At 40.0% G+C, this 72,089-nt stretch overlaps 3 protein-coding genes and 1 non-coding gene across 7 annotated transcripts; 1 reads left to right on the top strand and 3 right to left on the bottom strand.

Moving 5' to 3' along the window:
* Nucleotides 1-31,370: 31,370 nt before the first annotated feature.
* Nucleotides 31,371-32,537, bottom strand: LOC122054801. Its single transcript, XM_042616232.1, has 2 exons — nt 32,241-32,537; nt 31,371-32,186 (listed from the first exon to the last, which is right to left on the bottom strand). Exons 1-2 carry the CDS (start codon nt 32,535-32,537, stop codon nt 31,371-31,373), a joined length of 1,113 nt encoding a protein of 370 aa, XP_042472166.1.
* Nucleotides 32,538-36,738: 4,201 nt separating this feature from the next.
* LOC121968831 lies at nt 36,739-36,844 on the bottom strand. The gene has a single exon (XR_006108363.1). It is a non-coding gene; the product is annotated as a small nucleolar RNA R71 (small nucleolar RNA).
* Nucleotides 36,845-51,226: 14,382 nt separating this feature from the next.
* LOC122056354 (BTB/POZ domain and ankyrin repeat-containing protein NPR5-like) lies at nt 51,227-54,263 on the top strand. Its single transcript, XM_042618275.1, has 2 exons — nt 51,227-52,234; nt 52,870-54,263. The coding sequence occupies exons 1-2, from the start codon at nt 51,788-51,790 to the stop codon at nt 53,860-53,862; spliced, it is 1,440 nt and encodes a 479-aa protein (XP_042474209.1). The 5' UTR covers nt 51,227-51,787; the 3' UTR covers nt 53,863-54,263.
* Nucleotides 54,264-57,549: 3,286 nt separating this feature from the next.
* On the bottom strand, nt 57,550-64,230 carry LOC122056352 (E3 ubiquitin-protein ligase DIS1-like). 4 transcript variants are annotated; one of them, XM_042618274.1, is made up of 5 exons: nt 64,000-64,230; nt 62,661-62,889; nt 58,978-59,085; nt 58,699-58,797; nt 57,550-58,136 (listed from the first exon to the last, which is right to left on the bottom strand). In XM_042618274.1, exons 2-5 carry the CDS (start codon nt 62,868-62,870, stop codon nt 57,816-57,818), a joined length of 738 nt encoding a protein of 245 aa, XP_042474208.1. In that variant the 5' UTR covers nt 62,871-62,889; nt 64,000-64,230; the 3' UTR covers nt 57,550-57,815. The 4 variants fall into 4 exon arrangements, with proteins under 4 accessions (XP_042474208.1, XP_042474206.1, XP_042474205.1 ...); XM_042618272.1 differs by having other exon boundaries at nt 58,699-59,085; nt 63,975-64,230; XM_042618271.1 differs by having other exon boundaries at nt 58,699-59,085.
* Between the last annotated feature and the right edge of the window lie 7,859 nt (nt 64,231-72,089).

Raw genomic sequence — 72,089 nt, 5'->3', positions numbered from 1 at the left:
TTTAATAGAAAGCTAATATTTAATTTCCTAAAATAACTTTAGGTTAACCAAAGAGAACAATCAAATCACAAGGAAAAGAAAAAACAAAAGAACACAACTTCGAAAAAACATATTCGAAATTCTAGAACGTAAGCCTCTTGTATTTGGTTTATTTCCATAAATAACTAGCATGATGCGGAAATAGAAATTACTAGTTATACCTTGTAGAAAAACCTCTTGATCTTCTACCGTATTCCTCTTCTAACCTCAGACGTTGTGTGGGCAATGATCTACCGAGATGAGAAACCACCAACCACCTTCTTCTCCTCCAAGCAAGGTTCGGCCACAAAAGAAAAGCTTCACCAAGGAGAAAAACCAAAATACTAACCAAGCTCCAAGAGATACTAGCTTTCTCTCCTTCTTCTTCTTCTTCTCCAAGTAGTATCCGACCACCACAAGAGCTCCAAGGAAGGGAGAGAGGTTCGGCCACCACAAGAGGAAGAGAGGGAGAGGATGGCCGGCCACACCAAGGAACAAGAGAGGGAGAGGAATAATAGATGTTGTGTCTTGTGAAGGCACCCTCACCCCTTCTTTTATATTCCTTGGCCTAGGCAAATTAGGAAATTTAATTACAATAAATTTTCCTTAATTTCCTTGACATGATTTAATTAAGAGAAATAAAATAAAATTTTCCCAATTAATTTCAAGTGGCTGGCCACATCATTGGAAAACAAAAGAGGACAAGTTTTAATCAACAATTAAAACTTCCTAATTTGTTTCCAGGAATTTTAAAAAATAAAATTTCTCTTTAAAATCTCTTCATGGTTGATAAAAGGAAATTTCTATAATTTTAATTTTATCAACATGTGAATAATTTTTAAAGAAAAAATAAAACATCTCTCCAATCTACAAATAAGGAAAGAGATCTAATCTCTTTCTTTAATCTTTTGTAGATCTTTTACAAGAGAGATATTTTAATTTTAATATATCTTCCACATAATAATAAAAATTAAAATTAAATTTCTTTTTAATTTTATTTGGCCGGCCCTACTAGCTTGGGTTCAAGCTAGGGCCGACCACCCAATTTTATACCTAGGCCGGCCCTAGCTTGTTCCCAAGCTAGCTTGGCCGGCCCCCATTGGGTGGATATAGAAGGTGGGTATAGGTGGGTATAGAACTCTATAAATAAGAGGCTACGATAGGGACCGAGAGGAGGAATTGGTTTTGGTCTCCCGATAAAATTAAGCATCCCGTGTTCGCCCCGAACACACAACTTAATTTTATCAATGATAATTCATTCCATTAGAGAACTATCATTGAACTACCGCACCAATCCCAAATTACATTTTGGGCTCCTTCTTATTATGAGTGTGTTAGTCTCCGTGTTTAAGATATCGAATGTCCACTAATTAAGTGAGTTCTGACAACTCATTTAATTAATGTCTAAGTCCAAGAGTAGTACCACTCAACCTTATCGCCATGTTCGGACTAAGTCCACCGCAGGGTTTAACATGACAATCCTTATGAGCTCCTCTTGGGGACATTATCACCCTAGTATCTTTAGGACACGGGTTCCTTCTATAATCAACAACACACACTATAAGTGATATCATTTCCCAATTTATCGCTTATTGATTCATCGAACTAAATCTCACCCATTGATAAATTAAAGAAATAAATATCAAATATATGTGCTTGTTATTATATTAGGATTAAGAGCACACACTTCCATAATAACCGAGGTTTTTGTTCCTTTATAAAGTCAGTATAAAAGAAACGACCTCAAATGGTCCTACTCAATACACTCTGAGTGTACTAGTGTAATTATATAGTCAAGATAGACTAATACCTAATTACACTACGACCTTCTAATGGTTTGTTCCTTTCCATTCTGGTCGTGAGCTACTGTTTATAATTTATAAGGTACTGATAACATCATCTTCTGTATGTGACACCACATACTATGTTATCTACAATATAAATTAAATGAACAACTACAAACAAATGTAGATAATTAGACCAAATGTGATTCTTTATTCATAATGAATGTTTACAAAGCTTAGGCTTTCAGTATACACTCCAACAGGTGGATCAACCAAAGTCCATACTTGGTTGGTGTACATGGATTCCATTTCGGATCTCATGGCCTCTAGCCATTTCTCAGAATCTGGTCTCATCACAGCTTCCTGATAAGAGGTAGGCTCATTCTCAATGAGCATAGTGGCATCATGGTCAGACAAGAGAAATGAGTATCTCTCAGGCTGACGACGTACCCTATCAGACCTGCGAAGAGGTATGTCTACTTGAACTGGTTGTTGTTCCTCAACTCCTTGTGGAACAATCTCATCATCCACAACACTTTGTGGTTCCAGTTCAACTTCCATCAAGGCTTCAGTGCTATGGTCCATATCTTGAACTTCTTCAAGATTGAACGTACTCCCACTAGTTTTTCTAGAAACAAAGTCCCTTTCTAGAAAAACCCTAGTCTTAGCCACAACTACTTTGTGTTGACCGGGAATGTAGAAGTAATATCCCTTCGTTTCCTTGGGATATCCTATAAAATAGCACTTATTGGATTTGGGTCCCAATTTTTCTAAGACTTGACGTCGAACGTAAGCCTCACAACCCCAAATCCTCATAAAAGACACCTGGGCATCTCTCCCAGTCTATATCCTATATGGTGTCTTTATCACAGTCTTGGACGGAACACGATTGAGTATGAAGGCTGCTATATCCAGAGCATAGTCCCAAAGAGATATATGAAGATCTGTGTGACTCATCATAGATCGTACCATATCTAATAGGGTACGATTCCTCCTTTCGGATACACCATTCCACTGTGGTGTTCCAGGAGGAGTGAGCTGGGATAGAATCCCACACTCAGCTAGATAGTCATGAAACTCATGGCTAAGGTATTCTCCACCTCGATCTGATCGAAGTATCTTAATACTCTTGCCAAGCTGGGTTTGTACTTCATTCTTGAATGCTTTGAACTTTTCAAAAGATTCTGACTTATGTGTCATCAGATACACATAACCATATCTACTGAAGTCATTAGTAAATATAATGAAGTACCTGTAACCACCCCTGGCAGCGACATTGAAAGGGCCACATACATCACTATGTATAAGTCCTAACAAGTCAGTCGCTCTCTCGTTGTGTCCACTAAAGGGAGTCTTGGTCATCTTGCCTAGTAGGCATGACTCGCATGTCTCATATGATTCAAAATCAAATGAGTCCAGCAAACCATCTTTATGGAGCTGGGATAAGCGTTTGTCATTTATATGACCTAAGTGACATGCCAGAGATAGGTTTGGTTCATTTCATTTGATTTGAACCTTTTGGTATTTATGTTATAGATGGGGTTCTCTAAGTCTATAATATAGAGTCCGTTAATCAGAGGTGTACTACAATAGAACATATCATTTAAATAAACTGAACAATATTTGTTCTTTATTATAAATGAAAAATCTTTTTTGTCTAAACAAGAAACTGAAATTATGTTCTTAGTAAGAGCAGGCACATAACAACATTCATCTAGTTCTAGTACAAGCTCAGAGGGCAGAGATAGATAGTAAGTCCCTACAGCAACAGCAGCAACCCGTGCTCCATTGCCTATTCGTAGGTCCACCTCACCATTCGTCAATGCCCTACTATTTCTCAACGCCTACACATTAGTACAAATGTGAGAAGCACATCCGGTATCTAATACCCATGATGAAGAAATAGAGAGATTAACTTCTATAACATATATACCTGAAGTAGAAGTCTCACTTCTCTTCTTCTTAAGATCTTCTAGGTAGACTTTGCAGTTCCTCTTCCAGTGCCCGGTCTGACCGCAGTGGAAGCAGGTAGTATCCTTGGCGACCCCTCCTTTGGGTTTCAGTGCCTTGCCTTTGCCCTTGGCTTGGGACTTTCCCTTACCCTTAGACTTGCCCTTGCCTTTGTGCCTTTGCACCATCAAAATGGAGTTGGGCTTAACCTTCTTAAGGTTGATCTCATCAGTTCTCAACATACTTAAAAGCTCAGGCAGTAGCTTGTCAATTTCATTCATATTGTAGTTCATGGCGAATTGACTGTAGCTCTCTGGCAAGGATTGCAAGACCAAATCAGTGGCCAGCTCTTGGCCAAGGGGGAATCCCAACCTCTGTAGGTTTTCTATGTACCCAATCATCTTGAGTGCATATGGACCTACGGGAGTCCCGTCTTGCATCTTGCACTAAAACAGTGCCTTAGATATCTCGAATCTCTCGTACCTAGCTTGACCTTGATATAGTTGACGAAGATGTTCAATCATATCATAAGCACCCATCAACTCGTGTTGCTTCTGAAGCTCAGAGTTCATGGTCGCGAGCATGAGACAGGACACATCTAATGCGTCATCTTGATGCTTCTTATAAGCATCACGGTCAGCTCGCGTGATGGGCTGCTCCAGGACGTACAGTTTTCGTTCCTGTGTGAAAATAATTCTCAGGTTCCTGTACCAGTCCAGGAAGTTTGCTCCATTGAGCTTGTCCTTATCAAGGACAGAACACAGGGAGAAGGTGTTCGTGTTTGACAACATGACAATCTACAATAGAAAATGTAGAAAATAAATAATCATATTCCACTAATCATTTAATTAGGCCTTTAACTAAATGATGCTCCCACTGAATTATAGAACTTTTGTAGAATTAAGTCATGGATGTGGTCAAACTACACCTACTAAATTCTAACCAACTAGCTATAATTCTTGCGGGACAAGATCCACATCATACTAAGCCTTGAGTTAGCTTTGGCTAAATCGCCCAAGACTTAGTATGATCGGTAGGTAACTAATTACCAATTACATCTCTATGTAACTCTTGTTTATAGGATCAAGATCCACATATATATTAAAACTTGAGTTAGCTTTGGCTAAATCGCCCAAGAATTAATATAAATGTGACTTTGACCTATCTACCAACCATTGGAAAATGCCTATAGTTAAACCCGATCTAATTGAGTTTAACTAGTTTTACTCAATCTGATTGAGTTTGTACTCACCCATGCATTGATAGGCGGGACCAAGATTGTCCCTCCGCACCCTACCAAGATAATATGTGTTGCTCTGCTTTGGCAGATTCGACAACAACATGTGATCGAGGTAGTGATGGGTATCACAGCATGGTAGGCATTTTTGAGTTGTCGCGATTAAGATCTAATCTAATCGTTAATGTGTATCATATACGCGATTTAGATGTAATCTAATCGTGAAAGCACTAATTAATTACTCTACACTAGCATGCATCATATACATACACAAGCAATTAATTAAATTTTGTTAGGTCATGGCCCTACTACGACCTTCTCAAGCTAATGAGAAGATCAGACGGTCAACCTAGGGTCAACAGCTTCTCCAAGCTCCTCCCTTTGACCGCCATGTGTTGCTCGCACCCTCCTCGTAACTCCTCCTCGAGTGGACCTTCCACCACTTCAATTTTTGTACATTACAAATTTGAAACTCGAGTTACATTCGATTCTAAACTATTTACAACAGGAATATAAAATAAAGGAAGGCACGACACGCAGGTTGCGATTATATACAAAATGCACAAACACACAAAATGGCACGCTGACCATATTATGAATTACAGCACAATTTTTCCAATCTAATTGGGGTTTTGGGTCATGACCATCACAAAATTATACATAATACTAAATTATGTATTTTCCATAAATTTTTGTAATTTTTACTACTATTTTTACAATTTTATGAGTCAAAATTTTTCGGCGGTCCCGTTTAACGATTTTCAGGCACGATCGCGAGACAGTACCCCTTGCGGGGTTAGGGGCAGCGCCCCTTCTCGTGAAATAAATATCACGAGTGTCCTATGACGATCTTACAGCACCTTAAGCTGCTGTCCCAAAATGATTTGGGTGAAACCTTGCCGTTTCGGAAAGGTTTTCTCGGTAGTCGAAGCCTACAAGTGTCCAAACACTTGTTGCTTCACCTATACGATAAAAATACCCATAAAATCTATAAAAATTATAAATATACAGAAACTTACAGATCTGAATATTTTCATAAAAACAAAAATGAAACTCATACACGCTTCGCACGTGGCTTTGATACCACTATTGGGATTTTCGAGCCGCAAAAATCGCTTTTGCGTTGGGGAAACCCCGAAATCCCATGCCACCGGATCTGTGCGAAGATAAAATTTTGTAATTTCATATACAAGTTTCTCTAATCCTAGATATACCTTACATCTACATGGAAGAAAGATATACCTTTGTAGCAAAGCCCTTCGCTTATCCCGCTCGTCCAAGAAGATGTCGGATCTTAAGGGTGTCAAGTGAACACCCCTCTATGTGTATCCACACGAACGATTAGGTGGAGAAGAAACCTTAGAGTGTGCTAGCACCCTTGAAGGTTTCGGACAAGGTGGAGGAGAGGGAGAGAAGAAGAAAGCAAGGAGGAAGAAGATGGAGTTACAAAACAAAATGAAACTCTCTCAATGAGTTAAGTGGCTGGCCACTTCAAGGAGAGGTTTTAAACCTCCATGGGATATCAAGAGTCACAACTCTTGATCTCCCTCATGATGTGGCACACACATAAACTAACCTTGATGATGTGGAACATCATCATTGGCGCACTTAATGCCAACTCACAAATGAGATGACAATGGTCAAGTCAAACTTGACCTTTCATCTTCCCTCTCAAGTCAAGTCAAACTTGATCACTTTTCTCCCATGGTTGATCAAATCTAACCATTTGATTCAAATCAATTTAATATAATGAATCTCTATTCATTGATTAAATTGATTCAATGAAACATAATCTAAATTAGATCCATTGAACACATGAATCAAATCAAATCCAACTTAATTAGTTTAATTTGGATTACTCTTAATCCAATTTGGTTCATCACATGAACCTAATCCTCTTGGTTCATCAAATGAACCTAATCTCCATCTAATTGCCCTTTGTGTGTGACTCTATAGGTTCTTGTAACGTTGACAATGCTCCTAAACCCATTTAGAAGCATAAGTAATGAGCGGTATCTAGCAACACATCATTACTACCCAAGTTACAAGAATGTTGAGATCCAACATCACCTTGTGACTACTAATTATGACTCTTCACAATATATGACAAGTGTCCTTTTATCCTTGACATTTAGATTGATCAATTTGAGGCATAGATGGTATCATCCTATGATCAATCTAAATCTTGAACTCCAAGTAAACTCACTCTAATCAAATGAGCTCAATATCTCATATTGACTCACTTGGGCATGGCCATGCACTTAGCGGTCTCACTCTATCAAGAATAACGATGTCACTCCCGTTATATAGGAGGGATAGATCTCTTCTACATCACTCACATCCCTCCGCATAATTTGTTACATACCCAGTAATCACCTTTATAGTCCACCCAGTTACGGATGACGTTTGACGAAGCCAAAGTATGCAACTCCTTATGTAGGGAATCATGGTGACTTCAGGTCCAAGGACTAATAGTCATACTAATAGCCACATGAGAAAGTATATGACACTCATATAACGATCCATGATACTTTCTCATGGCGGGGCATTCAGTATACATTCTCCAATGCATGCCCATGTGTCAACTTGATATCTCTATATCCATGACTTGTGAGTTCAAGTCATTGAGTTGACCTACATGCTAGTCTCGTCACATTAACATTGTCCCTGAATGTTAATACTTGACTAGGAATGATTAAGAGTAGTGTTCTCTATATCATCTCACTATTGATTCAACCAATCGATTGATATAGATAAGAAACTTCTACTCAAGGACGCTACTATACTTAGTTATTTGGCACCAATACAAGTAAGTATAATAACCAAAAAAATGTCTTTATATACATAGGAATATGATACAATGAGTCCATACAACAATCATCATATGATTGGCTCTAGGGCTCTAACTAACAATACCGAGATTTCCCTTGCCTAGCCTCTAACTAGGACTTCTCTTGCCTAGCCTACAACTAGGACTTCACTTGCCTAGCCTACAACTAGGACTTCCATAAATCAAGCTCCATTCTTAAACATACTTAAACATATTTGTCTGATATTAAAACCTTGGAGGTCGATTACACCAACAATTGTCATAGGCTCCGAACCAAGTAAAACCAACACTTGTTAGAATTGTTTTACTTCCATTCTATATTTAGTTTTGCTGTGTTTATTCTATATTTTTTGAAAAATGTGAAAAGCCAAGAACACTATTAACACCCTCCCCCCTTCTAGCGTATCGATCCTACACGCCAGCCCCCTATAATGATGTGAAAAATTTGATGTGTGGCAAATCCGCAAGTGTACGGAAGAGTCATCAAGTAATAATAAGATCGAATCCGCAAAGATTGGGGATCAAGTACTAGCTTACCAATCAAACTTAACAATCTAGACCAAATCAAAAGTGTTGGTTGTCACGATCGCCAATTAGAGTCTAAATGTGAAAAAGAAGTGAGAGGGTGAGAGAGAGAGAGAGAGGGAATCTGGAGAGATCACAAAAGTAAGTTAGAATGTGATCAAAGCAAGTAGACAAATGAAACACAGTCAGAGAGAATGATCCTAGGGTTTTGGTTTCACTTCCATGCTAGCAAACACTTAATCTATGCCTTAATTCTTGCCCTCAATATTAGCTTGTGTAGGTACACAATCCTAAGGTATCCAATATGAAATTTTGCTTCTACAATGGTGTACCAACCCTAACCGTCGAACGTATTAGGTATGATCCATTAAGTTCTATGATTGCCTAGGGCTCCTCATGGAAAGCCAGGTTACACTTTCGTATTCAACACTCCGAGTCTCGGTTGTCTATGGGTCAGAGGGTCAGATTCTCCTTTCACTTCATCTCCAAACCCTTATGGGATATAAATCTCATACTTTTGGCATCAAGATTGTGTTAAAATAGTAGATTCGTACCACAATCCAACATATCACAGAAACAAGATAGAAAATATGCATAGATCAAAGCTGAGCATTTACATCACATAGAAATTACTCCCTAACCTAGAATCTAGCAAAATACTCCATAATCAAGGGGTTACAAGTAGCAAACATGATTAACAATAGCAATCAAACAATTTTGAAATCAGAGAAAGCATAGAAGAGAAAGAAAATACCCAGATTTCATGAAGATTCCTCCTCCTAAATGCTCCTGATAGCTCCTTGGTGCATGGATGGCTTAGAAATGGCTTCAAAGACTCCTTCTCCACCGCCTTAGGGTCCTTGGATGACCCAAAATTGAGCTCCTTAGTTTTGATGAATGAATCACCATTTATACCTGCTGGGGTCTATTGCTTACCACGGCCAGTGCTGCTGGGTACGAACGCCTGTGGTGAGGCATTGCGCTCTCAGATCCTGTGACCATGGTCCGTGGTGCTGACCACGGTCCGTGGCGTTGGCCACGGGAACCCATGGTGTGGCAGCCGAGTCTGCCACGACTGCCCATGGCATGGCGATAAAGACTACCATGGGCTATGGCGCTAACCATGACCACTCATGGAAGGATGACAGATCCTGCCACAGGTCGTGGAGTTCGCCACGGCCGCCCATGGCAAGGCAGGACTCCTTGCCTTGATCTTTTTACTCCTCATATCATTCCAATCTTCGTTACTATCATCTACAATAAATGAGAACAATAAAACATGAAAATGAAGCATAGAATTAAGTTACTATTGGATCATAAAGACGCCAAATGGGTTGAATAGCATTCGTCGCTTTTTTGAAAGTCACAAGAATACACAACAGAAACGAATCACGAAAATTCAAACGCTAGCACAAGTAGTTTTACTTGGTTCGGAGCCTTCGACAACTCCTACTCCAAAACTCACACTCATTGAGTACTTTCGTTGAAAAATTACTATCAGTTTAAATATTTGAGTTATAAAACTTGAGTACACAAACTATAAAATAAAAAGTTACCAATAAGAAGAAAGTATGAATAGAGTTCCTTAATCGTTGGTTGTCGGAGTAGCTTTTCAGGATCATCAGAACCTTCTTAAAGCAACGCTTAAGAATGAAAGTTGTAGCAAATGTTATGTTTAAGCTATTGGTCAAAGTATTCTTTTATAGCCGTGTTCGGGCGCCTGGATCCCCTCCTGGGTTCCTAGACTGTGCTGACTTGGCGAGCTCTCATCGAAATTTCATCCTTGAAGTTTATCCACCTCCAGGTGCCCGAACCCCCTCCGAGCGCCTAAACCATTGACGTGGGTCGGCCAGTCATCGAACTCCAACTCAGCTTTAGAATGAACTTTGCTGGTCCGGACACCTGGAGTACCTCCGGTTGCCCGGACTGCCCAAGTGCCTGGCCAGGCACTCGCTCGGGCCTCATTAAAGCTAGTTTGGGCACCCAAATCAACTCCAGTCCACAATTACCATTCAATGAATATAAACATGTTATGAGTTTTACATCAAACCAGTCCACAATTACTCCCTCGTCCTATAACAAAGACTCTACTCCATAGACGCTAGAGAAGAACCCGAAGACATGGTGAAACTAAACATACAATCTTCAAAAGCGAAGAGAGAAAGAAGAAGTATGCTTATCCAATGACGATGAGTGATCTCCGGATCCAATCCTTTGCTTCTGGAGTTGAGGTGATGATGGAAGATCACTGGATCGATGTCTTGGATGGTGTGGAATGGCACCAGAATGAATCTCCTCTTCCCGGCTCATCTCCCGGCTCTCCCCCTTTGGAAAAGGGGTTAAAACCCCTTTTATAAGCTAGGGTATGGCGCGGCGGCACGGTCGTGCAAGAATGGCATAGCCATGCCCTAACTGGCCTCTGGATGCGCTGCACGGTCGTGCCAATTGGCACGGTCGTGTGATGCTGGGGCTTGGATCTGGGGTGCACGACCGTGCAAGGTTGCACGACCGTGGTCTGCTCCTCCTCGGTCATGGGGTGCATGGTCGTGCAGGGTTGCACGGTCGTGGTCTGTTCCGCCTTTGGTTTGGTCGTACGGTCGTGCAAGGGTTGTACGGCCGTGCATATCTTCCCTTCTGTTTAGCTACACGGTCGTGCAAGGTTTGTACGACCGTGTTCTCTGGTTTGCTTCGGTGCGTCGACAAATGTTGTTTTCACTCCAAAAGTTGTCCCTATCAACACAAAACCAAACAAAGAGCAATATCCGTACAAAAGAGTATATATGATGAATACATGATAAAAGAGCCGATCATACAAAGAATACGTATGTATAAGGCAAACGAATGTGCGTAAAAGCATGCATAAACCATCATAATATTTACGCACATCACACCCCTAGACTTGAACCTTTGCTTGTCCTCAAGCAAAACACTATAAACTATGTTCATGAGCGCTTGGTAGTGTTTCATGATCCCTAGTGCATTTGCCTAACTCTATCAACTAGTTTTATTGATAAGCATGATTGTGAAGTTACCTAAGTATGGCCTAAGCAAAAGTTCCTTGTGCTCGGTGTAATAAGTAGCTCAAACTCTTCAAGTTTCAATTCTTTGTCCTAGTTAAGTTGTCATATAATTGAGTTCCTAATGTTCCCGGTGATAGACACTTACCTGCCACACACTTGGTTTGTTTTTCTTAAGTTACACAAGGTCTCAAAGGATACTTCTCAGAATCAAGAGAAACATAACATTCATTTCCCCAGTAACCTAACTCAGTCTCAAAAGGGTGAATTGTTAGTTTTCACTCATGACAACTATTTTTTATCCCTTATTTTTTTCTATTTTTTTTATGGTGTTGTGTAGCACTAATCACACATGCGGGATGCATATGTTGGGATTTAGATTTTTCCAAATGAGCTTTCATGATCCAAGGTTGTCCAGTAACCAAAATATAAGTAAGAAATCCCCATGGGAACACAAGTACTAACCAATTCGGATGAATCATAACTATTCCAAAAAATATTTCCACTATTCAAGCTTAAGTACTTAGGTGTAGTGTAAATAAGATCCTTAAGGTTAGGCCAAAACTTATATCAAACTCCGTACAATACTTAGCTTGTTTCATGCTACTAGAGATAAAGAAAAGAGATACACCAAACATACTAACACTATCTTGACAACTCATAAACTAAGAAAATGCTAGTCATTTTGTTATCGGACAAGTAGCAGAAAAAGTAGAAGGCTTGATGTTCTCGAATATACCTCAAAACTAGAAATGCAAAATAATAAAAAAATGAAATAAGAAAAATGCAAAAAATAAACTAAAAATAGAAATATGCAAATCAGAAAGAAAAGAAAACATGAAAACTCACCTAAGGTTGTGCAGACAGACACAACACCCCCCCCCCCCCAGACTTAGACCTTTCATCATCCCGATGAAATCAATATGTTGGCGGGGGTGGGGATAAGGAGGTCCCCAATGTGTGTTAGGGGGAAATCTAGGCATATCAGGAAGATGGCCAAGGTGTTGATGATATTGATATAGGGCGTCTACTTGTTGTCTAGTGATATCCATATCATCCATAAAATTTCTCATTCTTTCCTAGTCAACATCATAGTCCTGAACAAACCCTGTCACCTGACTATAGAAGTCTCTAGTGAACCAGAAATGATCCCGTACCTCCCTAAACTGGTCGTCAGATAACTTGAAGTGACCCTCTAATAATCATTGTTGGGTATTTTGCTTCTCATGAAGGGAGTCTAAAGAGGTACGGAAGTCAGAAAAATCAAACCTGAAGGATCCCGTGCCATAAGCAAAAGATTGTCTAGGAGGTTCCGGATGTTTGGAAGGCTACGGGAATCTTGATGACGAGGGCTCTTGGTGGTACTCGGGTTCTTCTATAATGGAGGGCACAGTCTCGAGGTGTAAAACAATAATCACCCAATTTGCGGGGTCGCGAACTGAAGTGCGCTCGGGGCAAGGAAGGGGTAATGGAAAACCATTGGTTCTAGGGAAAGCAAACTCATTCTCATCCAGACAAATCATTTTCATAGCAAGACAAGAATCGATGTCGATCTTGTCATTACCATGAATTACCTCTAATCCATCAAGTGCATAACCCAAATTGAATGCTACTTGGGTGATCAACCCACCAAACACTATCATCCCCGAAGATGCCTTAGCTACCTTCCACAAAGTTTGCAAGAAATGAAACCCCGAATCAAAATCAACTTTATTTAACATTGCCCAAAGAGAATACAGTTCTATCTTCCTAACCACCCCATCACTCTCTTCTCGACCAAAGATCATTTTGCTCATCACTCGGTGAAGGTATCTAAAGGTCGGGTTTTCCATGCGGGATGCTTTGGCTCTAGAGGGCTCATAAGGGTCTTTTGATCCGGTTATCGACGTCCAAAATTCATTCCACCTAATTTCATCATCAAATCCTCGGGCACCACCAATGGGTAAACCAAAACAATTATTAAATCACAAAAATTCCACCAAACTTCTTTATTCATCATCCTAAAAGTTATGCCCCCTACATAGTCATCTTCAGAAGAAAATTTAACATCAAGTGAACTCAAAAATTCAAGGACTAGGCGGGGGTAGGTCGGTGCATGAGCATACATGATGTCATTCCAATCCAAAGAGCTTATCATCCAATCTACATCATCTCTAATTTCTATCATGTCCATAGTAATAGTTGTTGGTCCCTTTGGAGGCCGACAAGAGGGGAGGGGTGAATTGCCCTACAAAAATAAATCACAAACCTTTCTCAGATATTCAACTAATTTAAAAGAACTTGTAATTATAAACAAAAAGAGACTAATTAGAAATAAACTCAGACACAGAGGGTTTACTTGGTTTGCAATCAAAGGATTGCTAATCCAAGGTAAAGATGGCGCACTATCTGATTCTCCTCTGGGCGGAGTAGCCTCTTACAACGTTAACAGTACAAAAGAATAGAAAGCACAGAGAAAATGAATTACAAGTTGGTTTTCTTGACTGTGCAAATCAGTGCTATATTTATAGCACTGATCGGGGCACCCTGAAGGGGTTCCGAGCGCCCTGGGGGGATAAAACTTTATCCCCCAACGTTCAAATCGCGTTAGAATCGATCTGGTCAAAAAACTATATCCCAGGCGCCCGGAAGGGTTCCGGGGGCCCCGGGCTGCTCCAGGCGCTCGGAATGGTTCCGGGCGCCCCGAGCATTAAAGTCAACAGAAGTTGACTTTTTCGTCTCCGGTTCATCTCGTCTCGGTCTGGGTCTTGTTCGCTCCGGCTCCACTAGCTTGGGTGATCTCGTCCATCCGGAATAGGGCTCACCCGAACCCAAGTTTCGGCCTTCTCCTCGAGCAGCACTCATTCCCATTTTCTCGTCCCTCGAATGCCGCGCACGTTCTTCTCGTCCATCGGTGTACTCTTCCGCGGTCACCTCGTCCCTCGGACGCACCGAGCTCGTCGACTCTCTCCTCGTGTCGTCCTTCTCGCTAGCCGCGTCTTTCGCTCGACTTCCTGTGTTCCTAAGCTCCAGCACACTTAGACACAAGGGTTAGACAAAACAGGACCTAACTTAACTTGTTTGATCACATCAAAACACCTTAGGATTCCAACAATCTCCCCCTTTTTAATGTGAGCAACCCAAGTTAAGTTAGGATAAAACAGATGCAATAAAAATAGTTAATATACAAATAAGTCCAAATATTTTCAATTATATACCTCCCCCTAAACTTAACATACTTCTCCCCCTTTGATCACATAAAAAATAGGGGTTCTTAAACAAGTCTAAGGTAAAAAAAAATTCTATGGCAAATCTTAAAAACAATTTCAAAAAAAATTTCTAAGTCAATATTCATAAAAAAATTTCGAAGGCAGTTATCATAAAAAATTCTTAGGCAAAAAAAAAATCCTAAGGTAAATTTTATAAAAAATTTCTAAGTCAATTTTCATAATAAAAAAAAAATTCTAACACAAATTGAATAACTCTTTTAAAGCATTAAGTAAATTAAATTAATGCTTTTTCAATTAGTCAATTAAACTTTTCATTTCGATACTTGGCTTCCAGGTCGTGGCAAGGCACTAGGCCTTCTTGGTTATTGGAGCAACAACCACTTCCTTAGACAAAACCTCATAAAGAAATTAGTTGTTTAATTTCCTTGCTGAAAATGCTAAGTCTAATTTTAATTTTAAATTAAACAGGTTTTTGGAACCCAATAGAGGTTCCTTCCTACAGGGTTAATTAAATATTTTCTAGGTACATAGGCCTTTGATATTTTTCTAATTTGATTTTGGTGAAATCTATAATACCAGTTTAGTCCTCTATAATTTCTAAAAGTAGAAATATTTGAACCATTAGACTTTTTCAATCTTTCTATTTCTTCTTTTAGTTTTTCATTTTCAATTTTCAATTTATCTAAATCCTCTATAAGACATGATTTTGCCAAAATTCTTTTTGTTTCTAAAATTTCATTTTCTAATTTGGTATTTTTATTTTCTAATTTATACATGGATTTAGCCATTGCCTTAATACCAAAGTAAAGTTGATCAGGGGGTAAGAGGCATACCTCACTTACCATATCAAACTTGAAGCCTGAATCTCCCCCTGCTTCGCTGCTTTCATCTGAGGTCGCTCCCCCTTCATCGATGCTAGGTTCTGATGTGCTTTGCCCTTTGTAGCTTGCCATCAGCGCTAGCCCGGCATATTCTTGAATCTCTGACTCAGATGATGAAGTGTCGTCCCAAGTAGCTTTTAGGTTCTTGTGCTTCTTGGGAATTTTGCCTTTGTCCTTCTTTAGTTATGGGCAATCCTCTTTTAGGTGTCCTTCCTTTTGACACTAGTAGCAACGCATCCTTCTTCTATTTCTTGGATTCTTTTTATTCTGCATTTCTTTGAATTTATTAGATCTAAAAAACTTTTTAAAGTTCCTTACCATGTATGCTTCCTGATCGTCTTCTGAATCTGACTCGGGTTCATCCTTCTGGGTTGCGTTTAGTGCTATCATCTGGCTTGATTCCTTTGTTCCTGCACACCTGGTTTCATGCAATTCAAGAGTGGAGAACAGTTCTTTTAAAGTACTTACCTCCAAGTCTTTCGAAATGTAGTAAGCGTCGACGATTGATGTCCATTCTAAAGTTCTGGGAAACACGTTGAGTGCGTAGCGTATTGTGTCCCGATTTGTTACCATTTCTCCGAGGTTCTCGAGACCAGTAATCAGTTCTTTTACCTTCGCGTGTAAATTGGCTATCTTCTCACCTTTTTCCAGACGGATGTTCATCAGCTTGTTCCGGAGGATGTCTCTTCTAGCGAGCTTCGCTTCGGACGTGCCTTCATAAAGATCCATGAACTTATCCCAGAGTTCTTTAGCAGATGAATAGCTTCTGATGTGGTTGACCTCTTGAGGCGACAACACGCTCAGCAGGTGATATTCTGCACGGCTGTTCGCTACAGACTCATTCTGCTCCTTTGTCCAATGGCTCTCTTCTTTTTCTTCTCCATCTTGATTCATCGGAGCTATAAAATCATACTTCATAATAAATCGAATTTCAAGATCAGTTCTTAGAAATACCTCCATACGTCGCTTCCAGTCTGTGAAGTCCCCCTCGAATTTTGGTGGAACGATGCTTGGTCCGACCATCTCGTTGCTTCGATCAGCGGTTAGTCCTCCTGAAGCGTCTCGCTCTGATACCACTTGTTGGTCCCTTTGGAGGTCGGCAAGAGGGGAGGGGTGAATTTCCCTACAAAAATAATGTTGGGTTCTTCGAGCCGCGAAAACCGCTTTTTCGCGTCGCGAAAACCCCGAGTCACCCAAAGCCATGGATCTCGTGCAAAGATTCGTAAACAAAATTATCAAAAAACCTTTTTCTTGTACGAGTTTGTAAAAACTTTAGATCTACACTAAAGTTAAGATCATTACCCTTGTAGCGAAGCCCTTCGCGTTCCCCCTTGTCCAAGATGTCGCCGGATCTCTAGTTGTCAAAGTAGACAACCTCTATATGTATCCACACGGACACAAGTAGAAGGAGATGACCAAAACACAAGGTGTGCTAGCACCAATGGAGTGTTCGGCCAAGGAATGAGAGAAGGAGAAGAGAGAGCACCCAAGAGAGAAGAAGAGTGAATGAATCAATTGAGAGGAAATTTAAAAAACCCCTTAGCCATCAAGTGGCCGGCCACTCTAGGAGGTGTAACCCCCACATTAATTCCAATTAATGTGGAGACCATTAAGAGTTGTAACCCCCATGAGGTGGCACTGTAGGATGATGTGGATCAACACTATTGGTCCACATCTTGCCACCTCACTAAATGACATGGCAACAAGTGTAACCTCCTCATTTAATGTGGGTCGGCCACATTAAATGCTATGGAGGCTTGTAACCTCCATGAGGTGGCACACAATGATGATGTGGAGCAATCCTATTGGTCCACATCTTGCCAACTCACTAGTGATGTGGCAAAAAGTCAAGTCAAACATGACTTTTTCTCTTCCTCTCAAATCAAGTCAAACTTGATCAAATCTCTCATGGTTGATCTAATCCAACCATATGATTCAAGCCAACTTAATATAATGAATCTAATTCATTAAATTAAGTTGATTTAATGAGTCATAATCTAAATTAGACTCATTGAATACATGAATCAACTTGAGTCCAACTCAATTAGCCCAATTTGGATTACTCTTAATCTAATATGATTCATCAAATGAATCTAATCCTCTTGGTTCATCATATGAACCAAATCTCCATCTAATTGTCCTTAGTGTGTGACCTTATAGGTTCTTGTAACGTTGGCAATGCCCTAAACCCATTTAGGAGCATAAGTAATGAGCGGTATCTAGCAACACATCATTACTACCCAAGTTACAAGAATGTCGAGATCCGACATCACCTTGTGACTACCAATTGTGACTCCTCACAAAATATGTCAAATGTCCTTCTATCCTTGACATCTAGATTGATCAATGTGAGGCATAGACCGTGTCATCCTCTAATCAATCTAAATCTTGAACTCCAAGTAGACTCACTCGATCAAATGAGCTCAACATCTCATGTTGACTCATTTGGGCATGGCCATGCACTTCGTGGTCTAACTCTATCAAGAATATTGATGTCGCTCCCGTCATATAGGAGGGATAGATCTCATCTACATCACTCACATCCCTCTGCATAATTTATTACATACCCAGTAATCGCCTTTATAGTCCACCCTATTACAGGTGACGTTTGACGAAACCAAAGTACATAACTCCTTATGTAGGGATCCATGGTGGCTTCAGGTCAAAGGACTAATAGTCATACTAATAGCCACATGAGAAAGTATATGACACTCATATAACGATCCATGATACTTTCTCATGGCGGGTCATTCAGTATACATTCTCTAATGCATACCCATGTGTCAGCTTGATATCTCTATATCCATGACTTGTGAGATCAAGTCATCGAACTGAACTACATGCTAGTCTTATTGTATTAACATTGTCCCTGAATGTTAATACTCGACTAGGAATGATTTAGAGTAGTGTTCCCTATATCATCTCACTATCGATTCAACTAATCGATTGATATAGGTATGTACCTTCTACTCTAGGACGTTACTATACTTATTTTATCTGGCACTAATACAAATAAGCATAATAACCAAAAACCAAATGCCTTAATATATATACATGAATATGATATACATGAGTCCATACAATCATCAAATGATTGGCTCTAGGGCTATAACTAACAATCTCCCACTAGCACTAGTGCCAATCAGTATAGGCTCTAAGGCCTAATGACCTAGTGTGACCATCATGCTACCTCTGTGCCAAAGCCTTGGTCAAGGGATCTGCGATGTTAGCCTCTGTAGGTACTCTGCAAATCTTCACATCTCCTCTATCGATAATCTCTCGAATGAGATGGAAGCGCCGTAGTATGTGCTTGGTCCGCTGGTGTGAGCGAGGTTCCTTCGCCTGTGCTATAGCTCCATTGTTATCACAATAGAGCTGAACTGGATCAGCGATGCTAGGAACCACCCCAAGTTCAGTGATGAACTTGCGGATCCAAACTGCCTCCTTTGCTGCCTCTAATGCAGCAATATACTCGGCCTCTGTTGTAGAATCAGCTCATGTCTTCGAACTCTTCCAGCTCACAGCACCACCATTTAAGCAAAACACGAACCCTGACTGCGATCGGTAATCATCCTGATCGGTCTGGAAGCTTGCATCACTGTAACCCTTTACAGTTAGCTCATCATTGCCTCCATATATCAAGAAATATTCTTTAGTCCTTCGTAAGTACTTAAGAATATTCTTGACCACTATCCAGTGACTTTCACCTGGATCTGACTGGTCTCTGCTCGTCATGCTCAAAGCATACGAGACATCAGGTCGAGTACATAGCATGGCGTACATGATCGATCCTATGGCTGAGGCATAAGGGATCTGATCCATGCGATCTCTCTCCTCTCTAGAAGAGGGACCTTGAGTCTTCGAAAGACTCATGCCATGTGGCATCGGCAGAAATCCCTTCTTGGAATTCTGCATGGCAAACCGAAGGAGTACCTTGTCAATGTATGTACTCTGACTTAGGCCAAGCAATCTCTTAGATCTATCTCTATAGATCTGTATCCCTAGAATACGGGATGCCTCACCTAAGTCCTTCATTGAGAAGCAACTCCCTAGCCAGGTCTTGACAGACTGAAGCATAGGGATGTCCTTCCCAATGAGTTGTATGTCATCCACATACAATATGAGGAAGACAACTATATCCCCTACAACCTTCTTGTAGACACAAGGCTCATCTTCATTCTTGATGAAACCAAACTGTTTGATCGCATCATCGAATCGAAGATTCCAGCTCCGAGAAGCTTGCTTTAGTCCATAAATGGACCTATGCAGCTTGCATACTCTGCTAGTATGCTGTGGATCTACAAAACCCTCAGGTTGTGTCATGTACACATCCTCGAGTAGGTTTCCATTCAGAAACGCGGTTTTAACATCCATCTGCCATATCTCATAGTCATGGTAGGCTGCAATAGCAAGCATGATCCGAATGGACTTAAACATCGCCACTGGAGAAAAGGTTTCATCATAGTCAATACCATGAATCTGTTTGAAACCTTTAGCTACCAAGCGACCCTTATAGATAAGTCCATCCATGTCAGTCTTTCTCTTAAAGACCCACTTGCACCCAATGGGTTTTACCCCTTCAGGTGGATCAACCAAAGTCCATACTTGGTTGGTGTACATGGATTCCATCTCGGATCTCATGGCTTCTAGCCATTTCTCGGAATCTGGTCTCATCACATCTTCCTGATAGGTGGTAGGCTCATCCTCTATGAGCACAATGTCATCATGGTCAGACAAGAGAAATGAGTATCTCTCAGGCTGACGACGTACCCTATCAGACCTGCGAAGAGGTATGTCTACTTGAACCGGTTGTTGTTCCTCAACTCCTTGTGGAACAACATCATCCACAACACTTTGTGGTTCCAGTTCAATTTCCATCGAGGCATCAGTGCTATTGTTCGCATCTTGAACTTCTTCAAGATCGAACGCGCTCCCACTAGTCTTTCTAGAAACAAAGTCCCTTTCTAGAAAGACCCCAGTCTTTGCCACAACTACCTTGTGCTGACTGGGAATGTAGAAGTAATATCCCTTAGTTTCCTTGGCATATCCGATGAAATAGCACTTGTCAGATTTGGGTCCTAATTTGTCTGAGACTTGACGTCGTACGTAAGCCTCACAACCCCAAATCCTCATGAAAGACATCTGGGCATCTCTCCCAGTCCATATCCTATATGGTGTCTTTATCACGGCCTTGGATGGAACTCGGTTGAGAATGAAAGCTGCCGTGTCTAGAGCATAGCCCCAAAGGTATGTCGGAAGATCTGTGTGACTCATCATAGATCGTACCATATCTAATAAGGTACGATTCCTCCTTTCGGATACACCATTCCACTGTGGTGTTCCAGGAGGAGTGAGTTGGGATAGAATCCCACACTCAGCTAAATAGTCACGAAACTCATGGCTTAAGTATTCTCCACCTCGATCTAATCGAAGTATCTTAATACTCTTGCCAAGCTGGTTCTGTACTTCATTCTTGAATTCTTTGAACTTTTCAAAGGATTCCGACTTATGTGTCATCAAGTACACATAACCGTATCTACTGAAATCATCAGTAAATGTGATGAAGTACCTATAACCGCCTCTAGCAGCGACATTGAAAGGGCCACATACATCACTATGTATGTGTCCTAACAGATCAGTCGCTCTCTCGCTGTGCCCACTAAAGGGAGTCTTGGTCATCTTGCCTCGTAGGCATGACTCGCATATCTCATATGATTCTAAATCAAATGAGTCCAGCAAACCATCCTTATGGAGCTGGGATAAGTGCTTGTCATTTATATGACCTAAGCGACAGTGCCAGAGATAGGTGTGGTTCATATCGTTCGATTTGAACTTCTTAGTACTAACGTTATAGATAGAGCTCTCAAGGTCTAGAATATAGAGTCCGTTCATCAGAGGTGCACTACAATAGAACATATCGTTTAAATAGACAGAACAACATTTGTTCTTTATTATAAACGAGAATCCTTTCTTGTCCAAACAAGAAACTGATATAATGTTCTTAGTCAATGCAGGCACATAACAACAATCGTCTAACTCTAGTATAAGCACAGAGGGCAGAGATAGAAAATAAGTCCCTACAGCAACAGCAGCAACCCGTGCTCTATTGCCTACTCGTAGGTCTATCTCGCCCTTTGTCAATGCTCTACTATTTCTTAGTACTTGTACATTAGTACAAATGTGCGAAGCACATCCGGTATCTAATACCCACGACGAAGAAATAGAGAGGTTGACTTCTATAAAATTTATACCTGAAGTAGAAATCTTATTTCTCTTCTTGTTAAGATCTTCCAGGTGTCCTGTGAAGTTCCTCTTCCAGTGCCCTGCTTGTCCTTGATATAGCTGACGAAGATGTGCAACCATATCGTAAGCACCCATCAACTCATGTTGCTTCTGAAGCTCAGAGTTCATGGTTGCGAGCATTAGACAGGACACATCTAATGCGTCATCTTGATGCTTCTTGTAAGCATCCTGGTCAGCTTGCGTGGCAGTGGCAGGAGGAGCCTCTGGAATGGGCTGCTCCAGAACGTACAGTTTACGTTCCTGAGTGAGAACTATTCTCAGGTTTCTGTACCAGTCCAGGAAATTTGCTCTGTTGAGCTTGTCCTTCTTAAGGACAGATCGCAAAGAGAAAGTGTTCGTATTCGACGTCATGGTTATCTACAACAGAAAATTTGCAGAAATAAATGTCATATTCTTTAAAAATCATTTAATTAGGCCTTTAATTAAATGATGCTCCCACTGAATTCTATAATTCTTGTGGGACAAGATCCACATCATACTAACCCTTGAGTTAGCTTTGGCTAATACGCCCAAGGCTTAGTATGATCGGTAGGTAACGATTACCAATTACATCTCTATGCAACTCTTGTTTATAGAATCAATATCCGCATTTATATTAAAACTCGAGTTAGCTTTGGCTAATACGCCCGAGAGTTAATATAAACGTGATTTTGTCCTACCTTTCCAACTATTGGAAGAATGCCTATAGTTGACTCGATCCAACCGAGTAACTAGGAATACTCAATCTAATTGAGTTTATATTCATCCATGCGTTGATAGGCGGGACCAAGATTGTCCCTCCGTACCCTACCAAGATAATATGTATTGCTCTGCTTTGGCAGATTCAACAATACATGTGATCGAGGTAGTGATAGGTATCACGGCACGGTTAGGCATTTAGAGTTGGTTCGATCTAGATCTAATCTAATCGAGAAGGATGCATCTTGTGCACGACTTAGATCTAATCTAATCGCAAGGGTGCATCATGTGCACGACTTAGATCTAATCTAATCGTTAAGGCACTAATTAATTAATTAATTATTAAACATGCATCAGATACATAACAATTAATTAATTAATCTATTTGTGATTTAGTCATGGCCCTACTACGATCTTCTCAAGCCAATGAGAAGATCGAATGGTCAACCTAGGGTCAACAGCTTCTCCAAGCTCCTCCCTTTGACCACCTTGTGTTGCTCGTGCCCGCCTCGGAACTCCGTCTCGTGTGGACCCTCCACCGCTCCAATTTGTACATTACAATTTGAAACTCGAGTTACATTCGAGTCTAAATCTAATTTACAACCAGAATAAGAGAAAGGCACGATGCGCAAGCCGTGGAAAAAATAAAAATACAGCACACACAATCATATGACGGCACGCAGGTCGTATTATGAATTACAACACAAATCCAATCTTATTGGGTATTTTGGGCCATGACTATCACAAATTAATATATAATTCAAAATTATATATTTTTCATAATTTTTCTGTAATTTTAAAAATAATTTTTACAATTTTTATGAGTAAAATTTCCCGGCGGTCCCGTTTAGCGGTTTCGGGCGCAATCGCGGAACGGATCCCCTTGCGGGGCCCAGGGGCAGCGCCCCTACCCGCGATCTAACCATCGCGAGGGTTCCTTTGCGATCCAACAGTGCCTAAACCCGCTGTCCCAAAACGATTTGGGTCGAGACATTGCCGTTTCGGAAAAATCTTCCCGGCGGGTTCGTTTTTAGCGATTTCGGGTGCAATCGCGAAGCAAATTCCCTTGCAGTGTTAGGGGCAATGCCCCTACCCACGATCTAACCATCGTGAGTTGCTCCTTTGCGATCTAATGGCACCCGACCCGCTGTCCCAAACGGATTTGGGGCAAAACGAAGCCGTTTAAAAGAAAACTTTCCGGTAGCCGAAGCCTACAAGTGCCGAGACACTTGTGCTTCGCTTCTACGGAAAAATTACTCATAAAAACTCTAAAAACTCAATTTTTACAGAAAATCACAGAAGGTATATTTTTCATAAAAATACAAACGAACTCGTACAAGTCTTTGCACGTGGCTCTGATACCACTGTTGGGTTCTTCGGGCCGCGAAAACCGCTTTTTCGCGTCGCGGAAACCCCGAGTCACCCAAAGCCATGGATCTCGTGCAAAGATTCGTAAACAAAATTATCGAAAAACCTTTTTCTTGTACGAGTTTGTAAAAACTTTAGATCTACACTAAAGTTAAGATCATTACCCTTGTAGCGAAGCCCTTCGCGTTCCCGCTTGTCCAAGATGTCGCCGGATCTCTAGTTGTCAAAGTAGACAACCTCTATATGTATCCACACGAACACAAGTAGAAGGAGATGACCAAAACACAAGGTGTGCTAGCACCAATGGAGTGTTCGGCCAAGGAATGGGAGAAGGAGAAGAGAGCACCCAAGAGAGAAGAAGAGTGAATGAATCAATTGAGAGGAAATTCAAAAAACCCCTTAGCCATCAAGTGGCCGGCCACTCTAGGAGGTGTAACCCCCACATTAATTCCAATTAATGTGGAGACCATTAAGAGTTGTAACCCCCATGAGGTGGCACTGTAGGATGATGTGGATCAACACTATTGGTCCACATCTTGCCACCTCACTAAATGACATGGCAACAAGTGTAACCTCCTCATTTAATGTGGGCCGACCACATTAAATGCTATGGAGGCTTGTAACCTCCATGAGGTGGCACACATTGATGATGTGGAGCAATCATATTGGTCCACATCTTGCCAACTCACTAGTGATGTGGCAAAAAGTCAAGTCAAACATGACTTTTTCTCTTCCTCTCAAATCAAGTCAAACTTGATCAAATCTCTCTCATGGTTGATCTAATCCAACCATATGATTCAAGCCAACTTAATATAATGAATCTAATTCATTAAATTAAGTTGATTTAATGAGTCATAATCTAAATTAGACTCATTGAATACATGAATCAACTTGAGTCCAACTCAATTAGCCCAATTTGGATTACTCTTAATCCAATATGATTCATCAAATGAATCTAATCCTCTTGGTTCATCATATGAACCAAATCTCCATCTAATTGTCCTTAGTGTGTGACCTTATAGGTTCTTGTAACGTTGGCAATGCCCTAAACCCATTTAGGAGCATAAGTAATGAGCGGTATCTAGCAACACATCATTACTACCCAAGTTACAAGAATGTCGAGATCCGACATCACCTTGTGACTACCAATTGTGACTCCTCACAAAATATGTCAAATGTCCTTCTATCCTTGACATCTAGATTGATCAATGTGAGGCATAGACCGTGTCATCCTCTAATCAATCTAAATCTTGAACTCCAAGTAGACTCACTCGATCAAATGAGCTCAACATCTCATGTTGACTCATTTGGGCATGGCCATGCACTTCGTGGTCTAACTCTATCAAGAATATTGATGTCGCTCCCGTCATATAGGAGGGATAGATCTCATCTACATCACTCACATCCCTCTGCATAATTTATTACATACCCAGTAATCGCCTTTATAGTCCACCCTGTTACGGGTGACGTTTGACGAAACCAAAGTATATAACTCCTTATGTAGGGATCCATGGTGACTTCAGGTCAAAGGACTAATAGTCATACTAATAGCCACATGAGAAAGTATATGACACTCATATAACGATCCATGATACTTTCTCATGGCGGGTCATTCAGTATACATTCTCTAATGCATACCCATGTGTCAGCTTGATATCTCTATATCCATGACTTGTGAGATCAAGTCATTGAGCTGACCTACATGCTAGTCTTATTGTATTAACATTGTCCCTGAATGTTAATACTCGACTAGGAATGATTTAGAGTAGTGTTCCCTATATCATCTCACTATCGATTCAACTAATCGATTGATATAGGTATGAACCTTCTACTCTAGGACGTTACTGTAACACCCATAGGATCCTTAGCAAAATTCTAGAATATTCTATCATGAATAAAGAATAAAGAAAAATATATATGCTTTAGTTGAATTTTTTTGCTCCTAGCCAAACACTTAAATAAATAAAATAGAAATAAAAATACATAAGGTCAAGGACTTGAACTCTAGATCTCTCATTAGATACCTGAATAAGATAACCACTAGACCAAGAGAAATTATTGTAAGGAAAGAGAGGGAAACTATAATTAAATGTAAGAAGAAAAGGCTCTTCTCTTAGAAGGAGAAGTGAGAGTTGTCTTCTCCCTCTCTAATGAAGAGATGCTCTAGAATATTCCTTTCTTACTCACCAAGAAGGGATGTATCTATACTTTTCTCTTAATTATGAAGAGAGTAAAAGAAATTAAAAGGAGGAAATTAAAAGGAGGAAATTAAAGATGAGTTGTCATTTGCTCTCATTCTCCTCCTACTCTCCCTCACCGTGACCTCTCTCTCCCTCTCATCCACTTGCCGAGACCAAGAAGCAAGGAAGCTCTCCTCTAGGAAGGATTCACAAACAAGGTTCCCTCCTTAGAGAATTTAGCGAAGGATGTGAGTATTCCCCTCACTGCAGTACAAGTTGTTGTCGAATCGATCGTTACGTTTTTTTTCAAGAGTTTTCAAAACCGTAAAAAGTTTTCTTGTGGGGTTTGATGAATGATCTTTTAGGGTCAACAAGTTTCAAGTTATGTTTTATAAAAAAAAAAAAGAAAAAGAAATCTAAACCCTCACTATGAATATTTCGGCCAAGAGACAAAAGAGGGTTAAGGCTAGGTTCTTTTCTTGTGAGACATGCTTGATTTCATACTTATATGATATGTGAATTTTATGTGTTGATAGTTAAGTTCTCATTCTTCATGTTGTGACAAAAACAAGGAGAGTTCTATACATATGTTTCGGCCAACATGACTTATAGGCCTTAGGTCAAGAATTTTGCATAGAAACCATAGTAGTTGTACTCTTTTATGATGTATGAATTTTTACATGTGGATAACTTAAATTTTTATGCTTGATATGGAATGAAAAATCATGAAACCCTACTGATATGTTCGGACAAAATTAGATAAATAAGTTAGGGTTAGAATTTTGAACTCAAATAGTCTCATTCATGAAGTATGGTGACTTGTATGTGCTTGTACAATGCCTTGTATATACTTAGATTAAGTTTGCATGTTATATGGTTAAGTTCTATACTTCATATGGAATAAAATGATATGAAACCCTACTGATATGTTTCGGCCAAGTTGAGATAAATAGGTTAGGGTTAAAGTTTTGAACTCAAATAGGCTTATTCATGAAGTATAGTGCCTTGTATATGCTTGTATAGTGCCTTGTGTATGCTTAGATCAAATTTGCATGTTATATGTTTAAGTTGTATGCTTCATATGGAATAAAATGATATGAAACCCTACTGATATGTTTCGGCCAAATTGAGATAAATAGGTTAAAGTTAAAGTTTTGAACTCAAATAGGCTTATTCATGAAGTATAGTGCCTTGTATATGCTTGTATAGTGCCTTGTATATGCTTAGATCAAATTTGCATGTTATATGTTTAAGTTGTATGCTTCATATGGGATAAAATGATATGAAACCCTACTGATGTGTTTCGGCCAAATTGAAATAAATGGGTTAGGGTTAGAGTTTTGAACTCAAACATGCTTATTCATGAAGTATAATGCCTTGTATGTGCTTAGGGCAAGTTTACATGTTATGTGGATAAGTTTTATGCTTCATATGGAACCAAATGATATAAGAACCCTACTGATATGTTTCGGCCAAATTGAGATAAATGGATTAAGGTTAGAGTTTTGAACTCAAACATGCTTATTCATGAAGTATAATGCCTTATATGTGTTTAGATCAAGTTTACATGTTATGTGGGTAAGTTCTATGCTTAATATGGAATGAAATGAGGATGAAACCTACTGATGTGGTTCGGCCAAGATGGATTAATTGGGTTATGAAAGAGTTTAAACCTAACTAAACATGTTATGTATTCTCATGATATGTAGCTTTTGATATATGAGTAGGTTAAGCTTTCATGCTTCATGATATGATGAAAATATGGCTTATGATATGTTGCATTGTTATGTCTTATGATATGATATGCCATGTTCATGATATGATATGATAGACTTATGACATGATATGCCATGTTAATGATATGATATGCTAGACTCATGATATGATATGTCATGTTCATGATATGTATGCTAAGTTCATGAGATGATATGCCATGTTTGATGATATGGAAATGACATGTTATACTTTATGTTATGATAAGAACATGTTATGTTTCATAATGCATGTATGAATGGCTTATGTAAGAAGAAAAGCCTAAAGAGTTGCTTCCCTTAAGCTGGGACCAAGAGCACTCTTCATGTTATGGAAAAGAGTTGCTTCCCTTAAGTTGGGATCAAGAGCACTCTTCATGCTATGGTAAAAGAGATGCTTCCCTTAAGTTGGGATCAAGAGCTCTCTTAATGATATGACAAGAATTATGACAAGTATGATATGATGAGATATGATAAGCATGATATTTTACTTTGTATGGCTTGTACCAAGGGTGGGCTCCATAAGCGCCCCGGGGTCGACGGACTATGAACGGACCTCGTTAAGGGATGGGCTCCTCAGTACGCCCCTAGGTCGACGGACTATGAACGGACCTAGATCCCTAGTAGGTTCGGGGCTAGCTACCCTGTCCTAGGGATTGCGCGCATTTATGTTTATATGTGGTACAAGCCAGGGCCCTTCTCATGATGATGATATGATATTCAAGTATGTATACTATATGTTTTGAAAGAAGCATGATGCATATGTGCATTCCATGATACATGTTTTAAAAATATACATATTGCATCTACATGCACATATTTATGAAATTATGTTTATGCACCCTTATGAACAGGTATGAGTTATGATACATGTTTACATGATATGATAGGCTTCATGATATGTGCTTACAGAATGTGATATGAATCATGATATACACTCACATGATATACTTTGATATGTTATGCTCCTTATGTGATATGATATATTATGTCCTGCTTCCTCTCATGTTATGTTATGAGATGTTATGATTTTTACATGATAAGATATGTTCTATGTTATGATTCTCCATGCTATGTTAGGCTATGCTATGATTTCTACATGTTATGTTATGTTATGTTATGTGTTTTTCGGATTTATGAGTAGGCAAGGACCTCACTAAGCCTTTGGCTTATAGCTACACGTTTTCCTTGTACTGCAGATAAAGGCAAGGAATGGATCAATTAAGGGGAGTAGCAGGAAAGGTGATGGATGTGTGTGGAAGTGCTCGGTGGATAGATCTACTTAAGTTTTGGAACTTATAATTTGTTAAGCTGTACATGTGAACTAAGTTGGACCCTATGCTTATGATGATGATTTCAGCTAGTATTTCATACACTTATGATATTTTACTCATGTTAGAATTATGAAATGTTCAGTATGCTTTGATTCACATGCCATGATAAGTAAACTAAATGCATATGATAAAAGAAAAGAAAAATTTTAAATAAGTCTTCCGCTGCCATGAATCCATATGCATTAGTAATTGATGTCTATGTTTCAGTGACGTCCGTCCCTCCGGGGTGGCCTTAGTGCTACCTGGAAGGGCGGGCGTTACAGTTACTATACTTATTTTATCTGGCACTAATACAAATAAGCATAATAACCAAAAACCAAATGTCTTAATATATATACATGAATATGATATACATGAGTCCATACAATCATCAAATAATTGGCTCTAGGGCTCTAACTAACAAATAAACCACAAACCTTTCTCAGATATTCAACTAATTTAAAAGAACTTGTAATTATAAACAAAAAGAGACTAATTAGAAATAAACTCAGACACAAAGGGTTTACTTGATTTGTAATCAGAGGATTGCTAATCCAAGGCAAAGATGGTGCACTATCTGATTCTCCTCTAGGCGGAGTAGCCTCTTACAGCGTTGACAGTACAAAAGAATAGAAAGCACAGAGAAAATGAATTACAAGTTGGTTTTCTTGACTGTGCAGATCGGTGCTATATTTATATCACTGGTCGGGGCACCCTGGGGGGATAAAACTTTATCCCCCAATGTTCAGATCGCGTTAGAATTGATCTAGTCAAAAAACTTCATCCCGGGCGCCCGGAAGGGTTCCGGGGGCTCCAAGCTGCTCCAGGCGCCCGGAATGGTTCCGGGCGCCCCGAGCCTTAAAGTCAATAGAAGTTGACTTTTTCGTCTCCGGTTCAGCTCGTCTCGGTCTGGGTCTTGTTCGCTCCGGCTCCGCTAGCTTGGGTGATCTCGGCCATCCGGAATAGGGCTCACCCGAACCCAAGTTCCGACCTTCTCCTCGAGCAGCCTTCCTTCCCGATTTCTAGTCCCTCTAACGTCGTGCACGTTCTTCTCGTCCACCGGTGTACGCTTCCGCGGTCACCTCGTCCCTCGGATGCACTGATCCCGTCGTCTCTCTCCCCGTGCCGTCCTTCTCGCTAGCCGCGTCTTCCGCTCAACTTCCTGTGTTCCTAAGCTCCTGCACACTTAGACACAAGGGTTAGATAAAACAGGACCTAACTTAACTTGTTTAATCACATCAAAACACCTTAGGGTTCCAACAATAGTATCCATATATTTAGTGCATGTAATTTTCCTAGCGACAAGGATATCATATCTAGCCTTTTGTTCATGATTTCTAAAAATGATATTGAACTTGTTTTCGTTACCTTCATCGCGTGCCACCCTTTTTTCCTTTGCCTTTTGAAGTGGAAGCCTTCCCTTTGCCTTTGTCCCCTCTCGGTGCATCTCCTTCGCCAGATCCACCACTTCCCCGACGAAGTCTTTTCAAGATCTGCGACATGGTGCAAGGCTTTGAGGAGTTTCTTGTGGAAATGAGTCTTGAGGGTGGAAGGGGAGGAGAAGAAAGGGAAAATAGGGAAGTTTCTTCTCTCTTTTCAAACTTGTGGCTTGAAGATATCTTAGATCTAGATGCAAATCTAAGCAAAAGTGAGCTCTAGAGGTGGGAAATCAGGGTTTGATGAGGTATAGTAGAGAGGGGAAGGCTTTTGGAAGAGAGGGAGATGGAAATAGGGTTTTTAGAGAGGTAGGGCGGTGCACACGGGTAGAGGCAGGGTCGCGTCTTATAGACACGTCCGAGTTAGGTATGGCTCTGCACAGCCATGCCAATTAGCATGACCTCCTCTGTTCTCCTTTCGGCCAAGGTCGCATCCGGCACAGCCCAGTTCTTCCTCGTCTCTGGGCATGTCTCACAGTAGTGCCAATTGGCACGGTCCGAGCCTTCTCCTTCTCGGGTAGTCTCACACGGTCGTGCCGAGTGGCACGGCCTGTTGCCTCCTTCTCTCTGCATAGGCCACACGACCGTGCAGGGTTGCACGGGTCATGGCCTCCATCCTGCTGTTGGCTTCGCACGACCGTGTGGAATCACACCGCCGACTCATTTAGACTCACGATGACTCACCTTTCGCTCTCTCAGTCCCTTTGACGCCTCCACGCCCATGAAATGCTCATGGCTAGCTCATGGAGGCTCTGCACATCCTGAAAATGAACACCCAAAAGTGAAGAAATGATAAAAATGATAAAGAAAACAACAATTTAGAATGAAAAGCCCTTGGGTTACCTCCCAAGAAGCGCTTGTTTTAGGTCTTTAGCTCGACCCCGTTTCAGTTAATGCGGACTAAACCCGTGAAAGCACGGCTCTCCTCCAAGGGTTAATGCTCCAGTCTGCGCCTTCAGTTTCTCTCGTGCAAGACAAATGTACTTCTTGTTGCTTGCTGGAGGGGAACTCTCATGGACACTGCACTCCTCGACTTTATGTATGTTGATCTTGCTAGAATTGTCCTGAGAAGAGGGGTTGTAGATGGGGGAATCAGATAAGTCAAACTCGATCTTTTCTTTGCCAATCTCCAAGGATAATCTATGACTTTTTACATCGATGATGGCTCCAGCTGTGGCAAGAAATGGTCTTCCAAGGATGATCAGTATCTTGGGGTCTTCCTCCATATCCAAGATAATGAAATCTGTGGGAACTATGCATCCACCCACATCTACTAGCACGTCTTCCACTATTCCCATTGGGTATCTGCATGAATGGTCAGCTAGTTGCAGTGTCATAGTGGTCAGTTTAATGTTCTGGAGGCTCAGCTTCTTGCATAAAGAGTACGGAAGTAGGCTAACGCTGGCCCCCAAGTCATAGAAAGCTCTCGGTATCAGTTTAGATCCAATCTTGCATGGTATGGAGAGACTTCCTGGATCCTGAAGCTTTGGTGGAGAATTTGCCGTAAGGAGAGCGCTGCAATTCTCTATTAATGTTACGGTCTCGAAGTCGCCCTTCTGCCTCCTGTTAGATAAGATACCTTTTAAGAACTTTGCGAACTTCGGCATTTGGTGCAATACATCTATCAATGGTACTTCTATGCAAATCTCCTTGATCTTCTTAAGGAATCGGTTGAACTCTTTATCCTTCTGGGAGGTTACCAGTTTCTAAGGAAAGGGAATCGTCTGATTCTGTGGGGGAACTTGAAGAGTTTCTTCAACCTTTTTAGTAGCCTCCTCTCCATTCCTGTTTTGAGTCAGATTGGGCATTAGGAGAGAGGGCTCCTTCTCTGAGTCAGGTTCCTTCTGGGTAATGATTTGGGGATCTCCCACAATACGCCCGCTCCTCAGCTCAATGCGGTTGTAATGCTCTACTAGATTTATATCTGGCTTCCCTGGAAATGTTCCTTGTGCTCTTGAAATAGATTGGGCTATCTGGGCTATCTGGCTATCTTGCATCTTTTGGTGCTTCTCAAAATTCTCTATTCTTTGAGTTAACAACTTGATCTCATTCTTCATCTTCTTTTGCTCTGAGAGAGCTTCTTCAAGCATCTTTTCAATTCTGGACAGTTGTGAAGGTTGCTGTTGAAAAGTTTGTTGTCCAGCTGAGTAGTTCTGCTGCCAAGGTGAGTAGTTCTGTTGTCTAGGTTGATAGCTCTGTTTTGCTGGTCCTTGATCCTGATTGTTCCGATATGAAAAGTTTGGGTGATTTCTCCAACTTGGATTGTATGTATTAGAGTACGGATTATTTTGCCTTTGGTTGTAGCTAGCTATTGCATCACACTGCTCAAGTTGGTTTATCTGTGCTTGTATTGGCCCTAGGGGTCAAGTATCTTGAGCATGATCCATACTTTCGCAAGTTTCGCAAACACAAACTATCGCATTGACCATGTTGTTGTTGTTTCCCATGGCCTCAAATTTCTTGGTCAGAGCGTCCAACTTTGCAGACATGAGAGTGACTGCATCCACGTCGAATTTCCCTGACGCTTTTATTGGATTCCCTGAGAAAGAACCACCAGGTCTTTCTTATGCCCACTGATGGTGATTCTGTGCCACATTCTCTATGATCTCTTCAGCTTCATCAAGGCTCTTGTTCATCAGTACTCCTCCTGCTGCAGAATCGAGGGATACCTTCGTGTGATAGTTAATTCCATTGCAGAAGGTGTGTAGGACCAACCATTTCTAAAGGCCATGATGGGGGCACTATCTCAGCATGCTCTTGAATCTGTCCCAGACTTCAAATAATTATTCTGAGTCTATCTGTTTGAAGCTTGCGATCAAGTTTCTTATGTGGGCAGTTTTGCTTAGTGGATAGAATTTGTCTAGGAAGTTCTGCTCACACTGCTCCCAGGATGTAATGTTGTTCGCTGGAAGTGAATTTAGCCACTGCTTATCTCTGTCTTTCAGGGAGAATCCGAAGAGAAATAACCTTACTGATTCTAGAGGGACTCCGTTCACTTTCATGGTGCCGCAGATCTCGTAGAAAAGCTCCAAGTGGTGGTTTGGATCATCGTGCAGTCCTCCTTCAAATTGATTCTGCTGAACCATGTGAATTACTGCAGGCTTGATTTCAAAGTTGTTAGCTTCGATTGGCAATCGAGTGATGCTAGACCGAACCCCTCGTGCATAAAGTGTTGCATAATCCTTCCACAATTTATCAGCCATCTTTAAAGATTCTTGTGCTGCTTGAAATGTCTTCTGTAGGTTTCTCCTTCTCAAGAAAGTCCTATCAATCTCTGGATCGAATGGTAGAAGTTGTCCTAAAAGATTAGCTCTTCGCATGCAAAAATAAAATATGAACTATAGTAAAGAAGAAAATATGTAATAATAGTATTTTTGGCGTTTTTAATAAAAATACAGAAAGTAAAGAAAAACAAGAATAAAATTATTTATCTCTAAATGCGAACAAAAGTAAAGATAAAAGAAAAGAAAACAACGTCTAGTCTAATCTAGTGTGACTATCACCAATGTTATAGACGCAGTCCCCGGTAACAGTGCCAAAAACTTGTTACGATTTCGCAAGTGCACGGATTCGTCGTCAGTAATATAAAAGATTGTCAAACCCACAAGGACTGGTTATAAGCACTAGTGAAGGCACACCTAGGATTGGCTATGCTATCGATGGTTGTAAGTAATCTAAGAGAAAAGATCGGGAAGCGAGGAATGGGAACTAGCAACGAGAGGAAAATCAACCTGGTTAACGAAGAGTTCTAGGAGTTCGATTTCATTGTGGTGGTATTGATGTTTCTCATACTATCCTATACTCATTGTCCTTCGGCATACATTCGCCGGAAGCTAAAGCAACTATCTTTAAGTATCAGACAAAGACAATCCCTACGAAATCCTGTCACGGTTAACCCCTGTCACTAGGGTGCCTCGGTAGATCGCAAGGATACGACTCTTACTGATGTTATCAAAGATAGAATTAAGAAACTAGGTTTGGTCTCTTACTTCCTTGCGAAGGAGTCACTTCTCCTTTCAAAGAAGTATCCTAGATGTCTGTGAGCGGGCTACCCCTGTCACTAGGGCCCCTCGGGTGTACAATATAAGGTATCCCCTCTACGAGGTTGGCAATTCCTGTGCAATCAATCCACATGACAAAGAGATCGAGGAATCGAAACAAAGCAAGCGAAATCATTCAATGAATATAAACATGTTATGAGTTTTACATCAAACCAGTCCACAATTACTCCCTCGTCCTAGAACAAAGACTTTACTCCAGAGACGCTAGAGAATAACCTGAAGACATGGTGAAACTAAACGTACAATCCTCAAAAGCGAAGAGAGAAAGAAGAAGTATGCTTATCCAATAACGATGAGTGATCTCCGAATCCAATCCTTTGCTTCTGGAGTTGAGGTGGTGATAGAAGGTCGCTGGATCGATGTCCTGGATGGCACGGAATGACACCAGAATGATTCTCCTCTTCCCAGCTCGCCTCCCAGCTCTCCCCCTTTGGAAAAGGGGTTAAAACCCCTTTTATAAGCTAGGGTATGGCCGGCAGCACGACCGTGCAAGAATGGCACGGTCATGCCCTAACTGGGCTCTGGATGTGTTGCACGGTCATGCTAATTGGCACGGCTGTGTGATGCTAGGGCTCGGATCTAGGGTGCACGACCGTGCAGGGTTGCACAGCCGTGGTCTGCTCCTCCTCTGGTTTGGTCGCATGGCCGTGCAAGGGTTGCACGGCCGTGTATATCTTCCCTTCTGTTTGGCCACACGGTCGTGTAATATTTACACGGCCGTGTTCTCTGGTTTGCTCCGGTGCATCGACAAATGTTGTTTCACTCCGAAAGTTGTCCCTGTCAACACAAAATCAAACAAAGAGCAGATATCCGTACAAAAAAGTATATATGATGAATACATGATAAAAGAGGCGATCATACAAAAAATATGTACGTATAAAACAAACGAACATAAAAGCATGCATAAACCATCATAATATTTGCACACATCACTCTTGCTTCCTTTCTATTTGATATGCATGAGACTTGTTGCCTTGTTATGTTAATTGATTGTGTAGGAATTGCTAATTTCATAAAGAGAGAATCTTAGATCGCATACCCGAGGGGTCCTAGTGACAGGGGTAACCCGTTCACGGACGTCTAGGATATTCCCTTGAAAGGAGAGACAACTTCTCCACAAAGAAGTAAGAGACCAAACCAAACCCCTATCTCTATCCCTAATGATACCGATTAGATTTGTATTCTTGTGATCTACCGAGGCGCCTTAGTGACAGGGGTTAACCATAACAAGATTTCACAAGGATCTTCTCTGATCAGTACTTAAGGATAGTAGCTTTAACTTCCGGCGAAGTATGTTGATTGACAATGAGTAAAAGATAGAACATGATGCATCAGGTTCCACCACAACGAAACTAAAATCCTAGAATCCATTTCCCAAAGCTCAATTCCCTCCAAGATAGATTCTCTCATCCTTCTCTTTCTCTCTTCAATCACTCTCATTAGTTTGCAAGCGCCAAAGCTAACTTTCGACCATCTAGATAACTTATTTTACGACATCTCTAATGTTTAATCAACAATTCCTATGGTTCGACAATCTTATATATTACTAACGATGAATCTGTGCACTTACAGAATCATAACAAGTTTTTGGCGCCATTATCGGGGACTGTTTTCGATTAACATTAGTTGATTAGCATATGAGTTACCCTAGATATTTTTTTCCTTTGCATTTTATTTCTTGTTTTCATTATGCACTTTCTTTCTTATAATTTAAATTCTGCATTTTCTTTCTTACTTTTTATATAGCATTTTATTTCTTGTCTTTAATTCTTCATTTTTGTTCTTTTCTCATAATTTTTTTTTTAGATACCATGAGCACTAACATGTCAAGCAGGTCCTTAAGAGATTTCTCTGCACCCATTTATGTAAGATTTTTATCTCCCATTGTGCAGCCTCATATTGAAGTAAAAAGTTTCCAACTAGACCCAGAGTTAATTTTCATGATACAATGTCACAAATTTGGAGGAGAAGTATCAGAAAGTCCTTATATACACCTTGAGACATTTCTAGAGCTTTGTGATATGGTGAATTATGAAGGAGTGTCAGCAGATACAGTTCGGTTGATGGCATTTCCTTTTAGTATCAAGGATAAAGCAAGGACTTGGTTATATTCTCTCCGTCCTAAAAGCATCACAAGTTGGGAGCAATTGGAGAAGCAATTTCTAGATCATTTTTTCCCCTCCAAGTAGAACAATTTATATGAGGAATTGCATCATAAATTTTGCTCAGGCATATAGAGAATCATTATTTGAAGCATGGGACAGATTCAAGAATCTACAAAGACAGTGCCTTCATCATGGTTTGAAAAAATGGCTGACCCTACACATATTCTATAGGGGAATTTCTTTCTCAGATAAGTGTTTGTTAGATTCATTAGCTGGAGGCTCTTTTATGGATAAGAGTGTAAACGAAGCATATACATTGATTGATCAAGTAGCATTGAACCTCCATGAATGGTCAAGCAAAAGTTGGATGGAATCTCCCTCAGAAATTCAAGAAGTAGAAGTCATATATACAAGAGAGTCTGTCAAACAAAATGCAGTTCAATCACCCAAGAATGTTGAAATTCACAAGTCACAGAATGAGGAGTTCAAACATTTGGGGGAAAAAATTAATAATATAGTTTCAAAATGGTTCAAGGAAGACCTTCCTCCTACACAGACAAGATCTAGTGTAAATGATAATAATTTTAAGTTGAGAAGTGGCAAGAATCATAAAGAACTACTGAAGAAGGATTTGTTTAGAATTGAGGAGAAGAACAATAGAAGACCTCAAGAACTCAATTTCATTACTCCAGGAAGTTCCCAAAGGCCACAAGTATGTTTCCCTCAACGATTGATCACACCTACACTAGATAAGCAAGTTGGACCTCCTCTGCAAGCTCAAAGGGAATATAGGAAAAAGGAAGTACCTTTCCCAAGACTTTCACTAAAGGTTCTTTTTCCACAAAGGCTAGTGAGGGTCAATGAAAATGAAGACTTTGACAAATTCTGTGATACTAATATGGTTGAGTGTAGATTTCTGGATGTATATGAAGATAAGGACTCTTCAGATGAGAATTGTGATGATAATGCAGTGGATAACAAGTTTTCATATTTACCTTCTGGGTTTACAAGGTGTTATGATGAAATTGAATTTTCAGACGATAAATGTGATGTGGTAGATCAACTTAAAACCGCAAATGAAGTTAATGATCCTCCTATAGATGATTCTCCCATTGAGGATATTGGTGTTGGTTTATTTTTTGATACTTGTGTTGATGATGATGTTATGAAAGGAAGTGTAGGGAGCTATGTTGTGGAAGCAGCATCTCAAAAATCACCTCCTTTACTCACACAACCTTTTGAGATTATGAGAGTTGCAAGGATTGAACATGTTGTGGGCCAATGTGTAGGGACTTGTGCAATAGAGGCAGAGTCCCAAGAATCACCACCTTTACTTTCACCACCACCTGAGCCAGAGCTAGAGCCATCATTTAATTCAAAAGAGGTCACATCCACATGTTTAGAACTTTCAGGTATCTCTCAGCAAAGCAAGGTTAGTATCTCTAGTGATCTTTTGGAAAATTTTATAGAGGTACCTGTAATTGATTTTGTTGGATGTGATTCAATTTTTGATACATATTTAGTTCATACTAATACGGTTCTAGTTCCTTCTAATATAGCATGCTTGGGAGAGGTATGTTTTTTTTTTTTGGGTGTGCAGATTCTCATGGGGCCTATAATTGGAAGCTCGATCTGAACCGTCTTTGACCACCTAAAAGAACTTCAAAGAAGACGAAAATGGAGAGAGTTATACTTTACTCTGTAGCTCCTTTAATGAAAGCTCTCTCCATAATAAGAGCCCTTGGTAGGAAGGTGTTAAAATATCTTACCCTTCCAAGAGAGAGATTTTGATGAATTTAATGAGGTGGTCAAGCTAATGACCTTAAACAAGCTCTTCTTGGGAGGCAACCCAAGTTCATTTTCTTTGTTTTCATTCATTGGTTTAGTTCTTTCTAATTTCATTTATTTCTTTATAATAAACATGTATCCTCTACTTAATTTTTGTTGTCTACTTTCTTTTATAGGACTTAAAGATTAGGAGGAGTGCAACTACATGGTGAAGTTAATGACATGGGCATTTGACACGCATCATTTGGTAACTTCTCCTACTTTAAATCTCCTCTACATTATTTTTAATTTTCATTGGGACAATGAAAAATTTAAGTCTGGGGGGATGCATTAGATGCATTTGGTTTAGTTTAGTTTTTGCTTTTGCATACTTCTTTTTGCCTAATAAAATTTGCTAGTTGCATCATTCATCACATCATGATTGTTTGTTCCTTAATGCAAAATACTAGCACGTTTCATCTAGATATTTATATTGTGTGATTTGGTATACTAGTATGTCTATTGATCTTTATTTTCCTATCCATAGAAGCATGAAGTGAGCATTGTTATTACTAGAAGAATTTGAATGTTGGCCTAGTTTTAGGATCTCTTCACATTATGCTTGACTTTGATGGTAGATATTTTTGAAAATAGTCATGATTCATAGAACCGGACTAGTACTCTTGCTTCTATGGTGACCTCTCAACTACATTTTGGTTACTGGATAAACTCAGATCATGTAAGCTTATTTGGAAAAATTAATCCCAAAAATAAAAAAAAATGATGAAAGTTTGTTCAAGATTGATACTTTGCAAACATAAAAAAAAAGAAAAAAATAAGGGATAAATAAATAGTTATCGTGAGTGGAAACTAACAATTCATCCCTTTGAGACCGAGTTAAGTTACTAGGGAAATGAATGCTATGTTTCTCTTGATACTGAGTATTCCTTTGAGATCTTGTGTAGACGATGCATAGCATTTTTTAGTAGAACGAATCTTGCGTGTGGCAGGTAAGTGTTTATCGTCGGAATTATGAGGAACACAGTTAAATGAAAATTTGACTAGGCTTAGAGATTGATACTTGAAAAAGTTAGGCCACTTATTACACTGAGCACGGAGAACTTCTACTTAGGCCACACTCAAATAATTCTTGTATCATGCTCATTAATGAAACTATATAATAGGTTTATATTGATTCATTAGGGATTATTAAATGTCATCTACGCACATAAATCTAGATTGCAGATTTTGCTTGAGGACAAGCAAAGGTTCAAGTCTGGGGGTGTGATATGCGTAGATCTTATAATCATTTATACATGTTTTGACGCACATTCACTTACTTTATTCACGTATATTCTATGCATGTTCACCTCTCTTAGCATATATTCTGCATAAATACTCTTTTATTTGGAGATATGCTCTTTGTATGTTTTCTTGTTGACAAGACGTGATTTGGAGCAAAAATGAAGCTTAAGTGGAGTCTAGAGCTTCCAAGGTGTCGGGGCAGTGTGGGATTTTCAACACTGCAGATCAAAAGTTAAATGACCATAACTTTCTGCTCAGCTAGAGTTATGAGTCACTCCAGATATCAAAATATAGATAACTTCAAGATTTACAACTCTTATGAAGACTTCAACCAGAGAAAACCAAGTCTTAAAGGTCTAAAGTTCGTTTCTATGAGACACGGCCTTGGCACACGGCCGTGTCAAATCCTGCACTGCACACCAAGAGTAAAACAGGCATAACTTTGTGGTTTGTTGGAGTTTTGAGTTGTTCTTTATACTAAATTGTATCATTAGGGACCACGTTAAGAGGCACTAAAATGACTTACAAGTAGAGGCACGGCCTTGATACACGGTGTGTCAATTCTACACGGTTGTGCCACTTAACCAGTGCAGAAGATAGGCATGGTTATGTCAACTCACACGGCCGTGCCACTTAACCAGTGTAGAAGATAGCCATGGTCGAGTCAATTTGCACGACCGTGCCACTTAACCAATGCAGAAGATAGGTAAGGTCGTGTCAACTCACACGACCGTGCCACTTAACCAGTGCAGAAGATAGGCATGACCGTGTCAACTCGCACGACCGTGCCACTTAACCAGTGCAGAAGATAGGCATGGTCGTGCGGATCTCACACGGTCGTGACACGGGCCGTGCGACACCCATACCTTACCCTATAAAAGGGTCAAGAACCCTATTCATGGGGAGATTTTTTTGTTTGGGACTTCACCCCTCTCATCGGGAAAGGGTTCTCCCCTTCGGGGGAAACCCTAGAGCTTTATCCACCGCCATCCCTTGGCATTCCGTCGATCTCCAAAGCAATGAGGAATCCCCAAAACATCGAAGACCTCGGCAAGTATCTCTTCTTCCCCTTCTTCTCACATCAAGGGTTGTAAGTGTGCTTTACTTTATGTTTTAGGGTTGTTCTTCCCTCACAATGGAGTAGATCTCCTTTTCTATGGATGTAGGGAGCAGTTTTGGATAGGGTTTGATATAAGACTCATGTTTGTGCCTTTACTCGTTGGATGATTTCTCTTGCTTCGTTTCTATTTTATATGCATGAGACTTGTTGCCTTGTCATGTTAATTGATTGTGTAGGAATTGCTAATTTCGTAAAGAGAGGATCTTAGATCGTATACCCGAGGGGCCCTAGTGACAGGGGTAACCCGTTCACGAACGTCTAGGATATTCCCTTGAAAGGAGAGGCAACTTCTCCACAAGGAAGTAAGAGACCAAACGAAACCCCTATCTCTATCCCTAATGATACCGATTAGATTTGTATTCTTGTGATTTACCGAGGTGCCTTAGTGACAGGGGTTTAACCGTAATAGGATTTCACAGGGATCTTTTCTGATCAGTATTTAAGGATAGTAGCTTTAATTTTTGACGAAGGTATGTTGATTGACAATGAGTAAAAGATAGAACATGATGCATCAGGTTCCACCACAACAAAACCGAAATCCTAGAATCCATTTCCCAAAGTTCAATTCCCTCCAAGATAGATTCTCTCATCCTTCTCTTTCTCTCTTCAATCACTCTCGTTAGTTTGTAAGCGCTAAAGCCAACTTTTGACCGTCTAGATAACTTATTTTGCGACATCTCTAGTGCTTAATCAACAGTTCATATGGTTCGACAATATTATATATTACTGACGATGAATATGTGCACTTGCGGAATCGTAACAACTTCCTTCTGCCAGATCTCAACCAATCTGGACTTCAGCCAGTTGTCAACCCAACTAGACTTCCTTCTGCCAGATTTCAACCAATCTAGATTTCATGCCAACTATCGACCTAGCTGGACTTTAGTCTGGTGTTTCGATCCTCTGGACCTATTAAATCTTGCACACTGGGTAAAAGGTTAGACAAATAACACATTTAACTTTAACTTTTTTGTCATACATCAAAACCTGATTATTAGTGCTACATACACCAACAATCTCTCCATTTTTGATGTAATGACAACCTGCGTTAAAGTTAGAAAAAAATGCAAATAAGCAAACATTAAACATGTAATGCAAATTTGAGTAAAGTGAAGCAAGCATTAAACATGTAATGTAAATTTGAGTAAAGTGAGTTGATTTTTCTAACCTAACCCACTATCCTCCCCCTTTGACATACATCAAAAAATAATACATATAAGTATACCAAAGTATGGAAATATAAAAGCATAGTAAGTAAAAAAAAATTTCTAAGTAAACATAAAAACTTGCAGGTTTAAGGTAGGGAGGAGAAAATGAAAAAAAAAATTCAAAGTAATTTGAAAGAAATTTTCAAAAATTTACAAAAGCTTTTAAAAATTTTAAAAATTAAATTTTACAAAAACAAAACAATTTACAAAGCTAAATTTTGTAAAGCATTTCTAAATAATTTTCAAAAAGAAGTTTCAAAAAAGCCTTTTAAAGCAAGTTTGTTAAAACAATTTATACAATAGTTTTCAAAATATTTTACATGAAGACTTTACAAAATATTTTCAAAGAAATTACCAAGGAAATTTTGAAAGAAATTTTCAAAATTTTACAAATGTTTTTCAATTGTTTGAAAATTAAATTGTTCAAAATCAAAACATTTTGCAATGATAAACTTTACAATAATTTTGCAAGTCAATTTTTAAGACAATTTTTAAAATATTTTTCAAAAGTTAACTTTTCAAAATAGTTTAAAGATTATTTTCAAAGTAATTTTCAACATAATTTTCAAAATAATAAAATAATTTTCAAAATGTTTTTGCAAAACATTATCAAAGAAATTACCAAAGAAGTTTTTAAAGCAATTTTCAAAACACTTTTCTATAAAAAAAAACATTTCAAAACAAGGTTTTGAAACAAACTTTTTAGAGTAATTAAAATTTTTAAAGTTTTTTTAAAACAATTTTTAAGGTAATTTTTCAAACATATATTGTGAAAACTTTAAACAAAAAACATTAAACAAAAAAGATTTAAGTTTTAAGATATTTCATCAGTTTGCAAAACAATAGCACAAAAAAAGGAAAATTTTTAAATATGACACTTTGAAAGTAATTTGTCAAATATCTTCCCTCTGAACTTGATATTACTATAAAAAAAGTCATCTAAAGAGTGTCCTTAAATATCTAACCTTTAGTTAATAACTAACTATCAAAAGATAGCAATGTTCGTTTAGTTAATCATGTTAAGTACTAATGTCCAGTTAAAAATTTACTAAAACATGACTACTTAACTTGATTAATGTACTATTATATTTTTTGCTCAAACTTATGTTGATACACTGATATAAGTATTTGAACTTTAGGCAAAAGGTCTATGCATCTTACGTCATTCTAAGTTTTTAAATACACAATCAAGGTAGCGCTAGTATTTATGAGATGTTTATTATCTAGTTCTATAGGATCATGCTTTCTATGGAAAGTATTTAGGCTGAGTCTATAACTAATTTTTAAACACTACAAAAATGAGAGTTTTTAGAAAATATTAGTAAGAATTAGCTTAGAATTTGAAATATTCTCCCCCTTAACCTAAGGTTAGTTTTCAAGTAAAGAACTTACTTATAATTATTTTACTAAGTTTGCAAAGGTGATAGATTGTAAGGAATTAATTACAGTTAGAGTTATTCTTTTGTATTTATTAGTATTATTTAAATAAATTATTTAATTCAAATTAAATACTAAGTTAGAGTCATTCTTTTGTATTCATTTGTATTATTTAAATAAATTATGTAATTCTAAATTTTATTATTTCATTGGTATTAAAAAAGTTATTTTGAATTAATCAATTATTAAATAATTAAGTTTTAATCATTTATTAATTAATTAAGTTATTACTTTTTTGGATTCAGTTATTAATTAGATAGAAAAGTAGGAGTAAATGATTATTGATTAATTAGAATTAATTATAATTTTATTTTATTTTGTTTAATTAATTTTAATTTAATTTTTATTTAATTTTTATTTAATTTTTATTTAATTTTTATTTAATTTAATTTTAATTTATACTTATTCATCTCACCCAATTAAGTTTTCAGACAATGAGATCCTATGGTTTTGTGAGATGAGTTAAATTAAATTTTAAGGTTTAGTTTAACTTGTGTTAGATTCAAATTTAGCTTTGGGTTCAACAAGCAAGCATTCTTTGGATAAACGTTTAAGTTGTGGTGAGTCACTTCGGCATCATTAGAATAACCACGCCTTCAAAAAATTTTAAATAATCTTGTCCACTGAACTTAGTACAAAACTTTGGTCTAACCAGCTAAGATTAGTAAGGGGTAGCTTCAGTTAGTTCTACTAAACTAAATGCACCTAGTTGAAGTCATATCTTCCTAGATATGCATAGATAGAGCTTCTCTAACCTACTATCATCCAAAACTTCTTCGGTACTATTTGTCAAGTTAAACTTTTATCCATAATTAAACTAGTCCTAATTATCCAGCCGAGTAAACTATTGCTTTGGAGGTGCCAACTAATTTGGTGTCTCCCCTTGAATTATTGAACTTTGGTTTAAGTTTTAAGTTTATGTCGATTGATTTTATAGTTGTAATAAACTTGATTGTAACTTGAGTTTAAATTAAATTTGTAGTTATTTAATTTAAGTTTAGTTTTTGATTTATTTGATTTCATTTTATTTTTTAGGTTTGAATTTATCTTAGAAGGTTTAATTGTTGAGATTAAGGTTGAGTTATTTGGTTTATTTTGATTTGGTTTTAGGTAATATATTTTATTTTTAGGTTCATAGTATTGATTGAGCCCTACTTGCTTGGTTAGACAAACTTTCAGAACCCAAGTTTTGGGTTGTTTCTTATGTTAGCTTATAAGTGATATAAATATTTTATTTGTTGAGCTGGACTCATATCCAAGTCTGAATTTCTTGTACACAACTCATTGTGATTCAAGTATCATGTCCAGATACTTGGATCTTGTTGTAAATTTTTATAAAAGTTCTTTTAGTTCAATTACTTCATTTTTCAATTTGAAATTTTCCTTCTCAAGTTTTAGGACTTGAATTGGAATTTCAGATTGAACAGGTTCAGCTATTAAATTTGTTTTAAGTTGTTCTTTTATGTTTTGATTTTCTTTGAGAAGTTGATTAATTTGAGTTTTTGATTTTCCTAACTTTTTATTCAAGCATGAAATGATTTTAAAAAAGTTGGCAGTTAGGGTAGAATTTACCTCGTTGAAACATTCAGAAACGAGTACGGACTCATGGCTTGACTCGTATTCTAACTCGTCATCTTCATCATCTTTGCTTTCTGATTTCGGTCCAGGTGCCATCAGCTCGAGGTAGTTCTGTTGCTTTGGTTCTTCGACGTTCGACTCTTCGGAGGATGATTCATCCCAAGTTATTTTTAATGCCTTCTTTCAACTTTGGACACTCATGCTTGTAGTGTCCCTTTTTGTTGCACCCGTAGCAAGTGACGCTTGATTTATTTAACTTGATCATCTTCTGAATATCCTTTTTACTGAAGTCCTTCTTTCTTCTAGTAAACATCTTTCTTATCATGTTTACTAGTTGTTCTTCTTTATCTGAGTTTGGGTCAGACTCAGATTCTAGCTTAGGTTTGTTCTTGTTCTTAACTTCTTTTGAGGGACCTATAAGAAATGTAACACCTTTCTCGAACCTTTTGGAGTTAGTTTATTCATGGAGTTCAAGTTCACCAAAAGAGTTCATCTAATTTTAATTTAAATAAATTCTTTGAAACCTTGTAGGCATCAACTATAGATGCCCACAATTCATTTCAAGGAAAGGAATTTAAGGCGTACCTGATTATATATATCCCGATTTTCCATCTGTTGGTCAATTAAGTGGAGACTGTTGAGGATATCCTTGATCCTCGCATATAGTTGGCTCGCTGTTTCTCCTTCCAACATTTTAATGTTAAACAACTTATTTAGAAGCAAGTCTCGTTTAGTTACCTTAGCGTCATTGTTCCTTCATTTAATTCGATGAGCTTGTCCCATAGCTCATTTGCATTCTCATACAGGCTGACACGGTTGAGTTCTTCTTTCGTGAGTCTGCACTAGATGGTGTTCAACGCCTTCAAGTTGATTTAGGCCTTCTTCTTATCTTCTAGATTCCATCTTTCTAGATCGAGGGTAACTTTAGTTGCTTCATCTACCAGCGCCCTCTATCCTCGTCGAATGGTGAACCACAGCCCGATGTCAGTCTTTAGGTAGATCTCCATTCTCTTCTTCTAATACAAAAAATCATTTTCATTGAAGAGAGGGTGAGTGGTATTGTATCGTTCAAGTTGGGTCATTAATGATGGAACCTTGCACACATATATTAAACTAATTAATAGAGAAATCTCAAGACTAGGTCTTGAATTAGTAGTGTGGGAGATGATAAGTATAAAAAGAAACTCGATTGGTATTGCACTAATTCAGAGTATTTTGTAACGCGAAAAGCTTGTCCAAAAGAGGTGATTGCACCAATTTGAACTAGGTCAAAAATCTTAAAATCGAACGAGATCTAAAAAGAAAGAAAATAAAAGAACCCCTTTGCTTGATTAGTGGTTGCACCAATTCAGAGTGGAATCTTGTTTTGATACCACTTGTTAGATCGTAAAGACGCTAGAGGGGGGTGAATAGCGTTCATCACTTTTTCAAGTCACAAGAATATGCAACAGAAAATAATCACGAAAACCAAAATGCTAACACAAGTAATTTTATTTGGTTTTGGAGCCTTTGACGAGTCCTACTCCAAGACCCACACTCATTGAGTACTTTCGTTGGACAATCACTATCAGTTTGAATATTTGAGTTACAAAATTTAAGGACACAAATTGTAAAAATAAAAAGTTACCGATAAGAAGAAAGTATGAATAGAGTTCCTTAATATTCGATTGTCGGAGCAACTTTTCAGGATCGTCGGAGCCTTCTCAGAGTAGCGACAAGAACAAAAGTTGTAGCAAATGTTGTGTTTAAGTTGCTAGTCGAAGCCTCCTTTTATAGCCATGTTCGAGTGTCTAGATCCGCTCTCTGGTACCTAGACTATGTTAAAGTTTCGAGCTCTCATCGAAACTTCATCCTCAAAGTTTATCCACCTTCGGGCTCCCAGACCCCCTTCGAGTGCATAGACCGTTGACATGGGTCGGCCAATCGTCGCGCTCCAACTCAATTCAAGATGAACTTTGCTGGTCCAAGCACCTGGAGCACCTCTAGGCGTCCGGACTGCCTAGGTACCTGGCTAGGCACCTACCCGGTCCTCATCGAAGTTGGTTCGGGCACCCAGATCAACTCTGGGCACTCGGATCAACTCCGAGCGCTCGGTTCCCTTCCGAGCACCCAGACAATTCTTTTTTACCTTTGTCTTTCCTGTAAAAAATAGTTAGTTCAGACAACCATAATATGTTTATCCTACAAAACCAAGTTAGCACAGTAATAAGGTAGCAATATTAATTAGATTCTATCTTTCCGAGATCATGATCTAGTCACGGTCTCGATTTATATTTTTGAAATGGACCTAAATTAGACCTGCGCCTAACGTCCCCAAATGGGACTTGTGCTCACTGGATTACTCTCCTCCAGTGCTTACCTTACTTACCAATCGCAGACTTCCTTGATGTCAGATCCCTTGACCCACCAGGACTTCCTGCCAGGTCTAAACCAATCTGAACTATAGCTAGTTATCAACCCAACTAGACTTCCTTCTGGCAGATCTCAACCAATATGGACTTTAGTCAGTCATCAACCTAACTGGATTTTCTTCTACTAGATTTCAATCAATCTAGACTTCGTGTCAGTTGTCAACTTAGCTGGACTTCAGTCTGGTATTGCGGTCCTCTAGATCCATCAAGTCCCGCACATTTGGTAAAAGATTAAACAAACAATACATCTAACTTTAACCTATTTATTATACGTCAAAATCTGATTATTAGTGTAATATACACCAACATTTACCTCGAATTATGCATGAAAAATTGGCTCGAATATAATATGAAAATATGATGAAAATCTTATATACGTCATACCTACCAATACATATACCTTGTTTGAATTATAAATTCACAATAGTGGCCATGTTATTTGATCTAGTAGCACATGCCTTCAATCTCTCTTGAGTATTTGACTATTCATGGACTAATGCAATATAAATTCAAGAGACTTCCCAGGTAAAATATTTACATCCTTGGTAGATAGATGTTCTCAATCTCTCTCGGCTATTCATGGACTTTTGCAAAATAGATTAGAAAGACCTCCAAGGTAAATGATTGACATCTTTGCTTATTATAATTATTATTATTTTGATAATTTTAATGTTCAGGCATCGTCCTATTAGTCCAAAAAATAGACTGTCTTTCTCTTAATTTGTCTACTGAATAAATATGGAATACAATTTTATGTACATTTAGAGGTTGATGTTTTGAATATTGGTCCTTACTGAAATTTGAATTATGATTTATTTATTTAGTTATTAAAATATTTTATCACCGCTTCATACCCATAGAGCTATAGTAACCTTAGTATTATTATTATTTGTTAAGGTTGTGTATTGTGCATTTTTATTTTCAAATAAAATAAAAGGAATAATCATAAAAGATAAACCCTTAGACAAATATAAGCCTATCTAGCTCACTAGCTAAAAAAAATAATGAGTAGATATAATTTGATTCAAAGTTGGAAAATTCGTTTATGTTGAACATTTTCTTTTCATGTATGAGATAGTATATCATAAACATTTTTTGTTACTTCACTCAACACAACCCTTGTATTCACGCCCTATACTTCCTTTGAACATTATTCTGTGGGTAATTTTGCATGCAGTCCCTAGTGATAAACAAATTTTTACATGTGATTCTCATCCATGAAAATCTTTGTTTTCATTCCCCAGTCAAACATATTTACCTAATTGTCCATGATATTTTTAGGTACAAAAAGTCTAAAAATCAGTATAAATTCTCTTAAATTCAGTATATTAAATTAAAATCTAGTATATTATCTATCAAATTGAGTACGATTCTTTTTTCACCTCAAAATATACTCAATTTTAGTTTAATGTGCTGAATTTAATAAGAATTATACTCATTTTTAGACTATTTGTACCGAAAAATATGAAGGTTAATTTCGATAGAAAATATACTCGATCCTAATATAGAGTGCTGGATTCTAGTGTAAAATGCTGAATTTAACAGGAATTATACTTGTTTTTAGACTTTTTATACCTAAAAAATAAGAGGGACAATTTTGATAAAAAATATACTCGATTTTAATATAAAGTGCTGACTTTAAGAAGAATTATACTCGTTTTTGGACTTTTTGTATTCAATTTTAAACTTTTTGTACCTAAAAAATCTTAAGGTCAATTTAGGTAACAATATTTGCATGAGGGAGTTGAACCAAGTAATACTTTGCATGCAGGGAGTGAAAATAAAATTTTTTGGATCTGAAGATTACATGCAAAGTTAACATTGTGATTGAAGATTTTTCTCTAATTTACCGTTATTCGTATTCTGTAACTATTTTAAAAATAGCTTTCTTTAATTTAGATATTTTAACATTTATTATTATTTCATATTTGAACATTATAATAATAAATATTGTTACCTGTTAAAAATGTATTCTTGATATATGATGAGCAGAGATACATCAGTATTCATGTTTTTCGCCGGGCCATAACATATACAATCTTATGCAGTTAAGCACGGTTTCCGGTCGGTGATGGAGGTTGTCGGTAGAAACTCTCATTTCTTGCAGTGTGTGCATTCTTTATCATTCTCGATGTCGTGATCGGCCAATCGATTGTAAATTTTTTCCATTTTCTTACGTGCAATCGTTTTTCTTATAAAGAAAAGATACAGTAGGTAATGAATCAATGCACGTGAAGGGACTTATTCCATTCAACAGCATGGAACTGCATGCTAGAAAGTTAACTTATGTTTGTTAACCTTGATGCCGTTCTCACAGAGTAGTACTAGCTATATGTTACATGCCTTGTCCAACCAGTCGATCCGTCGAGCCTCATCAACAATGCCAATGATAATTTTTGAATCGCGAAGGGAGAGGGAGGAATAGGTGAGAGATAGATTACAGAAGTCACAAGCAAAAGAGCAAAAAGGCAAGGACACGTGTATCTGGTGTACGTACGGTATGGAAAAGATAACCCTCCCCTTACCAACACCACCATGCCACAGCACGCTCACACTCTCAATGGGAGATACGGAACCCGTGTCTCGGCTCCCAACGTACGCGGTTGGGACACCGTGAAAAGAAAGAGAAGATACGGCCGGCCTCGTCGCCCCAGCAGAGCAGCCCAAACTCAAACTAGTCAAGCCAGGCGAAGCAAAGGAGAGCATGGCACATGGCATGGCGACACGGCACCGCACGCAAGATTGCCACTGTTACAGAAAATCCACACTGACTTGTCAAATGTCACTTCTCCACAACTCAAATCATAAGACTGTCAGCGATGCGTCAATCACTTCCCTCCTCCTCCTCCCCTCTTCCTCTTCCTCTTCCTCCTCACCTCACCTCTCCTTTCCTGCGCTGCCCTCTGCTGCTCTGCGCAACACGAGCCACGGTGGTCAAGGCAGCGTGCATGGCTCCTCCCTGCTAATGCTGCCACTGCCCTGGCACCAGTCCCCATAACTGCAGTCCCAATTAAAACTCTTGCCCCTGACGCAAAGCACGAGACCGGCTCCCACCCAGTCGCTTTTTTACCCTATAACTCACTCGCACAGTGAGCTCATAGGTAAGGTAAGGTGAGGTGAAGGAAGGCAGGCAGAGCGGAGAGAGAGGACTGGAGTTGTTTAATCACACTATTAATTTTAATTTATTGCTTTTATACGTACGCACGTACTGACTGTGATTTTTTAATGAAAGTTAAATCGAGTCGGACATGGTCCATTAGATGTGTATTGCAATCAGTGGCGATGGGGGCCGGCGCGAGTAGGGGATGAATGGATCCATCACAGAGTGGAGTGGGGCATCCATCATCAGCTGAGAATATCTAAGAACTGTTAGAGTCGTGGGGTACCCATGATGTGGACCTCTCAATGGACTGGTTCCCCAATCAACGTCCGACCAGGGATATCGATCCAGTTTCGAGGGATTATTATTATTTTTTTTTTTTTTTTTTTTATCAGCTCCTCTTTTCTTGTTTTCTAGCTTCCGAGTAAAGTTATGGAAAAGGTTTAATTACTGATTAGCTCGCCGCTCAAATACGTACAAGGAAATCAAGAAGAAGCTGAGCTCGTTCTGAATTCTGATACGTACGTATGTGTACGTACGTACGTGAAAAACGTAAGGAAAAAGACGGCAGGAGTAGAGTAGTAGATTAGTAAAAAAAAAAGGGGTGCAATTACTTTAGCAGAAGGAGCTGTCACAGAAAGTTGGTGCATTTTTTAAATGTACACCATCCCAAGTTATTGCGTTTGTTTTTCCCTTCTGAGAGCAAACATCTGCATCCAATTTCCTCATTTTACCACCTCAATTATTTTATATACCTCAGCCGCCGAGCACATCCATCCAAATTGCTCTCCCTTTCTTGCAAGTTGGCGTTGCCAACAGACTCACACCCAAGATAATTTCTTCTTCTTTTTCTTCTACTTCTTCTTCTCTCTGTCTCTCTCTCTCCCTCTCCCTCTCCCTCTCCGGGGAAAAGAGATCAGGAAAAGAAGGAGAGAGAGGAAAGGAAATCGTAAGCTTGGCAGATATGCAGATGGGAACGAAGAGCATGAAGTAGGAGGGAGGAGGAGGAGCGTGCACTACGCCTGTGGTCTCATCCCTTGTCTCTTAATTTCTTCTGATGATCGCCAGAAGCTAGCTGAGGTCTTCCTCTCTGCCTGACAAAAATTCCCCCCCAGTCGCCTCTGAACCTTAAGCTAGTGGAAGGGAGAGAGATCAGGAGGAGGAACAGTAGGAGAGCAGAAGGGGGAGAATTAATTAAAGAAGAAGGTAGAGTTGATGGAGGAGACCCTCAAGTCCCTCTCGTTGGACTACCTCAACTTGCTCATCAACGGGCAGGCCTTCAGCGACGTCACCTTCAGCGTCGAGGGCCGCCTCGTCCACGCGCACCGCTGCATCCTCGCCGCCCGTAGCCTCTTCTTCCGCCGGTTCTTCTGCGGCACCGACCCCCCCTCCCCGGGCCTGCTCTCGTCGCCGCGCCGCTCCAGCGCCGTGCCCACCGCCGTCATCCCGGTCAACTCTGTCAGCTATGAGGTCTTTCTCCTCGTCCTCCAGTTTCTCTACAGCGGCCAGGCCTCGGTGGTGCCGCAGAAGCACGAACCCCGCTCCAGCTGCGGCGAGCGCGGTTGCTGGCACACCCACTGCACCGCCGCGGTCGATCTCGCCCTCGACACCCTCGCCGCCGCCCGCTCCTTCGGCGTCAAGCAACTCGAGCAGATCACAGAGGTCTAATTAATTCTCTCAAACCTCACGCTTGCGCTTGCTTCCTTCCGCAAACCATTTATCTATCTATCTATCTATTATTGATCTATGTATATATAAATCGATCCATCTCCCCTTTCCCAATTCCTTGGGGCTGAAACAGTTCTATTGCCTTGGTTACAGTTCATTTGTCCTTCTCAATGAAGTGGCTGGCTTCCCTTTTCTTTTTCTTTTTTTTTCCTCCACCCTTTTTTGGGAACATTGAATTCCAATAATGTGTTTCCTCTTTTTTGGATATGTTCATCTACTGTTCCTCCTCTTCTGCTTCTTCTTCTTGTTCTTCAACCTCTTTTGCTTCTGCTCACAGTATGAAACACATCATAATAATACCCTATTCCCACAGCAAATCGATGAGCAGATGTCGATCATCTTTCACCGCCCATTATATATGGACTTGCATTTCTTCTAATTAATCAGGCCCCTCTCTTAATTAATTAAATAATTAATTAAATCTTGCATTCCCTTAATTTCCTGTCACAATTTTCTTGAATTGGGAGAAGCTATTGCTCTCTCGCAATAACTCACAGCCTTGGTTATATTTTATGGAAGAAATGAAATCAAGCAACAAATCTTTACGTACGTTGTTAGTTTTGTTGCAGAAGCAATTGGCGAGCATGGTGGAGAAGGCGTCGATCGAGGACGTGATGAAGGTGTTGCTGGCGTCGCGGCAGCAGGAGACGCAGCAGCTGTGGACGACCTGCTCCCACCTCGTCGCCAAGTCCGGCCTCCCGGCCGAGGTGCTCGCCAAGCACCTCCCCATCGACGTGGTGGCCCAGATTGAGCAGCTCCGCCTCAAGTCCTCCATCGGCCGCCGCCCTTCCTTCATCCCCCACCACCAGCTCGACCTCGGCGGGCCCTCCGTCGACGTCGAGGACCACCACCACAAGATCCGCCGCATGCGCCGCGCGCTCGATTCTTCCGACGTTGAGCTCGTCAAGCTGATGGTCATGGGCGAGGGGCTCAACCTCGACGAGGCGCTCGCGCTCCACTACGCCGTCGAGAACTGCAGCCGCGAGGTCGTCAAGGCGCTCCTCGAGCTCGGCGCGGCCGACGTCAACTGCCCCGCCGGCCCCGCCGGCAAGACGCCCCTCCACATCGCGGCCGAGATGGTGTGCCCCGACATGGTGGCCGTGCTCCTCGACCACCACGCCGACCCCAACGTGCGCACCGTAGACGGCGTCACGCCGCTCGACATCCTCCGCACCCTCACCTCCGACTTCCTCTTCAAAGGCGCCGTGCCGGGTCTGACGCACATCGAGCCCAACAAGCTCCGGCTCTGTCTCGAGCTCGTCCAATCAGCTGCCATGGTGATGTCGCGCGAGGACGCTAACAATTGCGCGGCCGCCGGGAACAACCAGGTGTTCCCCCGGCTGAACCAACAGGAAACCGGCCCGTGCAACGCGAGCTGCTCCAGCCCGAGCATGGTCAACCTCAGCCTCGATTCGAGGATGGTGTATCTGAATCTGGGGATGGCAGAGCAATTTGGGTGCAAGATGAACGATGGCGGCGGCGGTGGAGGCGATCAGAGCAGCAGCAGTCGATCACAAGGCATGGGTCCTTCATCCTTGTATCATTCCCACGGCTTCCCCTAACTCAGCTTGTGTGACATATTAATTAGTCACATCATTCTATAATGCCCAATGCATGGTCAGGGGTGATCGATGATACCTTTTAGCAAGCTAAGGATAGTAGCATTGTTACTTTTTGGAAGAATTGGGGAAGCTAGCCAAGCAAGAAACTAAAAAAACTAGGGCATGTGGAGCTGTGTATGAAGTCAAGAGAGCTGTGAGAGCTAGCTAGAGATGAAAATTTTAATATCATTTGAGTTTAAATTAATTTGTCTGGATTGATGTTACACTCCTTTTGGTGTTTATTGGGTGTTGGGGATGCACCAGCATGTGAGAGATTTCAAGGGGGAGACAACAAGAATCTAAGGAAGCTGTGCATGGTGGAGGAGAAATATAATATATATTCAGGTCAATCTTTTCTTCTCTTTTCTCCCTTGGCCTCTCATGCATGATATTATTTTTATATATACTTCTATATCTAGACTTGTTACTTCTGTTGTATTCGAAACTCTTATCTTTAGCTTTGTCTAGCTAGGAGGATCATGATCAGCCAACAACTCCTACCATTTTCCTACTTTTCTTTTCTTTCTCTAGGTAATTAAATTGCTTCATTTCCCAACTTCAATTTTACTAGAATCCAAACTTGTGTTTTGATTTTTACTCATATTTTCTTATATATATATATATATAAAAGGAATGCAATTAATACCTACATATATGGATATTATACCTTCTCCTTAAGTGATGTGCTCTACCTTCCTGCTGAGGCTTAAAGGCACACAATAGTTGTTACAGTGGTTGAACATTTTCCCTTTTCTTTTCTTTTCTTTTTTGCATGTAAATATATATCTATCTATATCTATGCATGATTTTCAGAGAGATTATTTCAGCTGTTGACAAACAAGGCCATGGCTTTGCATGAGTGTAGCATATATAGTGTAACTGAAAAGTACTGTTACTGCATCAAAACAACTTAATTAACTTGTTTAGTTTAACTGTAATTTTGAAGGATTATGATAGTGCATTGCACTTCATTATTAATAGCCTTTGAGCTCTATATATTATTTTTTTCATTTCATGTTAGTCTGAGTCACACAGTACTTTCATGTTCATGTATCCATGCATGTAGATTGTGACTCGCAGTTGTTTGTCAAATTCTTGGGCACTGTGATGGAGTTCTTGATGGGATTGAGCATCATGAATCACCATAGAGTGTGTTGCATTTAGACATATTTTTGTTTGTTATTCTTTTGGAAACCCTTCTTCTCATATAATATTCATATAAAGGTGTTTAATTGTTCTTTCTAAAGATACATATACTTGTGGATTAAAATTTGAAGTGTTTTCTCTAAAACTCATGAATTTTCCTCTAAAGCATAAAGGGAAAATTAGAAAAAGAATTGAACCAAGGCTCTTTAAACCAATGAATGTCTATGTAGTAAATATTATAGGATGCAATAAAAGACTTAAATAGCTTTTATTGTAAGGTCTTTAGGTACATATTGAGAAATTTAACCCTAAAATAAAACATGCAATTAACTAATGCTTGAAGTAGTTAAGTAATTAAAATAAAAATCCTCAAAGTGCAATGGATAAATGTCCAAAAGGTCCAACATATATAGAACATGTCTCAGAGATTTGACACCTTCAAAACTTGCTTAGAAAAGATCTACAATAACTATATATTGCTAGTTAATAAAATAGTTGATATAAATGTGTATAATAAGTAATACGATAAAAATACAAAATAATATATTTTTTTAGCATAGGTAGCAAATTAGGCAAGAAGGTACGATCTTTCAGCCTAATAATATATGCATAATTAAGTAATTTTAGGTTTTATAAATACAGTTAAGCATGCTAGAGGTTGATATTGATTGAATGAGGCTCAAACAAAATTAATTCTATTTGGCATGTGAGATTAGGTATATATTATATAGATATATTTTTCATGAACTAATGAAAATGAGAGTGGTAAAATTTCTAACACTAAACAAGTATGATGATACTACTAAACAATCTAAGCACGTAATGCTTAAACTAAACATGAAAAATATGAGCAAATACCTTGTAACTTAAATAGAGAATAAGTCTAAAATAAGTCATTCGTGTTTAGTTCAAATAAGCAATGGAAATAGTATAAAGAATCAAAAGGGTTTTAAAATAAAAATGAGTAGTTAAGAGTAACTCAAAATTCATTGCAACCCAACAATGAAGATTTTAACAATGCAGTGCATCATTCTAAGCTCATATTGTTTTTACTTATATAGGAATTATAAGGTCATGATTCTAATAGGGGGAGAAGTGATTTTGATTTAAAATTAGAAGACAAGCCTTAATCTCATATACTCTATTTTAACTCCTAACGAGTTTTAGGACAAGCATGAGTTTAATTGAAAACAACATATATAAAATGAAGGATATTCTTCTAATTATATCTAAAAGTGTGAATGAAGACAATCATAATTAATGTCTACTAAAAACAAATATTTAAGAGTTTTTTTTCCTAAAAATCCATAGTAATTAAACACATTACTATAATTTGGATGATGGAAAGAATACTAATGGTGCTAATAACCCTTCCACCATGCAACACACGCATAATAAAACACACAATTGAAATCAAACCAAACTTAAGTTGTTATCTGAAACAAACAAAAGTTCATTCATAAAACTAAGAACAAAGGGAACTAACCGACAACCTCTAAAAGTAACTTACTAAGACTCTTGTAAAGCTCAAGCAAGGCTGTTGGTGCCCTATAATCATCACTTTCTTGAAAGGATGTCTATAAACAAATAAAAGCAAAACCTTTCTAATTGCGCTTTTAAGTACATGATTAGTTTGAATCTAACCATTTGGATCAATTGTGTACTATTGATATCTTTGATTGATTGGCAGATCAATTCATTAGGAACTAGCTAGGCTTAATTTTAGAATCCAGTTATGTTTTTTTTCTTCCCATAACAACTCCAACATGATTACGAAAAAAGCTATAACCTCCGTCATTTCACTAGTGGAAATCATATGTTTGATCGACTGGAGAGCAGAAGGTGCACATTATTCTTCTAATTTCAAAGGCTTGATTAACTGGAATATATGCTAGATTAAGCTCGTCCTTAGGAAAGAAACTTATGATTAATTTGTTCCTTTTTGCACCCAAAAAAGAGTGAACTTATTCGTATTTGATCACTAGAGGCAATTAGCAAGACAAACTGTAGTGGGGTACGTGAGTGATCTCTGTAAAGGATATGGAGATCCCTCCTTTTGGGATTTCTTACCTGCCTTCATTTGATTCGGAGATTATGAGGCATCTTGACAAGAACAGCGACCGTTCGCATTCAATTCAATTCTCCACCCACCACCAGAATCCAATTCAAGGAGGTCAACTCATTTCACATCCTGCTTTAAAGGGGGGCATGGCCATGGCGTGCCTTTACCTGGCCCCTCAGGCCAATTCCAAATGCCATTCCGGTCTCTGCTCAATGCCCATGTAGAAAGAAAGGGTTATGGAATTGGTAGGGGACGCACCTAAACGATGGATTCTGTAGAGCCCATGCGTTACGATTTGGATTGGAACTTTGCAGATTTGTCTATACGTTAAAATTCCATCAGACCGCTTTTAACTTTATGTGTAATAATTTTGAAGACTTTTTTATACATCTAAATTTAATAAAAGTGAATGACGTGATACATTATAAATAGATCAGGTATTGGTTAAATTTGAAACTTCATAGTAATTCAACAAAAGAAAGAAGAAAATGAAGTGACTGACTTAGCAGGATACAAGTTCTTATTTACAGCACAGTATTTGCTTTCCCAACTAATTCTCATGCTATTTAAGCGAGTAGAACGGTCACCTAAGCAAAGAGAGTTTTGCTTCAGCTACTACATTACTGATCCGAAAATTTTATGTTAACTAAAACAAGCCTCTGGTAGCTCACAACAACACGAGAAGTTTGGACAAAGAACAAGAGCATCACTGTTCCTTCCAAATTCTTCCGGTTACCCTCAGTTTCAGCTCCTTCCGATCCCCTCCTGAGAAGAACAGGGCCATGTTACGCTGGATGATTAGCCCATCGTAACTGTCTCTCACCTTTCGATGGCTATCGCGAATGCTTCGAGGAACCCCTTGCCAGGTTATCTTCCTCCCGTAGCCTCCAACCTCAAGACTATAGCTGTAGCTTTTGGCTTCACTGTCATCGCCCATAAATCTCAGGAATGCAATGTATACAGGTGATGTGCCCAGCTGAAATGCCTCAAAGTGCAGGCAGAAGTACTGTCCAAAGCAACTGAAAACCTAATAAAGCACAGCATCATTTGTTTGAGTCCATATAGAAAGATGAACAAGATACGAACCATGTTTCTCAGATACTAAGCAACATAATGATCATATTTAATAATATCATCTGAGAGCTTTAGATAATTAGAAAAGAGCTGAAGTTCGTGACAATGGTTTGCTTGCGCAAAAGGTACTAGTTAACAAGGGGGAAAAAATTAAGCTAAGTTTGAGGTAGCGACGACCCCCTTGCTATGATGGACAGTTAATTGCAGAAATCCAGTTTGCAAAGTATTGATCTGGGTAAAGACAATTCAATCCTATTCAATCTGAAAAAAAAAAAAAACAAATAGCAGTCATCCTATGCCTATCTGAGAAGAGACGAGAAAATGCTATCAGTCTGCACAAATATCATGCTCAGCTGAAGAGACATAGATTAACCTAAGAAATTGGAGTGAAGTAAATCTATGTTCCCACGAGTTTTAGGAGGGAACCCACATGATTAACTAGATTACATAGTTAGCAAATCAAAGAAGTTTTAGAAGCAAAAGTATCAGACCAAAATAACAGATAGAGATATTACCGTCAACATCCATGTAGCATTCTCTACCTCATGTGGATTTGACTTTACATATCTATGGTTGAAGGAGCTTCCACTGTGCATGTCAACCTTGTGATCATCCTTCAAGTGAGATACCAAATAAGAAATGTCACCAACAACTGTGCACTCAGATCCAGCATAAGGACAATTGTAGGGTCTAAACATGCATTGTGATTCATGTTTCAGCTTACAGTAGTATGGATATATACCCAAACAACCAAAGCTTTGATATTTGCAGGGCAATTCAAGAGAAGCTGCAACCTTCTCTAATGCAAGGCATCTTATGTTGCCTAGCTCATGCCTGCAAGTGGGGCATCGATTATGAACTCTGGGTTTGCATCCAGAACATAGCGTATGGCCATTTGAGCACTGCATACAAAAGAAAAGAAAAGATTAAAAAAAACATATTCCGCATATTTTTTAGGACAAAAACTTTGAATGATACATAATACATTTGACTATGCCCAAGACTGTAATTGCATAAATAAATTTTTTATTCATGCCTTATATTGTAATTTCATTAACTCTTTTATAATCACATATCAGCTTATTTTTTAACACTTCATCACATTATATTGAAGCTAGGGAAAGCCTACTGAGGCATCCTGTTAACATTGTTTGTCAAAAGTTGTTAAATTTCTGATCAAAGTCTGCTCCAACACTCTTCTATCTCTTCTCTGTTCTTCCTCAGTTTTGTGCTTCTTCTTCCTCCTTCTCTGCTCCTCTGTTCAGTTGTTGTTGGAAGTAAACCCCATGTAATTTTTCTCACTCACCTTTTCTTTCTATACGAATTTCAATCTCATTCTCTGAGCAAATGAAAAAAACATGTCCTCACAACATAAAGTCATCATCAAATATATTTGTCTCAGCTATTTGAATTTTACCCCTCTAATGTACTTCCTACCAGGATATCCTCACAAGAGAAAATCTCATCACATATTAATTGATAAATCCCAAAGCTAGAATATTAACAAAATAGAAAAGAGTTTATCCCTATAAATTGCAACAATTAGATAGATGGCTCATTGGGATGCACAAAGCACTATTTATGGTACTCCTAAATTGTATTTTAGGTGCTTCCAAATTATATCATAGATGTAACTAAAATTGTGTCCCATATGCTACAAAGTTATGCTGTAGATGCCACCAAATTGTATTATAGTTGTTGCAAAATTGCATCATAAGTGCTATCAATTTGTATTATGGATCTATTGAATTGTATCCTAGGCACTAATATATTGGTCCTATAAAAATTTAAGATAAGGACTATCTAATTATATTGTAGGTGCTCGCTACCAAATTAATATTATAGATACTATCAAATTGTATCTTAGGTTCTATGATATTAGAAGAAAACAATAGTGTTTTAAATTCATGCATAAATCTACTTTAGAATTCATACAGGAATGAGCGTACCAATTTAGTCATGGTGACCAATTTTAATTCTAGGTTTAATTATATCCACTATATTAATTAGGGTCACAATAAGATCTTGATCATGCCTATTTAGTCAAGATTAGGTCTTCATCACGCCCTAAAAAGATAAGATCACATTCGCAAAGTCAAGGTTAAGTTTGATTTTAATTGGGCTAATAGCCAACTTGGGGTTGGAGGAAACTTAGGATTTGATTAGGTCAAACTCATAACTTAGGCTTTATCTGTCAATCAAATGTTATGAGCCTTTCCTTGTGACCTTATTGTTTCCCTTAGATTCACCTAACATGTATAGTCGAGCTTGATTGAGGTTTGATCACTCAACAGATTAGTGATGAATGGAACAAATGAGCTCATGCCCTTTAAAACTTTACTTTCTTTAGAATTCTTCTTAAGGCTTTTTCTCCTTTCAATTTTCTTTATTCATTCTAGCTTTCTAATTCAATCCAATTTTCTCAATTTGATTAATAGAAATGATGATATGTTGTAAATTGTCTTCTTTTGTCATTAGAAGGCAACCGAAGTTTTGGATGATTATCAAACTAATTATGGACACCAAGGACTTTTTTTATTATGACAGAAAACTAATTCATGAAGTAAATTGATATATATGAATTTTGTATACTATGTAAAAAGTCTCTTGATTAATATTTTACACTTGGATTAGTTGATCATATCAACTCGTACATTTTTTTTTTGGGTGTTTACTCCTATTATGGTCAGATCACAGCAAATAGAGAAGTCTGCTAGGATTTTAATCCTATCTTGAACTTCCATTTGTGATGCGCTAGAGGTGCTGACGTGTTAGGACAAATATTAGAGTTGGGTTTGATTCACATGAGCTAGTTTGAGGTCATGTTGCTTGTTATGTGTATTCAACTCAATCAAGTCGTGGCTTGTCCAAAGCTTATATAGTTTTAACTATTGTCAATAGTTGTTGGAAATGAGGTTAAAGAGATGTTCTCCCTTTATAGACCTTAGAGCGAGTGCACGACTAATAAAAGATAGGCATAAGGCAGAGTTCTCACTGTTATGCCTGGCATTACTTGGTAATCAGTGCATTACAGAGACATGTATCTAAGCACATGTATTCTAGCCAACAGTTGAGCCCTTATAAGATACTCACTTTTGTATTAGGTTTCAAAAAAGTGAAATTTCATACAGTAATATTATCTTCCAAAATTTTAAAATTCTTCTTCTCCACTTTGATAAGAACTTGGCATTTAACCTACTTTACCAGTGATTCAATTTACCACACCAGCAGAAGCTTAAGTTCTTCTATTCTCGCACACTTAATCAGTTAGTTGCCTTGGTCATGTCCTCCCTTCACCAGAACTGCATTCACTTCAATCGAACTGCACCAGATTCTTTAAGGTCACTCGAGTTTGCTATTGCCATCTTTTAGTAAAGATTTCAAGCTCATTCTTGCCGGTTCAAAGTGAAATTAGCTACGCTTGTTGATCTAGCATGACTTTTGTTTGCTGCACTCTTAGTAGTGGGAGACTTGTGAGGCCCCTTCACCAATCTTAACCCTCTAGGCTAACTGAGAGTTAAAAGACTTGTGTGACTCGGATAAGCTACTTGTGCAGTGTCATTCTCTTAAGAATGTCCATCAAGGTGCACAACCTTAGCATCCTAGATCTTATATCCCACATCACCAAACACAACATTTGCTTCTTCCAAATCCTTGTACTTTAGAAATAGATGTTGAAGTGCACATCAACCTGGTCCTCAGCAAAGTGAGCAAGCTTAAGGCAAAGAACATGATCCTCCAATCAAAGCAGATCAATTGAGGCAAACCTACTCAAAGGGTAAGTGGAAGACTTTACTATTCAACTTGTGCAAGCTAAGTGCAAAGAGAAAGAAATATCCCTAAACTAAGAGTAATTTACTGCCGAACAAACTTAATCATCTACAACTAACCAAATCCATGCCTTATATTTATCATAACTATTTGAGTTGACTACTTGAATCATATTCTTCTATTATGCCCTTGCATAATAGCTTATAATATTTAGTTGATTAAAGAATTTTTCCTTATATTAACCAGATTTCTACTTTTTCTTCCATTTCTCCTTCCACCTTCCATATCAAAAAGATACAACTCCTCTAGCTGCAAAATTAATCAATCGCCTCTGAACATCTATAATCTTCTCAATCCATCTACTGTCATCATATATATTGGACTACAACTAATTCAGCCACTATTTGTTCTATTAATGATAGCTCCATCCATAATTTTTAGATACAAGACTCCTAAAATTTTTAATCGAAGGAATTTCATATTCATCCATCTTATTTGTTCTCTTTATTTTTTTCTTGTTAGTGAAAATAATTTAACACGAACAAACAATACAAAACTAGATACTGCAAAATATCAATGGCAAATACAAACCAAAAATCAGTAGGCCATCCAACAGAACAGCAAACATGGATTAACACAAGGTTTCTGTGAGGTCAAAGATAAGAGAGGTAAATAACAAGAGAAAAAAAGAATGTATTTGTAAAACCTGATGGATTGGAGGGTACATTGCATTTAGGCACACAGGACATTCCAAAAGCTCACGCACGCTGCTTGCGTCAGCAAGATTTGCCTTTGCAGAAAGCTGAGTATGATCATTTATTTGCTCGCTTACTTCCACCATATCTTCATTTTTAGGAGGATCAATAACCTCAGGATTGTCTCTCACCTCATCATAGTAAGTAGCATCAGGTGCCATGAGGAGATACTATTATGTTCTACATGCAAAGTTAACCAAGTCAATCAAATTAATTTTCCCAAAATCAAATCACACGTAGAAGAACAATAAGCTGTTTGGTATATGGTCTTAGGTCTGGTACAGGGAAAAACAGTGGTGAAACAATCTTCAAAAAAATACATGACAAGGATCTACCAAATGGAAGTTGTATGAGTAGATCCAGAAACTAAATTTTCAATCAATACCAGTTGATACATTCATCACAAAATTTGCAAAGCAGGCCCAGGAGTTATGTGGTTCAAGCAGGAAGATATATGATCGCTATTAAATGGAAGTAATTGATGGCCCTAACGAGGAGACAAAGGGCCGTAAGAAGAGAGGGCAAAGTTCAACATGTGACGCTGCCTCCTTGTCAACTGAAAATGTAAACACGGCTTAGCATGTCACGCGGCATTCAAAAGGAAAGGTTCGACACAAGTTACGAGTTGGTGTTCGACCTACTTCAATCATCTTAAAATGTGAACACGCCACACTGCCTTCTTACCTATTCACAACCTTCCTAATCCTTGCGACTATATCTGAGAGTTTTTAAGACAGTCAAGCTGAATACCAAACCAGACTCCTACTTTTAGAAAATTCCAGGGAAACCAGACAATGATTGGCAAGCAAATTAAGTACCGAAGATGTTAACTGTTAACTACATGGTGTCTCTCGCATAAATCCATCCATCAAATCCCTAAAAATCACAAAGGAGCAAAACCTCTTTGTTGAAAATAAAAACAGACTAATACCGATCATAATCTTGAATTCTTTATGCGCTACACATATCGACTCGAAAATCTCAAAAGTACCACACAGAAGGTCCATAGTGCATTCCCATAGATCCAAGCAAGCGTATCGAAAAAAATGGAAAATAAAGCAAGAGACGAACATATAGGTATAAAATTTTGCTCCGTCCGCATCTAGTGTCCTCCAAAGAGACCAACAAAAGTACGATCATTAGACACAAATGATCGGATCAAACTCCTCCAAATTACAACTCCAGAGAGAAAAACCGGACCGCGAATCAAGAACAAGATGCAAAAGATATTCAAGAAAAAACTGAAAAATAAAAAACGAACTCACTCTTGGAAGCGACTCGCGACCATACCTCACGAGGAAAAGGAGAAACCAACAGCAGCAGCAAGAGGGAGGTCAGATTTCCCTTGGGCGAGGCTCAAAGGGGGGATTCACCGCTCAACATATCGCCGGAAGAGAATTCGAATTAAAGCCCTTCTCTCCCTCTCCCTCTCCCTCTCCCTCTCCCTCGGGAAGAATAAAATAAAAAAAATAGTTGCGGTCTGCTGTTCCCGGGCACGTCGCCTTTAAGCGGTGCCTGCTCCCCTTCGAAGCGGAAGGCCGGAGCCTGCTCACTCTTAAAAGCGTGCCGTTGAAGCAATTCGAAACGGTAGGCGGCAAAGTCAAGGAGATGCGGGCCCCGCTGGGCATCAGAACTTGTAGCCACCGTCGGATCTCAATCATACCGTCCACCTGTTAGCTGATTCGGCTTAATTTAACAGGCTAATTGCCATTTTGAATTTGAAATCGCTGGTGTACCAAACTTGAATAAATAAATGATGCGATGCAGTTGCGTTTGGCAGAGTACTTCTCTTATAGGCTAATAAATATTTATCGAAATTTTTCGAAAATTATCAACATATTATTTTCGTTATTTTGCATCAGAATAATTTTAAATAATTTATAAAATATTATTTATTAATAATTTAAAAATTACATATATATATATAAGCAAATATATATTTATGCTTCAATTATCTATTTTATCAAAATAGAAATAGCCTAAATAAACTAAATCAAACTATTTGCATTTTTAAAAAATATATATTATAATTAAACAAACACACCTCTTATATCTAAATGAATACTTAATTCTTTTTTATGTACCTTTAAGTAAACAAAATGAATCAATTTCTTGTTATTTTTTTTACCAAAATAAATTCTAGTTAAGTTTTTTTTATCCCAAAATGGTGGCGTTTGCTAATTATAAACAAATACACTTATCATAGCTAAACAAAACTATTATAACTAAATAATATTGATCCGGTGGTAAGGACGGGGAATCACTCGATGGCAGGAGGTCAACGACACGTGGAGGTCAATGCTCAAGAGGGTCAATCCCAAGGTCATGGCGAGCGACCGGAGGTCGTGCCGAGCGGAGTGGCGGGATCGACCCAGCATCCGGCCGACCGGACATCTGGCCAAGGGTCTCCCGAACCGGACGAAAGACAGCCCAACCAGGGGTCGGGTTTCTGATGCTCAAGGTAACGGAGTCTATGGGTCAGGCGGACAGGTCGCTCGGCCGAGCCACAGGATGATAGGGCGCAATTCCATCTGAGCACAAGAGCAGGACTTCCTCGCCCGGGACGAGGTATGCGCATTCCCAGAGGCCATGAGTGCCGAGCGGCTGGTCCGCTCGGCCCGGGAACAGGCAAGTGGCGCAAGGGGACAAAAGAGACAACTGGTAACATCATCCTCGAGACACCTGCTGCCAACAAACAACGTGGTCGGCGGCCGGAGCGGACAGAGTATCGTACGGTGGAGGTTTCCACTGTCACGTCAGAGATATGCTCGGACGATTGCGGAATGGCGTTAGGCATGCTTTTCTGACACAACAAACTGAGGTATGTTTGGGGAAGCGTGCACGCATCAAGAAGCATGCCCGCGCCTCCCCGGGGTCCTATATAAGGACCCCTAGACTTTGACGGAGGTATGCAATCTTGATCACTGTAGCCACAGTAGCGTTACTTTGCTCTTCTTCTTCTCTGCCTGACTTGAGCGTCGGAGGGTAGTCGCCGGGAAGCCCCTCCCGGCTCGGCTTCTTTGCAGGTTCGCCGGAGATCCACATCACCAGTCGGAGACAATGGAGAGCGCCACGTCCCTAGTGTCCATCAACTCAGCGCTCAGACAGGATCAAATTGGCGCCGTCTGTGAGAACGCACCTGAATCCGAGCAGAGACGATGGAAGAAGCTGGACGCCAACTCATGGTGACGCTCTCCCCCGAAGAATTAGACGCGCTCATCCAAGCGCGGGCGGCCAAGATAGTCGAGCAGCAGCAAAAGGCTCAAGCCGATCGGTTAGCACAACAGGCAACGTCGGCATCAAGCGGTCGGGCGGTACCGGACGACCGGTCGGAGCAGCTCTCAATATGGGGCTAGAACAAAGGTCCGGTCGACACTCAGGTGGAAGCTCCGCCCGCCCTGATACCGATCCATTGGGCTTTATTCCAAACGTCGTCAGAAGTCGCTCAGGCCAACCTTGACCGAGGATCTTCGTCAAACGAAGCCCCCGCGCGGGACAATAGAAAAGGCAAGGCGCCACGGACAGACTCGTCCCCCGAGCGGATCAATAGACAGTTCTCCAAGGCCATCCTGCGCGACCCACTACCGAGGCATTACGCGCCTCCGGCGATCGGGGAATACAATGGGACCACTGACCCGGACGACCACTGGGTAAGTTCGACAACACCGCCACTTTACATCAATATACAGATAGGGTGAAGTGCCGAGTGTTCCTCACCACTCTTTCGGGGTCGGCATAACGGTGGTTCCGGAGGCTGCCGGACGGATCAATAACAAACTTCAAAGAGTTCCGCACGACCTTTCTCCACCACTTCGTAAGCAGCAGACGCTATCAGAAAACCAGCGTCAGTCTATTCGCCATCAAGCAAGGACTGAGGGAGTCGCTCCGAGCTTACATCCAACGCTTCAACCAGGTGGCTATGGACATCCCGACGGTCACCTCGGAAACTATGATGAACGCGTTCACACAGAGGCTTGTGGACGGTGAGTTCTTCTGATCGCTTATCCGAAAGCCGCCTCGCAGCTACGACCATATGTTGAACAAGGCCAACGAGTACATCAACGTGGAGGAAGCTCAGATGGCGAGGAAAAAGGAAGCACCACCCAAACCACAAGCTCATGCTGAGCGGAAGCCGCCTTCCAATTACCAACCACCGAGGGGACCAGGGGTAGAAGCAGCCCGACCTCATCAGCAGGCAAGACCGCACGTCGTTCAACAAGTAGCGGCTGATCGACCTAAATCGAAAGGGAAGGTATGGACTCCCATGTTTTGCTCGCTCCATCAGTCAGCAACTCACAACACCTGCGACTGTCGGAGCCTCCCCCCTATCGCTCATCCTACGCCGAGGAGCTATCGCCGTCGATCACCTTCACCGAATCAACGACATCAACACCGAAGTCCCGCCCCGCGTACGGAAAGAAGATCTCCCGAGCGGCAACATAACCAGCAGCACAGGGTCATTCCTCGGGCATCACATGAAAGACCCCGACAATCCGCTCGGGAGGAGGAGAATAGGGGCAATGCGTCAAGGGGTGAAATCAACATCATCACCGGATGGCCGACCGGAGGTGACTTCAATAGGGCAAGGAAGGCGCACGCCAGGCAGCTGACGATCCATGCGGTTGGCTGCAGCCAGGAGCAGGCGAGCGGGCTCGAGATCAGCTTTGGGCCAAGGGACCTCGAAGGAGTTGAAGTCCCGCATGATGACGCCCTCATCATCCGAGCGGTAATAGCTAACTACACTATTCACCGCATCTTTATTGATACAGGCAACTCGGTCAACATAATCTTCCGGAAGGCCTTCGACCAATTACAAATCGACCGAGCCAAGTTGCTTCTGATGACAACCCCCATCTACGGGTTCACCAGTAATGAAGTTTTGCCGGTCGGACAGGTCAGGTTGGCTATCTCGTTGGGGGAGGAGCCACTCAGAAGAACGCGGACCGCCAACTTCATCGTGGTCAACACTCCCTCCGCGTACAATGTTATCCTGGGACGACCAACTCTCAACGAGTTCCGAGCGGTCGTCTCCACCTTCTGCCAGAAGATCAAGTTCCCGGTGGAAGACCAAGTAGGGGAGGTCCGAGGAGATCAGCTTGTCGCTCGGCGATGCTATGTAGAGATGGTCCGAGCCGAGACTAAATCCGCTCGGAAAATGCCACGAGTCGAGGTAAACGGTATAACCGAAAAGCCACCTTCTCTAGTTTATGAAGAAAAGGAGGAGGTACAGATCCACCCTGCCCGACCGGAGGCCACGACTTTCATAGCATCCGACCTGGAAGCAAGCCAGAAAGAGAAGCTGATCAGATGCCTCCAGAAAAATTACGACATTTTTGCTTGGTCGACCCACGAGTTGCCAGGAGTTTCGCTGAGCATAGCGCAGCATGAGCTTCACGTCCGACCGGATGCTCGGCCGGTAAAGCAAAGGAAGAGGGACTACAGTGCTGAACATAATATCATCATCCGAGCGGAGGTGGAGAAGCTCTTGGAGGCCGACCATATAAGGGAGGTGCAGTTCCCGAGCTGGCTCGCAAACGTGGTGCTGGTCTCCAAGCTAGGGAACAAATGGAGAGTTTGCATTGACTTCCGGGATCTGAACAAGGCCTGCCCGAAGGATTTCTACCCTCTACCCCGGATCGATCAACTAGTAGACTCCACAACCGGGTGCGAGCTGATATGCATGTTGGATGCTTATCAGGGCTACCATCAAGTGCCGCTCGCCCGAGGAGACCAAGAGAAGGTCAGTTTCGTCACTGCGGACGACACTTACTATTACAACGTAATGCCATTCGGGCTGAAGAACGCAGGAGCTACCTACCAGCGGCTGATGGACAAGGTATTCCGGGAGCAAATCGGGCCCAACTTGGAAGTATACGTAGATGATATACTTATTAAATCCTTCCGAGCGGCGGACCTTTATGCAGACTTGGAAGAAACTTTCCAGGCACTGAGGAGATACGGGGTCAAGCTGAACCCCCAGAAGTGCTTGTTCGGAGCAAAAGGCGGGCGTTTCTTGGGCTATATTGTGACCGAGCGGGGCATAGAGGCGAATCCCAGCAAGGTGAAAGCATTGCAAGATATGCTACCTCCCAGAAATCTTCGAGAAGTACAGCGCCTCACCGGTCGGATAACGGCACTATCATGATTCATCTCCTGAACGGTCGATCGAAGCCTCCCTTTCTTCAAGATTCTGGGCAAAGCTACCAAGTTTCAATGGGACGAGGAATGCGATCGGGCGTTCGAGGAGTTGAAGACTTATCTCAATTCTTTGCCCGTGCTGGCCAAACCGGCTGTAGGAGAGCCGCTCCGTATTTACTTGTCTTCGACCGAGCATGTTGTGGGCTCGGCATTAGTAAGGCCGAACAGCGAAGGGCAGCCCGTGTACTTCTTAAGCCACATTCTAAAGGATGCTGAATCTCACTACTGTCACACCCCGGGGGAGTCTCTGTCCGAAAAAATTTCAGCAGCACCTCCCCTGTACGGGTGACAATCTGAAGCATTTCTACAGACATAATATACATCAGCCACAGGCGGCTGGAATATACACACAACCACGCAGTTATATGTAAAGCAGCCCACTCGGTTGTACCAAAACCAAAACACAACGGAAAATGACAGAAACCAAATACAAACCAAAACACAAAACTGATAGTCGATTAGGCTTACACAACCAACAACCAATACAAAATACCATATAACAACATCAACGCTCCAGAAGCAAAATCGGAGTACAGAGCTAAACACACTGATACATAAAACAAATAAAACTTAACGGAAACTATAGTCTTCTGATGTGACGTGGAAACCGGCAGCCAGGATACTCCCAAGCGACCATAACAATTTGGTACCTGAAAAATATAGTGTCAACGGGGGTGAGTTCAACAACTCAGCGAATACCAATGGACATGCCTAGTAAGATATATCTAACAATAATCAACATGGAATACAGCTTCCTAATCATATATAGGAAAAATACAAAACTGAAAGGTAACTGAGGAAGCTGTACTCACCAGGAACTCCTATCCAGACAAAAGGGTCGTCAAACCGAGAGTGTCATATATCCTGTATGCATGTCAAACATATGCATCTAACCAAATGCAGCAAATAAATGCAGCAAGCACAAGCAATAAATGCATCAATGCATATGATGCCAATGACATGGTCACCCCTGACGCCACTCAGCCATCTTACACACAATGGTGAGACTGAGTGGGTAGGGCTGTGACAACCGTGCACTCTGATGTCACTACTCCTGATGAGTGACCGAGTGGACGGGATGTTGTCGGAGTACACACATACTCCTACCCCAAATCATAAATGGGGGAGCGCAATGCTCTCATCTCTCGGTACACCATGACGGGGAGGGATCCCTGACGTGCTACCACGCTACGTCACACTACCCATGAGCGGACCAACGGAGCACCGAACAGAGCAAAACTGACGTGCTACCACGCTGCATCACGCTACCCATGAGCGGACCAACGGAGCACCGAACAGTGATAAAACTAGCGATATGCTCTACAATAATGGAGCAGCCTATCATGCAGCATGAAATCATATAAATGGTGCATGACACTAAGAATGACAATATCCTGAACCAAATCCTTATATATATAAAAAAATATGTACCCTAGTACCAGTAAGTCAAATCCACAGATCTAGGGTATACAGGTCCTCTATGGTATAACAACCTAGGTCCTGAACATATCCACCTCCATAAAATATGTACCAACAATATGCATGGATCAAAGCAAAAGGGTCTAGGTACACAGATCAGATATGATATAAAAAAAATATAGGTACACATGCCAGATAATAAAAATCTAGAATCTAGTCCTAAACTCAGTAAAGCATGGTATGTCACTTACTCTAGGAACTAAGGTACTCATGGCAATAATCGCGAGGTATAAACATGGTTACATAACAAGCGACAAAACAGAATATGCTATGGATATCAAACCGTGACATACCAAAGACAAACATGATCATTTCTTGTAGCTATAAAATACTATGCATATCCAATTGACAATATTATAAAAGATAAGTCAAGAGGTACCCGCCTCCAATAGAAAGGATCATATCCGCAATAGATCCTTCGTCGAGACACCGTCTCAAATCAAAGTCCTGTATCACCAATATATACATTTTTATTTAGCTACAAAACGAATAGCTAAAATAAAAGTCCTTAAAGTTAAATTAGGGTAAAATCCTAAACCATAATCCTCAACCTGTTCTTACCCACTGTTAGCGGAGGTTGCTGCCGGATCTAGTGATTGCAGCAAGGTGGGGTCAAAATCTCCACTCGAATACCCCTAAACTAAATTGGCAGGTTACTCTCGGATGAAGAGTGTCACTGTGGTAGTGTGCCATGGCAGATAAGATCAACGACACTAGAGTAACCAACTCAAAGGAAATCAGGGGAAAAGTAGGATCAGTGTAGCACCTGATTGGGCACCGTGGCCTGCTCCAGTGAGCGGGGAAATCGGCCGGAAGCTAGGGCATAGCTGAAACTAGGAAATTCGTGTGCCTGACTTCTGGCAAGTGATCACAGCCAAGAATGAACGAACGACGGCCGAATCAGACCTGGGCAGTCGGTGCTGGTGAGAAATCCTTACGCCAGTGCTCGACGAGGATGCGGTCATAAGTCGCAGGCGCGGTGGGGGCGGCATTAGTGATTAGGGCACGGGGAAATCGGTGACACTGCTGATCATAGAATAAGAGGAAGAAGCGGCGACGTCAGCCAAGCACAGTGGTGGTCGACTAGGGCAAAAAGAGAAATCGGCCGGCGCTCGTGTGGTGTGGTGGGAAAAGAATGGAAATCGGCGCGCGGCTCGGCAAGGTGGCGCCGTCGGGTGGAGGACGAAGAGCTCGGGAGGATTGAGGAGGAAATCGGCAGAGACATCTGCGGTTTGCGGCTCGGAGAGGAACGGTTTGGGCAAGGGGAAGGAGAAGGCGTGGGTGAGGCTCGACACGCGGCAAAGAGGAGGAAACGGCGACAAATGAAGAAATAAAAAATAAAAAGAAAAGAAAAGGAAATAAAGAAAATCAACATTTCCTCGCTAAAACGGGGTAGCCTAAACAGGCTTTCCTAGACCCTGTTTTTACCCCCGTTAACTCGTCCGTACGAGCTCCGAAAAATTCCCGAAAAATTTTCAAAATTTCTGAAAAATTCCCTTATTATTATTCACCATTTTTCGGTATTTTAGATTCTCTCCCACTAATAAAAATTTGGTCCCCAAATTTCTTTATCTACCATCAGCAAGACTAACAGGTAAAAAGTATAAATGCTGAACGGTAAATTAAATCATATATCTCAAGTGAAAAGATGGGGTATCGAGCTTGGATAGTATCCTCGAGCTCTCAGGTAGCCTCCTTATCGG

Source organism: Zingiber officinale, chromosome 3B (genome assembly GCF_018446385.1).
Source record: "Zingiber officinale cultivar Zhangliang chromosome 3B, Zo_v1.1, whole genome shotgun sequence".
In the NCBI taxonomy this organism is placed as follows: Eukaryota; Viridiplantae; Streptophyta; class Magnoliopsida; order Zingiberales; family Zingiberaceae; genus Zingiber; species Zingiber officinale.
This window is presented reverse-complemented; position numbering and strand designations above follow the sequence as displayed.

What these genes read in the sequence shown, in the direction of transcription:
- LOC122054801 (XM_042616232.1), bottom strand. Translation starts at nt 32,537, where the DNA reads ATGAAGAATGAGATCAAGTTGTTAACTCAAAGAATAGAGAATTTTGAG. An exon ending in GAGAGGAGGCTACTAAAAAG is followed by an intron (nt 32,187 to 32,240) that starts GTTGAAGAAACT and finishes CCCTTTCCTTAG; the next exon opens with AAACTGGTAACCTCCCAGAA.
- LOC122056354 (XM_042618275.1), top strand. Translation starts at nt 51,788, where the DNA reads ATGGAGGAGACCCTCAAGTCCCTCTCGTTGGACTACCTCAACTTGCTC. An exon ending in AACTCGAGCAGATCACAGAG is followed by an intron (nt 52,235 to 52,869) that starts GTCTAATTAATT and finishes GTTTTGTTGCAG; the next exon opens with AAGCAATTGGCGAGCATGGT.
- LOC122056352 (XM_042618272.1), bottom strand. Translation starts at nt 62,870, where the DNA reads ATGGCACCTGATGCTACTTACTATGATGAGGTGAGAGACAATCCTGAG. An exon ending in TGTACCCTCCAATCCATCAG is followed by an intron (nt 59,086 to 62,660) that starts GTTTTACAAATA and finishes TTTTGTATGCAG; the next exon opens with TGCTCAAATGGCCATACGCT. An exon ending in ATGCTACATGGATGTTGACG is followed by an intron (nt 58,137 to 58,698) that starts GTAATATCTCTA and finishes GTGCTTTATTAG; the next exon opens with GTTTTCAGTTGCTTTGGACA.